Source organism: Rhinopithecus roxellana, chromosome 10, assembly GCF_007565055.1.
Source record: "Rhinopithecus roxellana isolate Shanxi Qingling chromosome 10, ASM756505v1, whole genome shotgun sequence".
In the NCBI taxonomy this organism is placed as follows: Eukaryota; Metazoa; Chordata; class Mammalia; order Primates; family Cercopithecidae; genus Rhinopithecus; species Rhinopithecus roxellana.
In genome coordinates this window covers 118,390,281-118,462,369 of record NC_044558.1, presented here as the reverse complement: position 1 = coordinate 118,462,369, position 72,089 = coordinate 118,390,281, and the positions used below count along the sequence as shown (strand labels likewise).

The window sequence follows — 72,089 nt, the reverse complement described above, 5'->3', positions numbered from 1 at the left end:
CCCCGACCTCAGCCTCCTGAGTAGCTGGGACTACAGGCATGTGCCACTATGCCCAGTTACTTTTGGTAATTTTAGTAGAGATGGGGTTTCACCATGTTGGCCTGGATGGCCTCGATCTCTTGACCTCGTAATGCATCCATCTTGGCCTCCCAAAGTACTGGGATTACAGGCGTGAGCCACTGCACCCGGCCTGGCCTATTTTTATATATGCATAACACACATAAAATAACATGAATTTGAAACATGGCTTTGTTTATGATAATCACAAAAATCTCAGCATACAGAAGCACGCATCTAGTCTATGAGCTCATTTAATGCTTTCTTCGATTCTACAACAATCTAATGGAAGTTTGAATACCTCCAGTAATAGGAAGTTTGCTGTTACCCACAGCAACCCACTTTATCCCTGGATAATTCTAGTGGACATGAAATTCTTTCTAATACTGTATTGAAATTTGCCTCACTGTAGCTTTTACTTGCTAATTCTCATTTTCCATTTTAGGCTTATAAGACACGTGATCATTCTACCACCTGACAGCCTGTCAATATTTTAACACCTTGAGTGACAAACTTGAGCCTTCTCTTCTTCAAACGAAACATCCTTCTGTCCTTCAACCATTCCACATGTGGTGCTTTAAGAATGGAAGGAACTGAAAAAGAGTCAATGAATGATGAAGTGGAGTAGATTGAGTATAAAATATGTGCTTTCTGAAAACATTAGCAGTAAAAGTTGGTGGAGGAGTTGACATGGTACCTTGAGAAATAGAGCCAAAATTTCAAGATGAAACATATTTTGAGTGAAGGGGAGAACTGAGAATTGTCCACACAGAGACAAGGATTTCAGTGGGAATGGAGATGGGATTAAACAATGAATATGACCAAGTCCCCAGGCAGAGGAAACACAAACCAAACAGAGGTGTGAGAAAACAGAGGGATGTGAGGGGAAATAAATAAGCTAAATGGGAACAAATCTTCCAGGAAAATAGGTGAGCAGTACAATTTTCATGTGTCATTAAATATTATTCTTCAGTTTTTTTTTTTTTTTTTTTTTTGAGACCGTGTCTTGCTCTGTTGCCCAGGCTGGAGTGCAATGGTGTGGCCTCAGCTCACTGCAACCTCCACCCCTCAGGTTCAAGCAATTCTCTGCCTCAGCCTCCCGAGTAGCTGGGACTACAGGCATGCACCACCATGCCCAGCTAATTTTTGTATTTTTAGTAGAGACAGGGTTTTACCATGTTGGCCAGGCTGGTCTCAAACTCCTGACCTCAAGTGATCCACCCTCCTCGGCCTCCCAAAGTGCTGGGATTATAGGTGTGAGCCACTGCGCCTGGCCAGGGTTTTTTTCAATCATTTAAAAATACAAACATCATTTTTAGCTTGGGGAGTGCTCAAAAACATGCAGCAGGCAGGATTCAGTTCATGAGCTATCATTTGTTGATCCTTGATATAAATTGTTAGGAAGGATTATTAATCGTCCACATCCTATGTGGAGTGAGCTTCATTAGAATAACCACCTGCCTCTTCCCTCAGATCCTCACTGAATACATACTAGGAGAGGTAGAGTGACCTGATGTGATCGGGGAGGTTAGAGGGGAAAGTGGGCCTGCCCCTTTCCTTGGAAAACAGCTACCTGCAGGCAGCATGCACTTTTGTCTCTGCCATGAGGATTCCTTTCCAGACTAGCACTGCAGGATGGTTTGTCTAATTCTGAGTTAGTATGTGAAAGTCTATTTGTCCTTATTTAGGCATAGGCCACTTTCTCTAATATCAACTTCATCAATAATAAAAGTAATATTTTGGCCTTTAATCTATCTCATTTACCTTATATCTCAGCTAGTTTAGAATCTCACTCTGTCACTCAGGCTGAAGTGCAGTGACACCACCTTGGCTCATTGCAACCTCTGTCTCCTGAGCTCAAGCGGTCCTGCCTCCTCAGCGTCCTGACTAGCTGGGACTGCATGCACACGTCATCACTCCTGGCTAATTTTTATATGTTTTGTAGAGATGGGGTCTTGCTATGTTGCCTAGGCTGGTCTGAAAATCCTGGGCTCAAGTGATGCACCAGCCTTGGCCTACCAAATTCCAGGATTACAGAGGTGACACTGTGCCCAGCCAACAACTTACTATTTCCTACACAAGTTGTTTTTACCTGCATTTTGTTTTTTATCGAGCCATTTTTAAGCCAACATCTTTGCCGACTGAAGTCCTATTTGACCTCCCAAGCCTGCCTGAAGAGCCTGTTTCTCTATGAGTGATGGTCTTACACTTTCAGAAACCTTAATCCAGTACATTACCTCAACAAATGGTGAGTTCTTACTCAGCACTGTAGGAAGTCCCTGGGACCCTTAAGATCACAATTATGTGTGGGAAGTTAACATGTGAGCCAAAAGTCCTATAGAGCACTAGGTGTGAAAAGATGGAAGTGACTTGAAAGTTAAATTTTGTAAATAGAAGGGACAGATTCACTAATTACTTTGACTAATATTTATTGAATGCTTACTATCTGCCATACTCTGTACTAAGAACTGCATCCATAGTGTCTGAATGTAGATTTGGCTGTTTTATTATAGGAATTTACCATCTACAGAAGGAGACGGACATTAATCAATTAACCTTGCGTGTAATACAAAATTAAAACTCTCAGAAAGACGATGAGGGCAGGTACATGGTGCTATGAGAGGCGGATCTGACGTGGGTGGTGGGGTAGGCATGGGAGGAATTGAAGGGATTAGAGAGATGTTTTGAAAGAACAGTCAGCAAGAGAGTAGATATGACTGCCCTATCCACTCCATGTCCTGATTATCACCTCCCAAGCCTGCCTGAAGAGCCTGCTTCTCTATGAGTGACGGTCTTACACTTTCAGAAACCTTAATTCAGTAGATTACCTCAACAAATGGTGAGTTCTTACTCAGCACTGTAGGAAGTCCCTGGGACCCTTAAGATCACAATTATGTCTGGGATTCAAAGGAGGAACTGGGGTTCAGGAAGTAGGTATGTGGGAGGAAGAGATTTCAGATTGAGGAAACAGCACTTAAATATAACGTGGCATACAGAGTCAGGAATTGCAAGTTACTTATTGTGGCCAAAGTGGGAGGTACAGGGAAGTGGTAAGGCATGAGGCAGGAGAGGTAAACAGGAATGATGAGATCAGAAGTGTCTTGTATGTTATTTTAGGGAGATTGGACTCATCATGAGGATGTGGGGGGCATTTAATAATTTTTTAGGAGGGAAGTCACATGGCAGTTGTGGGATTGTATGGAGATGAATATAGGAGGGAGAGTGAGGAGAGGGGAGACAAACTTGAAAGAAAGAAGACCACTTAGCTGATGACTACAAAATCTCAGAAGGGAAATACCGAAGGCCTAAATGGAATCATCGGCATTGTGATCTCAATGTCTATACTCATCAAATATTCTTCAAAGGAGGGTATGATTCTGCTCGCTCTCATATTCTTGCTAGATCTGCCTCTTGGAATCTGGGTTTTCAGGTGGGTTCCATACAAAGATGGGTCTCTGGGATTAATGAAGTTTGGATTTTCCTGAAGCAGGCCTCAGCAAAAAGTTGCTTGTGACATGTTTGATAACATCCCTTTAGTCAGAGAAAGTAACATGGCTGGGGTGGGAGTCAGAACCTGGATACACTTCTGATCTCATCATTCCTGTTTACCTCTCCTGCCTCATGCCTTACCACTTCCCTGTACCTCCCACTTTGGCCACAATAAGTAACTTGCAATTCCTGACTCTGTATGCCATGTTATATTTAAGTGCTATTTCCTCAATCTGAAAAAAAGCAGTTCATGCGAAAGGTGAGCCCAAAAAATGTTATTAGAGGAGTGAAGAAGTAAAACAGTGAAGCGTGGGCTTGTATATTCAGAGACAGCCTTCAAGAAGGGGAAAGTCAGTGCCATTTCTCTGGGTTTCAACCTGGAGCTGTGATCTGGAGTAAATGGAATCTTCGCAATAACCTGGGAAATTTCAAGCACGTTGCAGGATTTTTCCAGGTATCACAACAGTCTTTCTGTTTAGTGTTGGCGATGTACCCCATGTATGCTACCACAGTGCTCCAAACAGCGCACAACTATGAATCATGGGGTGTCTGGTGAATGGAAACTAATAGTGAGGACATTAAGAAGGCGTTTCTTCTAATGAGAGAGATCTGAAGGAAGAATGTGAGGCACAGAAGGAACTCTCATTGATTACATGCTAGTTATGTGCCAGCGATTGTGCTAAATTATTTCATATACCTTATTTAATTTAATGAATTTAATTATGATATCAACCTTAAGAAGTTAATGTACACTCATTTTGCATATGATAATATTAAAGAAAACTAAAGCTTGTGGGGTAAAGGGATTCATCCAGTATCATGTAGTATGTAAGTTATCTTTTGCCACAATAATGCTTCATAATAAATAACCACAAGACCTGGTGGCTTGAAACAGTAAGTGTTTATTCAGCTCACAAGTCTGCAGGTTAATGATTTAGACTGAGCTTAGCTGGGCAGTTCTTCTGGTCTGAGCTGGGCTCACTGCCATGCCTGGAAGTCAGCTGCCTGTCAGCAGATTAGGATTGTTTAGGATGAGACGATCAGGTGATCTCACCTATGTTCCAGTTGTCTCTCATCATTCAGTAGACTAGCTCTGGCATATTTTTATGGCAGTGGTTGAGGGCAAAGACACAAATGGAAACTCACAGTTTTTAATCTCTTTGCTTGTGACATGTTTGATAACATCCGTTTGGTTAGAGAAAGTAACATGGCTGGGATGGGAGTCAGAACCTGGATACAGGAAGGAGTGAGGAACTGGGGAATTAATGCAATCATTCTACCACACTTGGCGAGGAGATGTCAGCTGAGATTTAAACCCAAAGGCCCGTCAGGCCATTCATTGTGTAGCATGCTGCTTTGCAAAAGGAAGCTCTGCATCATCTGAATTGGGCCTAGAAAATGTCATCATTTGTTTCAAAGAAGGTGCATTTATTTAATCCTCTGCCTTTTTGTATTTTTCCAATTTACCTTCTGGTCCAAGATGGATTTAATACAATTTATTTATTTTTATTTTTTGTTTTGAAGAGAGAGCTGGTAAGAAGGGAACTCCAAGGCCATTTTTACAGATAGGAAACTTACTTTGTGATCATTGCATTCTACAAATCTCCATATAAAACATCAATATATACAGTTTTGTCTTTTCATAGTCATTTTGATATTTCCAAGAGGAAATTGATAAAATGAGAAGCCTGTGGCTAATCTGCATTTTAAAGAACTTTCTTAGAGTGGCAGCTCAAGCCCAAGAAGACTGCAAGTTCAGCTTAAAAGATCAGCAGCATTTGTCCACTAACAGACATGGTGTAGCTGAGGAGTGCTGTGATTGTTCTCCCTGCCCCAGGAAGCCTTGATTTAGGAATGCATTCTTCTTCTTTTTTTTTTAAAGAAAAGTTGTGACCAACTCCTTCTGTCCCAGCAGGAGAAAAGAATAAAACTTGACCTCCTTTTGTTCCAACAATAGTCTGCAACTGCCTCATTCCATTGACTCAACGTGTATCATCCGTCAGTCGTCAACCCTCCTTCTAGGACAGAGCTGCATTCTCCTTGTGTTATCACTTGGCTTCGTAGTGCTCTTTCTCATCTGCCCTCGGAATTTAAAAGAAAAAAAAGACCATGAAAAATGTGTAAGTTGGATGCTATTCATTCACTTATTTATAAATAAATGGAAACTGACAGGCACCTCTTCAGAAAATGTTTACCCTATGGACAAGTGTTGATGACATGGGCTGAAAGTCACAGTCTGGTGCCACCAGGACCAGCTGCTCCTTCAGTAGTTACCATTGTGCAGCCTTGCTTTCGTTTTGGCTTGGCACATGCATTTCCAGCCTGCCTTACATTGAGTCTCCAGGATACTTTATCTCTAGCACTGTCTGCCAGAGACAATAGATGAGTCTTTTTAACCAGCCCTGAAAGCTTGGGCTTTGTGCGCTCTTGATCTCTGATGCTACGGCTGCTAACACAATGAGTTTCGCCTGATGCCAAGGGATGCATCTGCTGTTGGCCCAGTAACTTTGCTTCATGGAAATGGCATTCGATATTTTTGTTCTTCATGCTGCCAGGCTGACATTTACTAAACTGGACAAATGTTTTTGTTTTCAGTGGAGAAGAAACACTGCTCATTGCTTAGCTAGGGGAGCAGTGGATTAAGCTGTTGAATTTATAGTAGATCTCAGAGTGGTTCAAATCATAGATCCTGAGTGACTCCTCCTCAACTACTCCAAGTGGTACCATTTGGGAGCTGTTGGGGAATTAGCAGTTGAATTCCTTGAGAAAGTCCTGCTCCCCTGTATGAACTCCAGATAATGCAAGACTGTCACACAGTTATAACAAAGGAGTTAAGCCCTTGTCCATCTATCAACCAACTAATCCACCAGCAAGCATATCTTTAAGACCACTTGAATGCAAGTCACCGTGTTGAGTTCCAAAAACACAAAGGGGCATTGGTTACAATCCTTGTTTTAGAGGTGGACAAATTGATTAAGGAAAATCTCTTTCTCTCTCTTTCTCTCTCAAAGGTGAGGTTTTGCTTAATGCATTCAGAGGTCAGGGGAGGATTTAAGAAAGGGAGATATCATTGTAAGCTGAAGTGCCTGGAGAAGACTTTCTTGGGGGAAAATAAAATTTAAACCTAATGTGACAGACTAACTGATACATCGCGGGTTGTGTGAACCCAGATGGATAAAATCACAGTCATAAACAGAGCTATTCTTAGATGTACAATGGTTGTTTTAGAAACTAAAACACCCTATGCCTTAAAAAAAATCACATTTTTAGCCCACAGAATTCACCATGCCATTTGTGTTTATTTGCTGTATCCTCCAGAGACTTCAGTAAGTTGAGGGGAAAGGGGGAGGGACTGACATGCTGTAGCCACCTACTGTTTGCCATGCATTGTGCTATCTGCTTTACACACATGATCTCATTTAGTTCTTACACAGTCCTGTGAGCCATGCATTATTGTTCCTATTTATAAATGAGGAAATTGAGGCTCAGAGAAGTTAAATCTGTGGCCAAATCTCATAGTTGTGCAATGGCTGAGCCCTCTGTGTTACTTACATACTGTCTGTAACTCTCTTGGTTTTTAAAGTTCTTGAGAGTAGAAAATTCAACATCAACGTTGTTTACCAAAAACAAATATTTTAAATACTGCTTGTTAGATAAGAACATTGTCAGTAACTACAAAAATTGATTAAAATGACACAAAGATAAAAACAGTAAAGAGAAATAAAATGAGATAATTGATGGTGTATCCTTTTGGGACATATCTGTGATAAGATTTGTCACATGGCACAGGACGAACAAGATCTGTGTGCATGTGTGGTACTAGGGGTTATAATCTTCTCAATTTTGTGCACGCTGCACATTTTAGATACTTATCAACAGGGTCAGTGTCTGATACATTAGGATTCAGTTACAAAATGATGAAGAACATTGAGAGTCCTCTCGGGCTATCAAGGTGACAGATGTTCTATTGCTAAAATATTGCTTTGGGGAAACCAAAATAGACCCACTGCACCTAAAATAATGTGCCAAAAATATAAGGAAAAAAATAGAAAATGGAGACTCACAGCAAGAGAGAACATTATATTTGAGTGATGGTTTTCAAATTTTCCTCTGTGGGTCATACTCTTGCCTGACCCATCTATGCTTCCATGGTCCTCATCTTGGAGAGTCCAGGTGTCTTAATGCTCTTGGCCACCCAACCTCTGCTGTCCTGCATGAAGGGAGTCATGGAGGTTCCTGCACACCATCGTCTGTAGGTGTGTAGTGGCCACCATTGGGCAGTGGCCTGGAGAGGCAGCGGGTTAGAGTGTGATGCTGCCATTCAGATAGGCAGTTTTTTGCATACTGTAACTTTGCCTTGTGTCCTTTAGCTATTCTTGGAGATTTTCCGGAAGAATAAACAATCCCATAAAGTCCCATTCCCTCCATGACTCCTGGCTGGGAACATCACCTAGACCTAAATGACTTGCCTTTGCATTTTGGGTTTATACATGGACCAGTTAAAATGAACATCCCTGGGACCTGCCACCAGGGCTAGAAGGCTTTCCCTGATCCACCTGACAAGGTTAAGACAACTGATTGTATAGTCAAACGCTGCCTGCTTGGTTTATAGAGGATGGATTACAATTTTATTTATGGATTTATTCCTATAATCATTAAATTAAGCAACTGATAAAGAATAATGGAAATTACATAATTAATAGAAACTAAATGATTTCTCTTTTATTAAATTGTAAGATTCTTGAGGGAAATGTTAGTACCTTTTTTCCCTTACAGCCGTATCCTCAGTGTCTATAAACACAGTGCTGACCTTGTAGCAGACCTCAATAAATATTTATTGAATGGTTTCGTATATATATGTCTGTGTGTGTGTGTGTGTGTGTGTGTGTGTGTGTGTGTATGCAGGGAAAGTCATTGTAGGAAGAGGGACAAATAAACAGAATGAACAAGTGAACAGAATCATAGGTGTTGGCCAGGTGCAGTGGCTCATGACTATAATCCCAGCACTTTGGGAGGCTGAGGCAGACGGATCACCAGGTCAGGAGACCAAGACCATCCTGGCTAACATGATGAAACCCTGTCTCTACTAAAAATACAAAAAATTAGCCAGGTGTGGTGGCACACACCTGTATTCCCAGCTACTTGGGAGGCTGAGGCAGGAGAATCACTTGAACCCAGAAAGCAGAGGTTGCAGTGAGCCGAGATTGTGCCACTGTACTCCAGCCTGGGCAACAGAGCAAGACTCCATCTCAAAAAAAAGGAATCATAGGTGTGATTTATTTAATCTGAAATTCATCTTAGTAATGTATAAAATAATGCTCCCTTTTAGATAATGTGCATATCAGCTATAATTTCACATATGCCCTGCTCTTAACCAGAAAGAAAATCTCAGTGGAGATTTCAAAGGACATAGATACAGGGCAAAGAATGTGGGGCAGGCTGGGGGAGCCGTTTGGGAATAAGCAAGTCCGATGGGTCCCTGTAAATCCTACTTTTCCTGAGCATGGCCCGGACAAAGGCCCATTGGTGGTTTGGGAATGAAAACATTCAAGACACGTTGGGGAAACACTGTGTCTAAATGACTAGGGACCCTGGACTGGCAGTCAGGTCCTCTGCTCTAAACCAGTCTGAATTTATGTAATAGTTCCTTATATATTTTGGATATTAACCCTTTTTTAATATATATAGTTTGCAAATATTTTCTCCATATGTGTACTTTTATCGTAATGTTTCCTTTTTCCTAATGACAATAAAGCTATTGCTAAATTGAATACAAGTTATAGAATCAAAGTGTCTTAGAAATGAGGAAACACAGGTACTATTTTTAAAATTTCTTCAGAAAAATGTTTTGTATAGAATCGAGTCTTAATTTGGGATCAAAAAAAGAAATGTTTAAAGTTGCTACTTTAAATGTTTTAAGGCATATATAAAAGGAGACTGTTTTGGGGAAGCTTTCCAGAAACTAGTAGGTTATGAGACTGGGAAGTTTTGTGTGTCTCCTATTTAGTCTCTTGTACAATAATTTTTTAAGAAACTTGAGATGCCTTAAGCTGTACAATGGCTGGAAACAAAAGAAAAAAGAAAAAAAAAAAAACCATGATAAACGTACTTAACTAGCCCAGGAACCCATAGGCTGAAATTCTTTTTATAAAGTACCCCTCTTCAAGGAGTTCAAAGTGCTTGGTAGATAGTTTCTAAGAAACTTACAAAACTCTGGTGCAATATTAGGTCAAGGATGCAGGAGAGTAGAAATGCAGGGGTCATTTCTAATTCTGTTTTATGGCACACTTAAGTAACTCCTCAAAGGCCAGCAAATCAGTGACAAAGCTGGGAACAAACTCTAAATTTCCTAACGCCAAAGTTATTTGTCAGCTTACTGAATGCAATTATCATTTCATATATTAGTTTTAGATTTTTCTTTCCTTCCATTCTGTTTGCTTGGGCAAAATTCTCAATTTTTGATTAATAATTTCTGATTTGTTAACTAGTGGGTGAGCAGCAAATATGATTGACCGTCTGTTTATCTCATGAGCTAGGTTAAAACCTAAGCATCAGACAGTCATACACACACACACACACACACACACACACGCACACACACACACACGTATATTTTAAGATGGAGTCTCACTCTGTTGCCCAGGCTGGAGTGCAGTGGTGCCATCTCGGCTCGCTGCAACCTTCACCTCCCGGATTCAAGCAATTCTCTGCCTCAGCCTCCTGAGTAGCTGGGATTACAGGCGCCTGCCACTACATCCAGCTATTTTTTTTGTATTTTTAGTAGAGATAGGGTTTCACCATCTTGGCCAGGCTGGTCTTAAACTCTTGACCTCGTGATCCACCCACCTTCGCCTCTCAAAGTGTTGGGATTACAGGTGTGAGCCACCTTGCCCGGCCCCAGACAGTCATATTAATATCAACTTTTATTATTAAAAACCTATTTTATAAATCTAAAATTGGACACTAATTTTAATGTATTCTCAGACATAGTTTTTAGGCCAGTATTTTCAAAGTGTCTATGTTAACCAATGTTACAAACACAGAAAACTTTAGTTAGCAATTAGCAGAATTGTGTGGGTCATTTAAACCTTGAGTGTTTCCTTTGAAATATTTAAAAATAACACCATGCATCATTTCCACTATTAAAGGTTACAGTTACACAGTGTTGGCCAAAAGAAGAGTCATTCTTATCCTCATATAGAAGCTGGAAACATAGAAATGCTTATAATCATTCTGGAAGGTAATGTGGCAATGTGCATATTGTTGCAAATGTTAAAACTATTTGATCTAGTGATACCATTTTTAGGAATCTATCCTAGGTAAGTAATCATGAATGTATTTTAAGTTTTAGCTAAGGATGTTCCTTGCAACATTGTTTACAACAGCAACACAATGAGAAACAGCCTATATGTGCCAATGCATGTAGAGGGAAGTCTTCCCTTGGCCAGTGGGATACTCCGGGTCTCAGCCAATGCCTGGCTGAACTGGGAGTACCAAAGGCCAGTCGCCTTATCTCCAGGTGGGGCTAACTCCAGGGTAATTTATGCTTCAGAGTTTCCTTGCCTGACCTTTTTTTTTTTCCCTCCGCTAACCGGCTCTCCCCATTCCTCTTCTCCCAGGAGCACCCCCCCAGTAATTCATTTGAACGAAAAAATCTCCATCTCAGGCTCTGCTCCTGGGAAGCCTGACCTAAAACACCTCTTATTTTACAAATAAAGAATTTGGAGCTGAGAGTGATTGTGCAAATCGTACAGCAGAGGAGGAACAAAAAGTTCAGTATAACTGAACTCTGTCCATTTATTACCCTATAGTTCCTCCCAGTGCTAATTTTGATTGAGTTTGCCCCTTCCGAAGGAGTGTGGAATTCTGTCAAGATGGGCAGGTAGCTGGGTTCAAGTCCAGAGTGCAGAGTAGGAAGGAGTGACTCAGCCAAGGAGGAGCCCAGGGTAAATGGGAGCAGCCTTTATAAAGCAGGGCTTCTCCACTGGGGATCTTCCTCCCATGACCACAGAACAGTCTTAACCTTTAATGAGCAAGGCCAGAGATGTTAAAAGGTCCTGCAACACATAGGACAGTTCAGCTTAACAAAGAATTGTTCTGCACCAACGCCCCTGTTGAGAAACACTGCAAAGCGCCCAGGGTCAAAAAGTAAGTGAGCCAAATGCAGTCAGCAAGTCCAAAGGGCAAGAGGGTGATGGGAAGAAGACAAAGCCAAAGAACAGGGAAGCCAGGCAGCTCTGGGGCTCTGGCCAGGCAATCAGACTGGAGGAAGGGGTTCGAGTGTGGCTGGTGTGACCACAGCATGCTGTTCTCAGCATCCACTCTGTGGGGCAGAGCAAGCCTGAGTCCGGGTGCTTTAAAAGTTGAGGACAACACAGAGAATCAAAGTGGATGTCATAGGACCCAGAGGAAAAGAAACTCGGTGACATTAGATTCATTGTTCTTTTTTAAATTCTAATTCCAACAAACAGACATTGAACACTGTAATTTTAGCGGCTGTAGTGAGCACTAAGAAAACCAAACATCACACAGTTTGGACTCCAGTCAATGCTCAGAAGTAGGTGCAGTAATGATCGGCCGTGTTATAATTCTGGCTGCCCAGCATTTGAACCCTGTCGCATGGAGAAACTCTTTACCTTGTAAGTCTTCTTGGGCAAGAGGCCATCTCCTGGTAGAAGCTGATAGTGTTAGATATCCACATTTCCATTTTCCCCTTGCAGGGAGGCCTGGACACATGCCCTGGAGTTTTAATTGGGAGGTAGGTAGTACACAGCAGAGCGGGAAGAGAGAAGGCTGTTTCTTAGCAGCAGCACAGCTGGCTCCTGAGGACAGTCAAGGCAGCTGAGGAGGTGGCATTGGTTTTGGTGGTGCCAGGGCAGCATCTGTTCTGCAGGGGTGACCCCGTTGGTGTTATTTGGGGCCTTGTTTTTGGCCACACAGATCTAGCTTCCTGGAGACTCTGGGAATCACCCAACATCCTTTGAATAAATTCCTCTCTGATAAATTAGCCACAAATAGTCCCTTTTGTGGGCAGATATAAGCAAGCATCTTCTATGTTCCAATTTCTGGGAAAGCGAAGATAAATCTGACCATGGGTTTGTGTTCCCATGGTCAGGAAGACCAACAGGTACCCGGGTCAGACTCAGGGTATGCTGCCACATGGGTACTGTGCTCAATTTGTACTGTGCTCAATTTGAGGGGGAGGCTAAGGGCTGGGGAAGTGGGTGTGAGGTCTCTGGGATCATGTAGACATTGAAAAAGAAAAAAGAAAATGATGAAAGGTGGGACTTGTGGACATTTTATTACAAAGTGGTCCAGATTTGTGTCACAGGATGAACCTGGTACCAACCTGATCTTAGAATGTAAATGCTGGAAACAGCCACTATGCGGTAGGCTAGTGACTATAGTTGGCTGATTTCTCTGCCAGACTTCCAGAGAAGCACTATGGGTGAGGTCAGACTTCTCCCTGCTTTTCGGTGGAAGGAGAGGACAAAGTGCTGTATGTAATGGGTAAATTTCTGGCCCAGTTTATCCATGACCCTAAATATCTCAAAGATGATCTCATTTCTTCCATAATAGGTTTGAAATCTTATGATTTACAGTACACAACCCATCTTGCGGTGGTTTGTACTATTCTGTGTGGACTAAATAGAATTTTATTTGGGGGAAGTAATGGTGGGCAGTGAGTTCAATGCTCAAATCCCCCTTGGTTATGCAGGTATCATTGACTGAACACCTCTTCCGTGTGCCAGGCTGTCTTCCACACACTCTCTTCCATCTTCAAAAAACCTTCCTAGCAGGTTTTATGAGCCTAGTTTCACCTGCAAGGCCTAATGATTTGGCCAAGACCACAGAGCTGAGGTGACAAAAAATATGAGCCCAGGTGAGCCTGGCTCCAATGCCGTGACTCACACCTAACGCTTCCTTCCCAGACATCCTACGTCAGAGAATCACATGGTTTACCTCAGGGATAATACGCCCATTGTTCTATCTTAGTTTGTAACTCTCTCCTGGCAGGTTGTGGGGCCTACGATAAATATCCCATGTTATTAGGGGATTGATTTAGATCACTTACACAATGAGGAAAGATATCAGTGGTGAATAAATCTTTCTGACTTAAAAAGTATTCTATGAAACACTGGATTGTAAGACCTCTTCCAGGCCTGATTTCCTGAATACAGAGTAAAGTCCAGATATTCATGCCTATTTAGCTAAATTGGTAGGAGAATACTGTTATTAGTTGGGAGAATGCTCTTCTGAGGTCAAAAGTATGGAAATGGGACTATTATTTCAGATTGTCAAATTCCCGCCACTGGGACCAGAGGGGATGTGGGCAAGTCAGTGTGAGTAGACTATTAATATGAAAGGTAATGATAATAATAATAATTAGCATTTATTGAACAGCTACTAGGTGTTAGTACTGTAAAAGTATTTAGGCATGTCCTCTGCACAAATCTGAGGGCCATTTTTTTAAGATGAGGAGACAAATTCTGGGAGGATCAGCAACTTACTCAGACAGTAAGTAGGCTATTTAAGATTCTAACCCAGACCTTCCCACCTCCAATCCCCAAATCTAAGGGTTCATGTGATATTAACCACAGATGAATAGCTCCAGCTATGCCTATGAAGAGCTACTTTAAAGTTATTTACCATTCATTTAGCAATTATTTACCAATGCCTCCTTTATTATAGGCAATGTGCTGCTGAACAACAGAGACATGGCCTCTGACCTCATGGTGGAGGAGAAAAACAATCAAATAGTTATGCAAATAAACATATAATTACAAACTGTGCTATGTGCTATGATGAAAAGGTACAGAAAAGTGGTAGATCATATCACAAGGGGCCTAACCTAATCTAGCAGATCAGAAAAGACTTCCTGGAGGCAGTGGCAATTGAGTCAATACCAGAGGGGTGAGTGTAGTTAACTAGGAGGAAGGCAGGGGAAATGAGAGGAGAAAATTCCTGGGAGAATGATGAGCATGTACAAAGGCCCTGAGGCAGAAGGAAAGAACTTTGAGTCTGTGGTAGTTGCACACTGCTAGCCCATGGCATAAGTTTAATTTGTAAATATTTTTCTGTTTTTTTTGGCTCACAGACTCTTTTGTAAAGATTTGAGCCCCAAAGAGTAAATATTCTGATTTCAAGCTCCTCTTGAATCATCAAATGGTGTGGCAACTCTGGGTCCTCTGGGCTTCATGGCTGCAATACAAGTGCTAAGTATCTGGCCAGTCTTTTTTTTTCGTTCGTTTGTTTGTTTTGGTTTTGAGATGGAGTCTCGCTCTGTCACCCAGGCTGGCGTGCAGTGGCGTGATCTCGGCTCACCGCAACCTCTCCCTCTCAGGTTCAAGCGATTCTCCTGCCTCAGTCTCTCGAGTAGCTGAGACTACAGGCATGTGCCACCACACCCAGCTAATTTTTTGTATTTTTAGTAGAGATGAGGTTTCACCGTGTTAGTCAGGATGGTCTTGATGCTGGGATTACGGACGCGAGCCACCACATCCAGCGGTGTCTGGCCAGTTTAAGTGGGGTACACACTGTCCATTTCATCAGTCTTCCTACTCCTAATTGTCTCCCTAACATCAAAGTGAGGCTTCAGTTATTGTTTATCATCATATTTGCACTGTTGCTTTTCTTCTAGTGGAGAATTGTTTCTTGATATTGTTGTCTCCACCAAAAATTAAAGATAGACCAAGAGGATCATGTGCTTTTCCTCAAACTCAGTGTGTGCCATTCATGTACTTTATTGGTTGGTGACTGTGGGCATTTAAATTTCCCCCGCTCTTACTTTGGAGGAAACAATAAAGGCCCATAGGGTGTCTCGCTATGTAACTGTCTAAAATCTGTTGACTGTTTTCTCTACTACCAATGCTTAGTGAGAATGGGAAGTGAACTCCACCCCCTGGGTAGGCAGGGAGAGCTGAATATCTAATGGATTTTTAGTCAAAGATATAAAAAAACCTAGCTCTACTCTTCTAAAATGTAAGACTGCACCTGTTTTTAATTGCTACTCAATTTATTAAGAATTTATACTACATTAAGCAAAACAGATCTCCAGATCCCCTGCCCTGGACAACATATGTTACTCATTTTTTTCTTTGTCGGAGAAATTAATCTTGCCATCTCCAAACCCTTGTTTCTTACATATTAGCAAGACATTAAAAATTAATCGTGAATGTTTCCTAAACATTTATAAACACATCACGTAAGTGCAAGTATCTCTGGTATCATGAAGAGTCCTGGTCTGTGACCTAAGAAACAGTTTGCAGTTAGTTTTGCACAGTTAATATGTTACGCAAAGATATGCCACATATTCAGAGCACTAGAGGAACTCCCTGGGGGAGCTTGTGAAGCATTTTGTAAAGCAAAGACCTTGAAGGTGATATGCAAAGTCACTCAATATATTCTTTTTGTAAGAACGGAGTATTCTATTAGGAATTAATACAGTGCCTTTGCAGTATATATGAGCTATGATGCCTAAAATGTCAGTTTCCTTATATGTAACCAAAATGACTAATGGATATCTATTCGTGTTTACCTTATGCATCCTGGTCTACAGTTTCTCCCTTGCTTGCTTTTCTTCTTTTTGCCATGTGTCACTAAGCCCTGCTACACATCAACGCTTCAGCTTAAACTCAACCAGCAGAGGGTACTGTTCGAGCACTTTAAATGAACTCCTTATCTTTGTCTTTCTTTTCCAAAGAGAACAATATTGGAATAATAGGCTGGGATGATATTCAATAGGCAAGATGCTGGCAAGAAAGTATGCATCAGTGATCAGGTTTCAGTATCACTTTGCAGAAAAATTCCTTTGTTCTCTGCTGTACAAAAGGATATTCCTTGCAAAATGCACATACAGTTTCTGGTGATAAATGCATGTTTTTAAAGGTAGATGAAGGGCGTGCTGGTGGTAGAGTGGAATCTGCTTCTAAATTTACTAAGTACTTGTATCCCTTTTAGGCTTGGGGTTCTGAATCAAGATATCAGCCCCACGTGTTCTCAGCTTACTGGTAAATGATCATGAATAATTCCGGTAGTAGCAAATGACATAATAAAATAATCAGGCATTCCCTGCCCTTTGTAGATCAATGAGCACAGATGTCTCCAAATGGAAGAGGGTACTGGAGAACACTTTATATCTTGTTGGGTTTGAACATTAGAGAATTAAAGGCTGTTTATCAAAATAAAGTGAGCATCTCCCTGTTCTGAAATCATGTTCAGCATTAAACATATTGTAGAAGAATACTTTGTCACTTAAATTTTACATAAATTCGATCAACTGTATCTAATAGTGGATTGCACATATCTTAGGAACATTTGTATACTTGAGTTTTTATATTAACCATTTAAACACTTTATCAAAATGAGAAAATTCCATATGATAGCAACAATAACAAAAGGCAAAAGCACTCCAGCTGAAGAGTAATCATTCCTGTCCAACTCTTCTTATCCTCAATGTCTCTCCACATATGTCACTTTTAATTTTTATAGCATGTTTTGGTTAGCAACCTCTCTGTCGCTGAATAATATGCTTACATTGATAACTCTTGAGTTATTCGTTTTATATATATTTGTTTTCCTACGCTGACAGATGAGAATGTAACTTAAGTCACTCAATATCTCCTGTTAGTCATATTTCTATTTTTATCTTTATTGATTATCTGAGGAAAACATTTGTTCCTTTAACAGTAAGCAATTTATCATGAGTCCTCATTTTTTCATTCCGTATCTTCCACTTCCATCTCCCAATAAAAGGGCATTCTTCCTTTTTCTTGAGCATCTAGTATTGCCGATGTGAAATGTAATGCCAGCTTGATCCTCATTCTTTGGCAGATGGTCTGCTTTTCCTTTCTGCTTTTTTCTTGCAGCCATGATCCTAGATGGAGGTCTTCTTACAGCCACTGGCAAGCTCTTCTGATCTGAAATCTTGGCTTTCAGCTATACAAACTCTCCTGTATCATTCAAATTAACAATTTGCTTCCCTCCATTTTTGCTTTTCCTGTACAATGTTGAGATAATAAGATTTGCCTTCTGCTCTCTAATTGAAATTTCACCATCTTTGTCTGTAACTTTGTAAATCAATGAATAGTGTTTACATGGGGACTCAAAACAGTATTGTTTATCACAGTGTCAAGAAGTGTACTGACATATTTCCTGTCTTGTACAGCTTTTAATTTTTCTGAAGTTGCTAACTAGCTTTTAAAAAGTACTATTTGCTTTTGTTACATGCTCAACTTTTTTGTCCATTGAGTCAGAGATTTGGTTAAAAATTTTCCAGAAACTTCCTTCTTCTGAAGCTACTTCAGGAAGAGTGCTTCATCCTGTTATTCTTGTCTGTACTTGTTTCTAGGCCTCCTATACAACTGTCTCTGCTTTGTTGGGTTGCTTTCCTCATTTGTGGAACTCCAGCCTTTTGTTGGAACTCCAGGAATTGTGTTGAGTGTAAACATATCTTCTACAATATGTTTACACTCAACACAATTCCTAAGAAACTCTATGTGAGATGCAACCTTTCTGATTCTTTGTGTGAAAATCAATACATGCAGGTGTGATCTATGTTGACACCTGTATAGTAATTTAATTGGGTATAGAGAATGTAGTTTAAAAATATGTTTTCCTCAGAATCTTAAAGGCATTATTCCTTTTTCCTGAGCACTTAGTATTGCTGATGTGAGATTTAATGACAGCTTGATTCTCATTCTTTTTCAGATGACATGATCTGCTTTTCCTTTCTGCTTTTTGCTTTGAGCCATGATCATAGGTGGAAGTCATTTTACAGTCACTGGTGGGCTCTTCCAATCTGAAATCTTAAGGCTTTCAAATGAACAGTATCTCTTGTATCATTCAGATTAGCAATTTGCTTCCCTCCAGTTTTGTTACTTATTTTGCATAATTCCTATTAATTATCTGTTAGTCTTCCTGGTTTGATCTTTTTTTTTTTTTTTTTTTTTTTTTTAACAGTAAAATAGTAACCAGTATTATCTATTTTTTTAAAAATACTTTAAGTTCTAGGATACATGGGCAGAACGTGCAGGCAGGTTTGTTACATAGGTATACACGTGCCATGGTGATTTGCTGCACCCACCAACTTGTCCTCTGCATTAGGTATTTCTCTTAATGCTATCCCTCCCCCAGGTCCCCACCCGCTGACAGGCTCTGGTGTGTGATGTTCCCCGCCCTGTGTCCATGTGTTCTCATTGTTCATCTCCCACTTATGAATGAGAACATGTGGTATTTGGTTTTCTGTTCCTGTGTTAGTTTGCTGAGAATGATGGTTTCCAGCTTCATCCATGTCCCTGCACAGGACATGAACTCATCGTTTTTTATGGTTGCATAGTATTCCATGATGTATATGTGAAACATTTTCTTTATCCAGTCTATCTTTGGTGGGCATTTGGGTTGGTTCCAAGTCTTTGCTATTGTGAACAGTGCCTCAACAAAAATAAGTGTGCATGTGTCTTAATAGTAGAATAATTTATAATCCTTTGGGCATATACCCAGTAATGGGATTGCTGGGTCAAATGGTATTTCTAGTTCTAGATCCTTGAGGAATCGCCAGACTGTCTTCCACAATGGTTGAACTAATTTACACTCTCACCAACAGTGTAAAAGCGTTCCTATTTCTCCTCATCCTTTCTAGCATCTGTTGTTTCCTGACATTCTAACTGGTGTGAGATGGTGTTTCATTGTGGTTTTGATCTGCATGTCTCTAATGACCAGTGATGATGAGCTTTTTTTCATGTGTTTATTGGCCACCTTAACGTCCTTTTGAGAAGTGTCTGTTCATATCCTTCACCCACTTTTTGATGTTTTTTTTTGTTGTTGTTGTTTTGTTTTGTTTGTAAATTTGTTTACGTTCTTTGTACATTCTGGATATTAGCCCTTTGTCAGATGGATAGATTGCAAAAGTTTTCTCCCATTCTGTAGGTTGCTTTTTCACTCTGATGACAGTTTCTTTTGCTATGCAGAAGCTTTTTAATTAGATCCCATTTGTCAGTTTTGGCTTTTGTTGCCACTGCTTTTCATTCAGGACATAGGCATGGGCAAAGACTTCATGACTGGTTTGATCTTTTTGTCTATTTTTTATTTCGTCTTCTGGGAGACTTTTCCGAATTTTTCAAATGTATTTCTCTTTTTTATGTTGGCAATCATGTTTTTAAAATCAAACCTTTTAAAACTCAGTTTGTTCATTTTTCATAGTATCCAGTTCTTGTCTAATGAAAGCATCGTATTCTTGAATCTTTCTAAGGATGTTGGAATTTCTGCAAAAATGTCGTTTGTTTTTTTTTGTAATATGGCTTTCTGGTTTATAATCAGCTTTTCTTGTTTGTCTTGATTACAGTGTCTCATATTCAGAAGTTTTTCCAAGTATACGGGAATATTTGGTTTTCTGTTGACATTTTAGGGCAAAGCGAATGCCATGACTGGGGTTGTAACTTACATTGTGGTGAAATCAGCCATTTCATAAGTAGACTTTTGATGGACTTCCTCTGCATTTTAGCCTTATATCTCACTCCCACTCCTGTGGTATTTCAGTTTTCACATTTCTGAGCATCTCAATTGTTCTTCTAGGCAACCTGTCTCCGTAAGTGTCACTAACCATCCACCCCCTTTGTTTTGCTCTAAGCTAACCCCTTTGGATGCTTTTCACCTGTTAGCATGTCTCCACTTTGCATCTGGGGTTGTTGAAAAAAAATTGTTGAAATATTTTATCAGTTTATATCCATTTCTTATTCTTATTTTACCTTATGGATTTGTACCTATTTGTATTCCTTTACAAACATTTTAATAGGCTTTTGGATGGAAGAGAATATAAATACATTTTCATAATCTGCCGTCTTTATCTGGAAGTCCCTGTTAATTTTTGAATATACATTTGTCTGACCTGAAATTTGTAGACACATATTTAGTATTTATTTATAGTCTACATCATTTGTAAACATGTGTTTTTAGTGCATATGTGTAAGGTACCTTTTGGCATGTACCATTTCTCTGATAATTTTCTCAATATTTTAAGGTATAAAGAGGTCAAATGTTTAAAAAAATCATTTTCAAGGTTGTAACTTACTTCAATTATTATATTTTTTCTAAAAACAACTCTGTAAAATAGGTATTGGCACCATCTCATTTTACAGATGAGAAATTGAGATTCCAAGAGAGTTGAATGATAAGCTTAAGATAATAAAGCTGGTAAATATTGACCTGGTTAGATCCAAACTTAGGTTCAGCGAGACATGTGCAAATTTGTTATATAGGTAAATTGCATACGTCATGGGGGTTTGGTGTATAGATTCTTTCATCACCCAGGTAATAGGCATAGTGCCTAATAGGTAGGTTTTCAATCTTTATCCTCTTCCCACCTTCCACCCTCAAGTAGCCCAGTGTCCATTGTTCCCTTCTTTGTATCTATGTGTACTCGATGTTTAGCTCCCACTTACAAGGGAAAATGTATGGTATTTAGTTTTCTGTTCCTGTGTTAGTTCACTTAGGATAACAGCCTCCATCAATGTTGCTGCAAAGGACATGATCTTGTTCTTTTTTATGGCTACATAGTATTCCACGGTATACTATGTATATACATGGTATAGGTACCATATTCTCTTTATCCAGTCTACCATTGATGAGCATCTAGGTTGATTCCATGTCTTTGCTATTGTGAACAGTGCTGCGATAAACATTTGTGCATGTGTCTTTATGGCAGAACGATTTATATTCCTTTAGGTATGTACCCAATAATGGGATTGCTGAGTTGCATGGTAGTTCTGTTTCAAGTTCTTTGAGAAATCACTAAATTACTTTCTACAGTGGCTTAAGTAATTTACATTCCCACCAGCACTGTATACATGTTCCCTTTTCTCTGCAGCCTCACCAGCATCTGTTATTTTTTGAATTTTTAATAATAGCCATTCTGACTAGTGTGAGACAATATGTCTTTTTTTTTTTTTTTTTTTTTTTGAGGCGGAGTCTCGCTCTGTCACACAGGCTGGAGTGCAGTGGTACCATCTGGGCTCACTGCAAGCTCCGCCTCCCAGGTTCACGCCATTCTCCTGCCTCAGCCTCCTGAGTAGCTGGGACTACAGGCGCCTGCCACCACACCCAGCTAATTTTTTGTATTTTTAGTAGAGATGGGGTTTCACCGTGTTAGCCAGGATGGTCTCGATCTCCTGACTTTGTGATCCGCCTGCCTTGGCCTCCCAAAGTGCTGGGATTACAGGCGTGAGCCACCACACCTGGCCCTCATTGTGGTTTCAATTTGAATTTATCTAATGATCAGTGATGTTGAATATTTTTTCATATGCTTGTTGGCCATATGTGTGTCTTCTTTTGCAAAGTGTCTGTTTACCTTCTTTGCCTACTTTTTAATGGGGTTGTTTGTTTTTTGCTTGTAAACTTGTTTATCTCTCATGCTACACTATGTCTCTTAGACAACACTTAATAAAACCAAATAAATACAACAGCAGAAATAAATAATTTAATCTGTTTATAGAATAAATTTCTACTTCCACAGGGCATCATGTACACTGCTTTAGTTTTCAGCTTGGTTGTACTTTTTAATAATATTTAAAACTAGTCCTGAATATTTGATAAGGATATGGGAGTCCTAATTTCTCTCTTCGAACTCTATGGATAACTTATACTGATCAAATAAATCATGTTTCATAAAAGAAAAGCTGTTGTTTCAAAAGTAATGGAGACAGGGCCAAGGTACAATCAGACAATTTTAATTGTCTTCAACTATTATGTATCTTACTATATTTTAGGTCAGATAATTTGGCTCATAATATTCAAAACTGTATTAATTATGGGATTTTACAACAAGGTTATGTGGTGTATGTTTGCCAATTGGGAAAGAAAGATAATTATGCTTGAATGTAGGTCACATTTAAGAAACCCTCTTAGGCCTATGGGAACCATGTTTCCTTAAAAATCAAGAGTTAATGATATTAAAGAGAATGGTGCCACCTCTCATCCTGTGACCCAGTTCTTTTGGTCAGAGATGGCTTTTACTTTTTTTGGTGGGTGTGCTTAGGAAGAGAAACTTGCATAATTTCCCATAGGGCACTTGGATCAGTTGTGGTAGCTACTGAATTGGATCATGTTGGTTATAAGAAACTGGTGGATGAAGCATTACTAATGTGGATATTTACAGGCACATTTCCAGGGCTGGCTGACGTCATAAGCAGTTAGTTCTCTTAACGCCCCCCAAAGCTGGATACAAATATTGATTTTTATCTGGGCAGATTTTTGTCTACTATGCAGTTGTTTTATTCTTTGTCCATGAAAAATTGATGATACGTTCAAACTCACAGCATTCTGTTTTGTTTTCCTGAAGTTTTTTTTTTTTTTTTTTTTTTTGGTTTAAGCATTACCAAATGGCAAGTCTAAAGAATTTAGATTTAAAACAAGAGTGAACTAGGAATTCATATAAGGATCTGATATAATTTTGTAGCATCTGAGAACTCTATTGTAACTACTTAACCATTTTAATTGAGCTCTTACAAAATGCTCTGCTCACAAATTTCCCAACCTCTGTTCTACCTCACTCAATCCCACCGCTCACCACCAGTAAAAAAGGCTGCAATGGGACAACATACTGTTTAAAATTCATTGCATGATACAAAAAGAAACATAAGGTTTTCTAATGCTGTAGCTGGATGTCCTGAAATTGGGGATAATTTTACAAGATATGTAGCAAAATAGATCTCAGCTCCCAGTGTTCAGAGCAAAGCTTTGATTTTGTCACTGCAATTTAAGTGGTTCAACTGATGTTGGGGTTGAGGCAAATTGCTTTTTAAAATACAGAGAGATAGTGAGATATAAAATTTTAATTTATAATTTTAATTGGGCTGAGATTTTTTTGTCTGAAATGTGTGTGTTTTCAGTTATTATTTTCATCTTTGCCTTATCTTATTACTAATGAAATATTGTAGTTAACTAGTGAACTGATGAAACATTCTGAGGATGAAATTTGTAGCCTATATTTCTCTCTGTCTCTTTTCCAGATTTAAAGAATCAAGGCACTTGAATAAGTTGCTTTAAGGAACCACCAATACTAGAAGACATACTGTGCTTTAAGATGACTGGGCATTTTGCAGACACCAATCCTTGGAAGGACATATAACACACTAAGGTTATTTGGGGCCATGGAAAAATCTAGCTCCTGAAGTAACTGATGGGGGTCCCCCTTTTCCCAGCAAATACTTGGCCTGTAGGACTAATGCTTAACTAGCCATGCAGTTTAATATTTATTTCCGTATCCCCTTCCTTCCCTTGAGTTTTGTCAAGCTAGCTTTCTCGGACTAGTTTGATTATAAACCTCTTAAAGGGAAGGAAGCCTTGTATCTTTCTCTCCATTGGCATCTCCATGAAATTTGCATGCTGGTTACTGAAGACAGCAAAGGCTCACAGCAAGCTATAGATGGCCTGGATGAATGTCTTTGCTGGGTCTTACAAATTTAGACCAAAAACAGAGTCCTGGAATCTAGAATTTTATATATATATATATATATATATATATATGAATTAAAATATATTTTAATAATATGTATTTTAATAAAATACATATTTTACATATATACATATATATATATATATATATATATATATTTAGTCCTATACAGGCCCATTTAGCTGTTGATTTCCACTTTAGAATTCTCTTGTGATGATGTCTGAGTGGTATATGAGTTCCTTTGGGCTTTGAGGTTTATATTAGCAAGAACTCTAAGATCAACATTTACCGACAGGTGAGCTGTAGGACGGTAATCCAGTTGCTGCTTGTGTTTTGGGTGTAGTACATTTAGCTAATCCTATTGACTATAATTCTAACTGGGTGGCTCTTGCTAGAACTTTGGGGAAAAGATGTAATCTCTAGGTCAAGGGTGCGTGAGTACTCCAGCTATTCTTGAAATGACCCAGATCTCAAAGCAAGAAGTTGATTTATTTTTTTAAAACAAGATTTATAAGTTGCCCAGACTGTTCTTTACTCAAAGGGTATGGTTGTAACCCAACCAAGATAGTAGAAACACTGCCTTCATCAAGCCAGACATTGCTCAAGTTTATAATGCAAATAAAGAAGAAGTAATACATGTCATGTTTTAAAGACATGTCTAATTGCTAGGAGATCACTCAGGTAGCAACACAATAGATCTGCCCCAGTGGTCTATGCAAAGGCATTCTCATATGTTGGAGAAGAGTAAGACTTAGAATAGGGAAAGGATTGTGTTTGGCTCAGCCTGCTTTAAGACTTTTTAAAGACCTAGGATGACTTTTAGGGTGTGTACATGATAGGATAAATGCAACTGTTTCTGAGACTTGAAGTACTCTGTAAATAAGGGGATTGAGGGTAGATCTAAGAGAGTTTGAGGTAGCAGAAATATTGGGAATTGGATAAAGCATATCACAGAATGAAAGTCTAATTCTGATTAAATTAAGTTAAGAATTCTACCTTTTCCTGTTTGAATAACATTCACTGGTTTTAAATGATAATTATGGAACATCTTAGAGAAAACCTCAGGATCTTGAGCAAGGTGTCTGTTTTAATAACCAACATAGCAATTTATTTCTGTGAGGAGATGAGTAAATTTTGGATGATTCTTGATTTTTAGAGCACTGCATTTGGTAACCCTATTATACAATTTTGGGTATATGTTGCACCCCATAAAATAGCTACAACAGTTTATATTTTTTAAATGGCCAGAGCCATTATGTGCTGCAGCACTTGGATTTGGTCCATAATGCTTTGCAATCCAACAGCAATCTCTAAAGCCCAGAGCCCTGGGACTGTTTCCAACAAAACAGTAGGTCAGCACTGACACAGAAAGAAGTGGTTGCCCACATTGCCACAAATGGAAATGAGAGAAGAGATGTGCTTATCAAGGTAAATAAACTCTGTATTATTATTAGAAAAGAGGTGGCAAGTGGGTGGAGGGAAAATAGGCACAGCACTGACATTTACTAAGCACCTACTCATTGTCTCACACATTATTAGACACCTTAATTCATTACTTTGCTTAGTCCTTGCAAAATCCTAAAGGTTTGATTACTGTCATTATTACAGATAAAGAAACTGAAGAGAGAGTGTATTAGGCCATTCTTGTATTTCTATAAGGAAATATCTGAGAGTGGGTAATTTATAAAGAAAAGATATTTAACCGGCTCTCGACTCTACAGGCTTTACAGAAAGCATAGTGCTGGCATCTGTTTGGCTTCTGGAGAGGCCTCAGGAAGCTTACAATGATGGTGGAAGGTGAAGGAGAACAGGTAAGTCATACTGCCAGAGCAGGAGCAAGAGAGAGAGAGTGGGGGGTAGTAAAAGTAAAACATACTTTTAAATGACCAGATCTCCTGTGAACTTAGAGCGTGAGCTCACTTAACACCAAAGAGATAGCCCAACCCATTCACGAAGGACCATGAAGGACTGGTTCCTATGATTAAAACATCTCCCACCAGGCCCCACCATCAGCATTGGGGATTACAATTCAACATGAGATTTGGGCAGGAACAAATATTCAAACTATACCAGAGAGGTTAAGAAAATTGACCAAGGTCATACAGCAAGCATGTGGTGAATATGTTTTATTAACTCAGGTAACTGACTCTAGAATTTATGCTTTTTTTTTTTTTTTTTTTTTTTTTTTGACCGAGTCTCTCTCTGTCACCCAGGCTGGAGTGCAGTGGCGCGATTTTGGCTCACTGCAAGCTCCGCCTCCCAGGTTCACGCCATTCTCCTGCCTCAACCTCTCGAGTAGCTGGGACTACAGGCGCCCATCACCACGCCTGACTAATTTTTTGTATTTTTAGTAGAGACGGGGTTTCACCATGTTAGCCAGGATGGTCTCGATTTCCTGACCTCGTGATCTGCCCACCTCGGCCTCCCAGAGTGCTGGGATTACAGGTGTGAGCCACCATGCCCGGCCGAATTTATGCTCTTTTTAATCTGTCCCAGTTGAGTTTTACTTTGATGACTTGTTATTAGTAGCTGCTGTAAATCTGTAACTGTTTAGGTCATCTCTACTGTACAATGGTCATGGGTGATTGAACCACTAATTAATCATGTGTCTTTGGGTTTATTCACTGATTAAACCATGACTTGTTGAGTCCCAATTATGAGACAGCTACTGAGTAAGGTAATCGCTCTGCAGCAGGGAATAAGAGAGATGCAATTCCTGTCTTTATGAGCTTACACTATGGGAACAGTAAGCAAGTAAACAGATTAACATGTTGAAGTCTGTGAAGGGATTACTTCAGTGAGTAGAACCTTAATGCAATCCAGTACTCCAGATTGCTACAGGAATAAGATGTACTGGTAAACTGAATAGTCTGGTTTTTTAGGTAGACTTTATCCAGAAGTGCATCTGGACTCATTTCATGGCAAATCTCCAGGTGACAATGCCCGTATTGTTTCACCTACAAATTAGTTTCCATAAAACAGTGCCCCTCATTCTTCTGTATATAGGCCACTCAAACTGTTACTCCTTTAATTTTTTTTTTCTAGTTTTTTCCTTTGGAGGGCTTCGCTAGGTTTCATTGGCACTAAAAGGGAAGTAGTAGACCACTTCAATAGGGTTATGCCATCTCTATTCTGGAGTGAGGGTGCTTTTAAAAAGTGGGACTGGGGTTTTCTTCTTTTAAAGGTCACACAGTTCTGATTTAGAATGCTCTCAAAGACATAGAGACAAATTTAAAACATGAAATTTGAACATGATCGCTATAATAACTTTTATTTTTAAAAAAATCTATCACACTTGGCTAAAGAAAATGTGGTACCTATACACCATGGAATACTATGCAGCCATAAAAATGAGATCATGTCCTTTTCAGGAACCTGGGTGGAGCTGGAGGCCGTTATCCTTAGCTAAGTAACTCAGGGACAGAAAACCAAATGCCACATGCTCTCACTTATAAGTGGGAGCTAAATGATGAGAACACACGGACACATAGAGGGGAACAACACACACTGAGGCCTTTCAGAGAACAGAGGCTGAGAGGAAGGAGAGGATCAGGAAAAATAACTTCATAATGGATATGAAGCTTAATATTTGGGTGATGAAATAATCTGTACAACAAACCTCCATGACACGAGTTTCCCCATATAACAAACTTGCACATGTACCCCTGAACTTAAAATAAAAGTTTAAAAAACCATCAAACAATCCTGTATATATTTTAAAGGTACATAGATACACAGAAAAAGATCTAGGAGTAGACATACCTGATCCTGGGAGGAACCTGGAATTGCAGCTGGTGGCCAAATGGGATTTTATCTAATTTATATTATTACTGTATTTTACAGGGAGGAAGTATTCATATATTATTTTTGTAATAAAAAATAATGTGAGAAGAAGTAAGATGAATGGAGACTAGCTAGGAGTCTGTTGTAGTATTCCAGGAGAGAGATGGTTCTGAACTGAAATAAGCATGGAGGCAGTGTAGCCTAGTGACTGGGAACAACAGGCTCTGATTCCAGACTGCTTGGGCTTGAATTTCTGCTGTTACACTCACCATCTGCTGTGCCAATTGGAAACATTACTTAATCTCTTTTTGTCATGGCCATTTCATCTGTAAATGGCTGTGAGCAGAATATCACCTGCCTAATAGGGTTTTGGGGATAATTAAGTGATTTAGGACACAAGAAGTGCTTAGAACAATGCTTGGTATATAGCAAGGCCTCTATAAATATTAGCTACTATTTAAGGAGGGATAAACAGCATTGGGTGGGGGAAATGGGAAGAGTGATGAATAAATGAAGATGGTAATACAGTGGACAGCAAATTGATGTTGAATATCTTGAGGGGCCTTGTGAGTCATCAGTCATCATACTTTTGACAATCTCTATGCCCTGAGGTCATGGGGTATAGAACATTATGATGACTCTACTAATTCTAAGACAGATACTGGATATTGCCTTCCCAGTCGTGAATTCCAATCTAGAATGAGATGGTCACATCCTTAGCCTCTCCGTATAGTTGTTTAGTGAGTACGTTGGTAACCATGCTACTTATCTTTAGTGCTTAGATTTCTTTTGTAATGAATAAGGTGACTGTACACATTTCAGCAGACATAAAATGCCTCTTGTCCTCTTTGCTTTACTTAACTCTATTGCATTTTCAGTCACTGCAGAGTGTGCTTGTCTGAATGATGTTATGGAAAACAAGAGGAATCAAAGGAAAAACTTTTTACCTCTCGGGGTCTGTTTGTGTGAAAACACAAAGATAAATATCACTCTGGGTGAGGTGGGGAAAGGCCTTAGCACACTGCCTCCTTCTCTGAATTATTTTAAGGATCCAATGAGGCAAAGTGTGCTTTGAGGAAATGTCCAGCACTGCACACATCAGTGTTTAGTCTACTGACTTTCTTTCTATTTGTCTTTTAAAAAATTCCATGGGAAAACACTGTAGAGAAAATTCTAGATGGCTGCTTCCTGAATAAACAGCCTTCACCAAGTTAATATTTCTCTTAGTTTTGTCTACTTATCTTTGAATCTACTGACTACTGAGTAATTGTTGAAACCTTGGCATTTTATTCACGTCAATTTTGAGAACACTAGTAGGACAATAGCTGAACCTTTGGAAAAAGGACACATATTTTTAAAAAGGAAAAATGTTTAATTTAGATATTGGTATCCCTGCCCTATGAATTGTCTCCCTATGTATTTTTTCCCATTATGGCCCTAAATGAAGTTTCTGTGACATCATCTTTTCAGGAAGCTCTTTGGGCTTACCTGGAGGCTTTAATCTGGTTTCAGTTCACCTTAATTCGGGTCCTAACCTAGACCAATGTGGAGCCTCTCAGATAAATAGTCAGTAATCTACAAACGATAACCAGAATTCCCTAATTCCGCTCTTCCCCTCTGCTGACCCATAGTCCAGATGATCATGCCTTCCTGCTATCTACCACAGGAAAAAGAGTCCGTTTGATACTATTCATATTCTTTTCACTTTTTATAAACCAGGAATATGACTTTACATATTTCTGTTTCTTTAATATGGATTTTTCTCATTCAGATATCAGGTAATACCTTAATATGTTATAATACATTTGAAACGAAAAGTTATTGATATTTTGTGAAATTCTAAACCATGCTTTTTGAAAACATTTATTGAGATAGAATTGGCACACAATAAACCAAACATATTTCAAGTGTACATTTAAAATCTACTTTTGAGTAAAAAACCCAATTCATTTTCTTCAGCAACTATTATTTAGGTACCAGTGTATCTTTCTTCTTGGCTTCAAAGCTAAGCTTCTTAAGGGCATTGTCTTAACTTGCTTTGTTTAATTACTCACCTTCCAGTAAAGTCCATTCTTAATCCCTCTCAGCCAGGCTTCTGTTCTCATTATTTAGCTGAAATTGCTGTGGCAAGGCTCACCTGCCAAATCCTGTGGACATGTTTCTGGTCTTCCTTTACTTGGATTCTTTGTGACACTGGCCGCCATTGACCATTCTCTCTCATCTTGAAAATTTCAACTTTCTTGGCATTCTCAGTGACACACTCACCTGGTCCTCCTCCAACCACTGACAAGCTTCCTTCCCTGCCTGCTTCTTCTACCTAACCCTTCTTCGTTCATCTGCCCTTCTTCGCTCATCTCCTCAAGCCTTCTTCCTACTTTCCCTGAGTGAGTGCATTTTCTCTGTTTGTTAGTCATAGCGTGCATATGTTGATGGGTTACAAATTAATGATTTTAGCTTAGACCTCCTTGCCGACATTCAGAAGTATGTACATGAACTGTTTACTGAACATTTCTACCTGCATATCCTATAGACGTAAAATTCAGTATCTTAAAAACTCACTGTGTTATCATCCCCCCTGCCCCACCAAAGCCTTCTCTTCCTTCTCTATTTCCTGGCTTAAGACACATGCCTTCCCTGTGGGAAGCTTACAGTGTTGTCTGGGGAAACAAAATACCAATGCATAAAATAATCACAAACATGCTTGTGTTGTTGAGGTCTGTTTGGTATCATGAAGCAGCCAAAGGCTCAATGGTACTACATAAATGTTCGAGAACAGAACTTTAGAGAATGCAGTCCTGCAATGGAGCAGAGCTGACAGGTGCAGAGTGTTCAGAAAGGCAAGAACAACAAAGTTAGAAAGGAGTTGTCAAAAAACCTTCACAGAGCCAATGCTGCTTCATTTCTTCATCTATTCAACCACTGCTTTTTGGGGCTTTCCACGTGCCAGGAGCTCTAGGTTCTGGAGAACCATCAGTGGACAAAAGCCATGTTTCTTGCTCCCACAAGCTTATATTCTACCAGGAAGAATCAGACAGAGAATATGGAAAACATTCATAGAAATATACATTTAGATAGAGATAAATACTATGAAGAAAATAATAGAATGTAATGAACTAAAAAGTGATAGGAGGCTGGGAAGATTCTTGCAGACATCATGGTGAGGGAAAACTCTCAGAAAAGTGACATTTAAGCTGTTTGTTGAAGAAATAAATGAATCTTCCTCTCTTCTGCAGCTCTGGAGAGAAAAGGTTTAACAACCAGATCAAACCATTCAAAGGATTCCACAGAGCAGGTGGGGCACTGAGTTTATTAGAACCTCAAGGCATAAGAAACAAATCTTTCTGTTTCACTTTCTTTCTTCAACATTTGAAATAAGATGCAGACTCAAAGAATTTTTCTTTCTGACCCAAATACTGTGGGTGTGCTTGCAACACAGAGAAAATAAAAAATACTCTGAGTGAGGAGACCCTACCTGTAGTTTCTAAAGTCAAAAATCCTTAGCAATGAAAAATAATTGATGGTATCCTCAAATCCTATGGCTTTTTGAACATATGAGGGAAAAATATAACAGAATTGTCTTGTGAGTGGCATCCTGAAAGTTTATTCAGGGAACTGAATTCAGGATGTTGGGAATGCAACTATAACTAAGACAAATTTCATAAAGGTCTTATCTTCTACTTGGAGGAAATAGATAATAAATTAGCAAACAGCAAAATAGAAAAGATGTATGAGAGTGATAATTACGATTTATAAAATAAAGGGGGTAGGGTAAGGGGATAGAAAATAGAGAAGGAGGAGCAAATTTAGAAAAAGAATCACCTCCTGGGAAGTGATTTTTTAATTTTTATTTTTTGAGATGGAGTCTTGCTCTGTCACCCAGCCTGGATATAGTGGTGCCATCTCGGCTCACTGCAACTTCTGCCTCCTGGGTTCAAGAGATTCTCGTGCCTCAGCCTCTCCAGTAGCTGGGATTACAGGTGCATGTCACCATGCCTGGCTAATTTTTGTATTTTGAGTAAAGACAGGGTTTCACCATGTTGGCCAGTCTGGTCTCAAACCCCTTACCTCAGGTGATCCACTCACATTGGCCTCCCAAAGCGCTGGGATTACAGGCATGAGCCACCGCGCCAGGCCCAGGAGGTAATATTTGAGTGGAGACCTGAGAGGTGAGGATATGCCAGCCCCATGAGGGAGGAGCCTCGGGGAGAGTGCCCGTGCAGTGGCTGCAGCAAGTCGGAGAACACTGAGTTGAAAATGAGCCTGGTGGGAAGGCCATTGTGGCTGGGGTGGGGTACAGTGTGAAGGAGGTGAGTGATGAGGCTGCCTGAGAAGAAGGCAGGGCCTTGTACACAGCAGGAAGGAATTGGAATTTGTTCTAAGTGCAGAGGGAAACCAGGGAGAGGTTTGGAGCAGGAGACTGATGTGATATAATGAAATTAACCTTTCAGCAGGATTGCTGACCCTGATGCAGAAAATGGAAGCAAGGGTATATTTGGATCCTGGAATGGTTCTTGACACAGAGAAGGAATTAGAGAAATATTTCTTGAAAGAATTCATCAACCGATAATCCATTAAAAACTCAGACAGTTCTGACCTTCAAAGAGGTTGCTTTCTTATTCCCCAAGATCACTGTTATCCAGCATTTTCAATGGACCCAGCTTGTTGTTCACAAGATATAGGAACAAATGTTTCTTCACTTTGAAGAAGCAGGGAGTCAGTTGGCCGGGAGTGTGGTTTATTCAGCAGAGGCATAATTTCTCACTTCTATACTTTGCTATTTACAGCACACCATTTTTATAAACACAGTATTTAGGCCAGAAAAGGAAGTCCATTTGGCCTATACAGCTCTTATATCAGGAGAAAAATTTCTCCCAAGTTTTCTCATCATTCTAAATGGACTAAGGTCCTCAAAAAGTGCACACTCAGTTCTCTTGTTAGAGACAAGATTTATAAACAGTTTATGCACCCCACATTTAGCTTTGCTACAGTGGCAGCAGCAGGATAAATAAAACTAGGCCTTTTTGTTCAGTGATTTAAAATGTAAGAAAATGAATGTGCACTTTCATTGTTGTAGGGGAGGAAGGAGAACGTCATTCCTGAAGAGCGCTGAGCAAAGTTTCATTTCCTAAGCTCATATCTCTTTGCACCTCTTTTGGAAAGCCCATAACTTCCCTTGGGAGATATAATTTTTCTTGTGGAGTAAGGAAAAAGAACTAAGACTTACTCTCATTAGAGAAGCTGGAAGTCTTGGTTCCTGGTTTTTGTTATTTTGGGTTTCTGTTTGAAGATGCATAATCTTGGAAAACATAATGCTGACCTTGGGACTTTCTGCTTGAGGTTTTCAAATGATCCAGATGACCATGTGAAATAGAAATCCTCTCTTTAAAGAGCATTTTAGGAAGACAATAGGACTTAATGTCAGAGCCTGGGAGTTGAGTCTTGTCGCCATTATACTTATTGTGTGGGTTTTAGCAAGTCACAGAAGTCATCCTACAGGACAGTGAAGAGTCAATGAATCTGGTGTTTGGTGATTGCCAGGCACTTTGACAATAGTGATTATTGATCATTTTTCTGATTATCATTGTTTTTACTCTCCTGGTAGATTCACTCTTTGGGGGACTTGTTTTCCCCAACAGACTTACTTATTTGAGGTTTTTGTACCATTCTCATTTTAGAGGAGAATGTTCTAGTTACTGAATTCAATATAACAAATATTTAAATTTTAAAATAAAGATTACATATTAGAAGGGGTTAACAAGATAGGTTGATATTAACTTAATCTCACATAAATTGAGGAAAAAAGCAGAAAGAAAGTGCATGCCACGAGTTAACAAAGAGTATGTAGCATGAATTCTGTCAGGGGGAGCCATGGAAAAGACTCCGTGGGGAAGTGGTGGCAGAGAGAAGAGCTCTGTTACCTGCACAGGGGTGAGACAGGCTGGAAAGGCCCTGGCCCGGAAATAGACCAACCCCCTGTGAAGGGGCAGGCGCAGGACATGTGTGGGTCTGGCAGGAAGTCCAGACCAGCACGTCCAGACCAGCACGTACAATGTGCCTCTGGTAAGTGCGGTAGTGGCCAGCTTGGGATTTTCCAGCATAGCTGTCAGCATCAGAGACTGAGAGCAGAAGAAAGGGCAAGTTTTCACAGGCCCAGTGACAGGAGCACGGGAGTGAGTGATAATAACAGCTCCCGGCAGCCAGGCAGTAGCTAATCAGCACCAGAAAATCTGGCATGAGTAGCAGGGTCTCAGCTCCCCCACCATTACCTTCTACCCCTACACACACACACACACACACACACACACACACACACACACACACACACACATAAGTCTCCACTCTCTCTTCTATTATAACTGTTTATTGAGCAAAGGCTCTAAAATCAGAATGCCTGTTTAAGTTCTGGTTCCACCATGGAATGGCTGTGTGTCCTTGGAAGAATTCCTCAAACCCTCTGTAAGATGGGTTTGCTGACTACATAGGGCTCTCCAGCATCGCCGTGCTGTGAGCGGGAAGGGAAATCATGTGTAGGAGGTGTGGGCCAGAGCCTGGCCCATAATACATGCTCAACAAATAGGATGAATAGGAATGAAACTAAGAGACCAGTCTTAGAGTCAAAACTAGGCTCACACATGAGAATCAAGATGGCTCTCACAACAGAGATATAATGTGCAGCAATGGCAAGCCTTGGCTAGTCATGGATCTCAGAGGGTGGAGTTGGTTACCTTGACATCTCTTCTGTCTGAATTGGGGTTCATTCTATAGATTGGCGTAGGGTTGGGCTTCAGGTGAGGATCAAGGAGAGGAATGCAGGATCTAGAGGCCTGGCAGGTACTCAGTCCCACAGGGGACAGGGATGTGACAGAACAGCATTCTGGGATGGTGGCAGGGGCTTCAACAGGGACAAAAACACATAGGCAGGCTGGGGAGTCAGATGATAAAGGAGTCAGATGATAAAGTGAGTGGGGTCACTGGAAGTTAAAAGCAGCCATCCAATCACCTCTAAGAAGCCCTGAGGTCAAATTCCAGAAAGTTGGAGGTTGGCTGAAAGTATAACCAGGATTGATTGAGGACTCTTGGGAAGTGGGGAGACTTGAGTAGAAAGCTGGCTGAGAAATAGATGGTGGTAGTGAGGGAGAAATTAAACACGCATAATTTGTGGAACAAGTTACAGAAGAGAAAGGAGGACAGGGATCAAGTGCTGGTGTGGAGTTATTTGTGGAATGGAGGAATAATGATTCCTTGATCAGATTGGTAGTTCATGTTTGAGTGTAGATAGGTGGAGGAAGGTTGCAGGAGGAAGATGATCTAGAGAAATGAAGAGGTGGAAAAGGGAGAAATGAGGAAAGCTTTCTCTGATGGCCTCATTCTCAGTGAAGAATGACACAAAGTCATTCTGGAAGGGGCAGGGGAGGTGCGAGGTGGAGGCCCGAGGAAAAGGTGTCAGATAGTGACCGTGGGGAATTTTTGAGGGAGCTGACTGGAGATGAATCACTCTATGGTCGTGATTTCTGCGTATCTGGAATGCACCTACTCCAGGCTCAGGCTCAAATGGAAACTGAAAGTCGCCCCAACTAATGGCCTGGCATAGCAAAACCAAGCTCATCCTCCCCCACTCCAGCTCAAACAAATCACCTGCATTGCTTGTCCCCACTTCCTGCCATAAGTTGTCCCCTTATCAGTCTTCTGTCAGTCTCACTCCCACTTCGCCCTAGACAGGGCTCTCAGAGGCTGCCCAGGCAACCTGGAGGCCTGTGACCTTTTCTTAGTCGCTTTTCTGGCCATCTTTGGAGAATAAACACTTTTCTTTTTGAAATGTTCTTCTTCGTTTCCCTCTCTCCCTACATTTTGTGTGACAGATTCCTTCTCATTTTGTAGGTTTCGTTTTAAAAGTTACCAACTCAGGCTTTCAGGAGACCCTAACAGAAGGTTCATTCCTGTCCTATGTTCTCACAGCATTCACCCCGTCTACCCCTCTGATATGTAAACAGGAAGAAATGGGCAATTGCTTTGCTCATTTTCTGGGTCGCAACTATCATGTAAGCTTCCTGAAGCCAAAATCTGCCCCAGAGGGTAGCACACAGTAGGTGCTTCATATATATTTGTAGAATGAATGAATGGGCAAATAAATGAATTAATTACCATTCATTACCCTTGTTCTTTTCCCATATCTCTTGTTTCTGTGTATCCTTCACTCGTGTCTCTTCCTCCCATGGGGAAATGTGCTTCCTCAGCCTTTTCCACACAGGAGTTATGGCCTCCATAGTCAACCTGGCTTCCCAGACCTAGAAGACTGGGACCATCTTCTCTCCATCTGAAAAAGACAATCTAATACAGCTTCACATTAAACATCCAAGTACAACCTCCATGCTGGTCAGTTCTGTTTCTTCACGGGCTCTCTTTCCTTTAGGCCCCTTTGGTGTCCTTTGTTGTCCTGTGTAATCATGCCATCCAATTTAATTCTTCCTTTTTCTGGCTGACCCATTTTAAGAACCTTCCTTCACTGATGCATGCATTATCTCTTCATGAATGGTTATTCTGATGGATGAAAAAAATTTCGTATAATTTCAAGTTAGTTCCTAGAATAAACTCTCCAGTTTCCTGACAAACACAAATATGGGGCATAATAAAGTCTAGAGAAAGGACCTTATCCAGAGGCCAGCTCTGAAAATTGCAATCATGAAACCCAAGGCAGGAAATAATCTTAGTGGTATTTGTCAAAGTGATGAGCACTAGGTACCAATGAAGTGGGTGGGTCATACTGCAGAGAATGGTCACTGCTCATGAGTCAGGTGCTTGCTTTCTGGAACTACTTCCCCCAGCCTCTCAGTAAGTGGATAAAAAAGCTTCCTAGAGAAACATCTGCTTAATAGTGTGGACTCTGGAGCTAACTGCATGTATTCAAATCCCAACATCACCCCTTACTAGTGGAGTGAGTGGAGTGACCTCAGTTAAGGCATTTGATCTTTCTGTAGCTTAGTTTTCTTGTCTGTGAACTGGTGGTAATAATCGTACTTATATAATAGGGTGATTGTGGCTCTTAATGATTTAGGATATAAAGCATGTAGACATGTCCATGGCAGATTGTAAGTGCTATCATAATTTATCTGTTAGTTATGGAGGCAGAGTCCAATCATAAAGCAGAGGACTGGCAAAAGTGAAACTGGGTACAAAGGCTCTGAGCTCCAGATAGTGTTGCACCTGGGGCAGGAGACTGGGGCTCTGTGAAGAGGAGTGTCTGAAATTGACACACCCAGAGATAGTTGTCTGGAGTACAAGGTCAAGGCCCTGAACATATGTATATTCTTAGAGCTAAGGTTCCCACTAATCTTTGCGTGTATTCCCTGTGTGTATTGATAAGTTTCCACTTAGTTTCTTCCTTTTTTTATTTTTATTTTTTGAGAGAGAGTCTTGCACTTTTACCCAGGCTGGACTGCAGCGGCACAATCTTGGCTGTCTGCAACCTCTACCTCCCGGGTTCAAGTGATTTTCCTGTCTCAGCTTCCTGAGTAGCTGGAATTGCAGGTGCCCGCCACCACACTAGGCCAATTTTTTTTTTTTTTTTTTTTTTTTAAGTAGAGATAGGGTTTCACCATGTTGGTCAGGCTGGTTTCAAACTTCTGAACTCAAGTGATCCGCCTGCCTCGGTCTCTCAAAGTGTTAGGATTACAGACGTGAGCCACCACGCCCAGCCTCCCCGTAGTTTCTGATGTGCATTCACTTTCATTCTCCCTCAGGGTTGGAGCCCTTCTTGGAGTCCTCATCCCACTGGCTGTCTATATCTTTTTTTTATCAAGACCATACACATAAGGATAACACATGAGCCTCCTAAGTGCTCTGACAGGGAAAGAAGGAACTTGAGTTGGGACTGAAGTCTGAGCAATTCTATGGAGAAGTTAAAGATTATTTTTTTTTGCCATTTAAACTTTTCTCATGTCCTTTTGATTGCACATCTTTGTGTAATTAGGAAATCAGAAATTAGGGTTATTCTGGAACTCAGCCCACACCTACCTTTCTAGAATTTTTTTCCCATGACCATTATACGAGTACCTTAAATGTGTCTAAAACCAGTCTATTTGCCATCCCCCAAGCATACTTAAGAAAACTGTGGGCCGGGCGTGATGGCTCACATGGGCGGATCACGAGGTCAGGAGATTGAGACCATCCTGGCTAACATGGTGAAACTCCGTCTCTACTTAAAAATACAAAAAACTAGCTGGACGAGGTGACGGGCACCTGTAGTCCCAGCTACTCGGGAGGCTGAGGCAGGAGAATGGCGTAAACCCGGGAGGCGGAGCTTGCAGTGAGCTGAGATCCAGCCACTGCACTCCAGCCTGGGCAACAGAGTGAGGCTCAAAAAAAATAAAAAAAAAAAACACAAAAATTAGTCGGGCATGGTGGCGGGCACCTGTAGTCCCAGCTACTCGGGAGCCTGAGGCAGGAGAATGGCAAGAACGTGGGAGGCAGAGCTTGCAGTGAGCCGAGATCGCGCCACTGCACTTTAGCCTGGGAGACAGAAGACTCCGTCTCAAACAAAAACAAAAACATAAACAAAAAACCCTGGACTGTTTTTCTCCTGAACTTTTGCCATTCCTCTTCCTCTGCTCTCACATATCTCAAAGTGAGAGCTTAACTGTCTCTGAAGCTTTCTTTCTTTCTTTTTTTTTTTTTGAAGACGGGGTCTTGCGCTGTGGCCCAGGCTGGAGTGCAGTGGCGCCATCTTGGTTCACTGCAAGCTCCGCCTCCCGGGTTCTCACCATTCTCCTGCCTCAGCCTCCCAAGTAGCTGGGACTACAGGCGCCCGCCACCACACCCGGCTAACTTTTTGTATTTTTAGTAGAGACGAGGTTTCGCCGTTGTTAGCCAGGATGGTCTCGATCTCCTGACCTCGTGATCTGCCCGCCTTGGCCTCCCAAAGTGCTGGGATTACAGGCATGAGGCACTGCGCCCGGCCTGAAGCTTTCTTGTAATATGTTAGAGCGCCTACACGAACATGCCATTTTTGTTGTTGTTGTTGTTTAGACCAGTGTTTCTCAAATATGCACACAAATCACCTACTGAATCATGTTTGAATGCGCATTACGATTCTGGGGGTCCTGTATAGGGCCCGACAATCTACATTTTGTGTCACTCCCAGCTAATTTGATGCTGTGGGTACTTGTGCCAATTCCATGACTTTCCTCAATTGATCCTATATCACAGTTATCCCTATGCCATTTCGCCAATTACGTCTTGAGCTAGTTGATGGTGGCATTAGTACATACACACATGTTTATATCCTCCCAAATGCCTGGCACATCTTCTCCCATATTGCTGGTACTCAGTAAATATTTGAGGAATTTGCAATAAATGTTTAAACATGTTCTGTTTTGAGGAATTTGCAATAAATGTTTAATGTTCTGTTTTGTATCAGAGTGGGCTTATAGAAAGAGCTTGTCTTCTCCCTTACCTCTCACCTCAACCCTGGACCCCATCTGTCACTAGAAGGATTCTCCTTCAGATTAAAATGTTAATGATTTGAAGTGTTACTCGTATCAATAATATTCACATAGAAAAAAATCACCTGAGAGGTCAGTATTCACACATGATACACCCCAGTCTTTGCAATGCTTCTCTTGTTCCCCTAGGTAATTAATTTCATAGCATCTTGCTGAGAGGCTTAGCTCTCCTGGGTATATCTGAGCCAAGGGAGATGTGCTCCTGCCACAGAGTGCTATTTAGAAGTCTCACAGACTAAAAATTCTTTACTATCTGGATATCAGAATTCTATAGAGATTTGTAATTCTTTAGCTGCCTTGGCTTCTGAGTAACCCCTCACCCCATCTGGTAACCTAGAGGAGGTATTACTTTGCAGTACAGGCTTCACAATTTCCTGCTTGTCCTGGAACTTCAGTGGGCATGCTGATTTTAATCATCTCCGTGTTGCACATAGCATCACATGATGTGTTCAATCTTGGAAAAGGAAAAAAAAATCCTTCCTAATCCTTCTTGGTGGAATTGCCATCTCTGTCCTCCCTGTGCTTCTCATGAAGCTTGTGCTGTGTTCTGCTGCAGTTGCTGCTTTTGAGTCCTTGTAGTCATTGCACAACCAGCTCTCTATCCATGGCTCTTTGCCAGTTAATTCTGATATTGCTGGGAAGAGAGGGATGAATCAGTTCACTCTCCACGGAAGGTCACAGATTTAAACTTTCTTTATCATGTGAACTATGGCTTGCTGGAGAGATCTTTCTGGCATACTGGGGACCTCTTTCATCCAATTATCTTTCTGACCACTCAGCTCTCCAGCCTGTACTCCTCTCTGTGGTACACGGCTCTGTTACAGTCTAAACATACAAAGAAACTGGATTCTCATGATGGGATTCTGAGACCTTTGACACTTAAGTAGTAAAGACATATTTGAACAGAGGAGTCTTCCCAGGCTCTTCAGCCTACTCCATGTAGCCAAGTGTTCCCTACACCTATGCCTAGGTTGCACCCTGACCAGATGAGGCCATCTGATTGAATGAATCATAACTTTGGGAGCTACTTTGTCAGAGTAGCCTTGTGTAGAAACAACATTTCCAAATATAGTTTTTTCTCAGGTTACTTAGAGGCTCTCACCTGGAGCCACAGACCTTTAGAGCTACATGTGATACAGCATGTAGGGTAGTTTGCAAATAGACTATTACAGAGTGAGACAGGGAGGCCTTTGGTGCACTCTTCTTTAGAGATCCCTTGCCCATCATCCCAATCCTCCTGTGTCAACCTTAGTTTTTATTCTGACTACTTTAGTAATTATTTACCCTCATACAAAACACATGCATCTTTGTGTTTGTGGATGAGTGGATCAATATTACACCTCATTCTCTTTTTTTGGGGTAGCATTAGGCTGTCACTCAGAGTCATTTACAATGACCTGTCTTTAAAAACGACATGTTCAGGTTATGGGCAAAGGCTCATCTGAAACCCTAGAAATTGTAGGTGGAGACTATTTCAGAGGATGTTTGAGAGAGGCCACCCTGGGGTAATTATTAAAAGTCTGGAGCAATAGCTATCATATAGGGTGTTTCAGAAATTAGCTTAATGTGAGAACAGAGGTCACCTGATTGCTGAAGTGTAAGGACAGTTGGCATATGGGCCCAAATTTGGCTTCAATTTCCCTTCAAAGTTAATGAGTGATGCAGGTGCTTATCTAATCATGGCATTTGGACCAGTATGTTTTGCACATTCAGGGCTTTGTAATGAGATGCAATGTTTATTTTCTGTACTCTTCCCCACAGACTGCAAAAATACCCTTTGCTCAACCCTGTCTAATCCTTGCAAGTGTCAACAGTCAAAGCTAATGACAGAAGGTAGGTTTATGGGGCAGTAACCCTGCCTACTTGGCATAAAAGATCCATTCCCAGAAAAAAGGTTTAAGCAGTCATGTGAACTTCAGTCTAACTAAAGGAGCTTCAGTGGATTGGTGATTTTAAAATAATGATTCTTTGATCAGGTTGGTAGTTAATGTTTGAGTGTAGACAGGTGGAGGAAGGTTGCAGTTGATGACTATTTAATTAAGTGTATAGAACATGAGTCTTAGCCTTGGCTTCTGAGTAACCCCTCACCCCATCTGGTAACCCTTCACCCCATCTGATTAAGTATAAACCTCCTGTGTGTGTGTCTCCCCACCAAAACACTCAATGGTCAGGTTAAATTAAATTTTATTTATTAAACATTTACCAAATGTCTGCTAAGTTCCAGGTTTTGCATTACACCTTTGAGAGTCAAAGATAAAGAGGTACGAAACGGATCTTAACACTTGACTGTTGGATTCTGAATTCCTGCATCGTAGTTGGCCTTCAGCATGATTCACATACCTGGCTACTCAATGCAGGCTATTGCAGAGTTGGCTGCATAAGAATTATCTTGAGAACTTGTTAAATATACAGGTTTGGGGGCCACAATCCCAAATATTCTGGTGTAACATACCTGGAAAGAAATACAGGCATCAATAGTTTTTTTTTAAAAAAAGGTTCAGTGATACTTTTAAAAAAGGTATTTATTTGTATCTTTATTTCATCTCCTTGGTCAGCTTGAACTATCCAAGGTCATGGAGTTGTACTAAAATACCCTTCTAATATTATAGTTTTGTTCAATTTCCTGATTTTTTAAATAGCTTTTGTTTCACATATATTTTTAATATTTTTTAATTTTTTTGCAATTTTCAAGTATATATTATACTATTATTAAATATAGTTACCATGACATAAAATAGATATCTTGAACTTACTCTTCTGTCTAGATAAAAATTTATATCCTTTGACCAACATCTCCCCAACCCCATCCCCACTTTCCCGAGCCTTTGGTAATCACCAGTTTACTCTCTACTTCTATGAAGTCAACTTTTTTAGATTCCATATATAAGTGAGAACATATGGTATTTGTTTTTTTGTGCCTAGCTTATTTCACTTAACGTAATGTCCTTCAAGCTCATCCATGTTGTTGAAAGTGACAGGATTTTCTTATTTTTAAAGGCTGAATAGTATTCCATTGTGCATTTTGATCACATTTCTTTATCCATTCATCTGCTGATGGACACTTAGGTTGATTCCATATCTTGATATTATGTGTAAGCTTTTGTTAAATTAACCCTGAGTGCAAGGTAGAATTCTTCGTACAGTTTTTTTTTTTTTTTTTTTTTTTTTTTTCCTGAGACAAGAGTCTCACTCTATCACCCAGGCTGGAGTTCAGTGGCGTGATCTTGGTTCACTGCAACCTCTGCCTCCCAGGTTCAAGCAATTCTCCTGCCTCAGCCTCCTGAGTAGCTGGGACTGCAGGCGCATGCCACCACCCCTGGCTTATTTTATTTTATTTTATTTTGTTTTGAGACATAGTCCCACTCTGTCACCCAGGCTGGAGTGCAGTGGCAAGATCTCAGCTCATTGCAACGTCTGCCTCCCAGGTTCAAGTGATTCTCCTGCCTCAGCCTCCTGAGTAGCTGGGACTACAGGCATCTGCCACCATGCCTGGCTAATTGCTTTTGTATTTTGGGTAGAGATGGGGTTTCATCATTTGACCGGGCTGGTCTTGAACTCTTGGCCTCAAGTGATCTACCCTCCTTGGCTTCCTAAAGTGCTGGGATTACAGGTATTAGCCACCATGCCCAGATTCTTTGGACAGTATTTAAAAACAGCTGATACCAGGTCTCTACTCTATAGCAATTACATCAGGAACTCAAGACATTGGGTCCTGGGCATTGACATTAAAAAATACCCAAAATACTCCAAAGCATGATGATTGGGTTTTCATGCTCATGTGTGAAATGTGCCTCCCTTAAGCCTTGTTAAGACAAATAAAATTCTCCCCAGGTGATTCTAATGAGTCGAGTTGAGACCCCTTGGAGTACGTGTTTGCTGTTGATGAGATAAAGCAAGGGGAACTGCTGTCTTCTGGGACCCAGCATGCGCTTTTTGACAATTTCTTCCATTTGAGTGGTTATTTCAAATTTTCAAGTGCATAAAATCTTGCAAGCCCCTGGAAGAGACCTTAGAGACTGGCTACACCAGGAGTCAGGAACCCTGTAAAGGGCTAGATAGTAAATATTTTAGGCTTTCTGGACCATATGTCATAACTACCTGGCAGCCATAGAGTGAGAGCAGCCTTAGACAATATGTAAATGAATGGGCGTGGTGTGTTCCAGCAATTTTGTTTACAAAACCAGTTGTGAGCTGAATTTTTACCCCTAGCTGTTGTTACTTGCTCAGTCATGGTCTACACCAACACTCTGATCTCACCCATGAGGAAACTGCCGTCCACTGGGTGATGTCATTTGACTCAGATCTCAAGGCTAGGAAAGGGCAAACATGGGCTTGAAGTTCTGGTATTTCTACTTAAAACAAATAAACAAACAACCTCTCCTCTTCTAAATCTACAGTTGGTGAATAGTGTTCTTAAAAATTAAACCATTAAAAGGAGGGTCTTCTCATGTCTACCCTTTGTGTTTCCCTGGCTTTATGGTGCTGTGATGTGCTGTGTACATGTTACCACTCTCTCCAGATTGTAAACTCTTCCGTAGTAGAGCCTGGGCTTTCTTCAGTGCCACATTCCCACCAGCCTGGAGCAAAGCAGTGCCTGTACCTGTTAGTGTGCTGAATATATTGCAGTCTGAGGATGTGGAGCTCAGTTTCATGTGTTTATTTCAAGACAACAGGGCTGACTGGGTCATCGATTTCCAGAAGTATCTTTTGTTAATATCTAGCCCACTTGCTTGTGTTCTTTATAACTTCAAATAATATTTATATAATGACAGAAAAAGTTTGGGGGATTGTGGCAGTGGGGGAAAGCACAGATTAGATGTCTAATTACTTTTAAAAAGTTGACCTTCAAGTTTGGCCAAAAAAAAAAAAAAAACCACAAACTGTAAGAAATCAAGTTTGAACAGGATTCTTTGCAATATTATTTTCTCTTTGCTTTTCTTCTGTGCAGGCTTGCAGGAAAGTATATATGCAATATGTTATTGTTGTCTGCCACAGTCAGAAACCTGCTCCCCCCACCTCCCTCTTCTGTGCAGTCTCTCTAGTTTGACCTTGAGAAGTACTGTTTACAGTTCAGTGAACCTGGGTATCTCCCTTCTTGCTTCAAGCTCAGCAAATGGACAAGAAAAACCTGCAGAAGTCGTTCAGTAATTTCAAACTATAAACAAGCAATCCAGAGGGAATAAGGGAATGACTGCAATTAAAGTCTTCTCTCCCAAGGTTGTCAACACTCTAGGTTGAGCAGTGGCCTGAGAAAGTTGCTCATTTCCCAGGCAGGCTTGCTTAATGCAAGGTGCGGTGGGCTATTATCTAATGTACCTTGATTTATCAGAACACACATTTCTCTCTGTGCCTCTCTCTCTCTCTCTCTCTCTCTCTCTCACACACACACACACACACACACACATCTTCCATATTCACATATAAACACACACGGTTGCTATTGTCTCAGGATGGATATAATGGAAGATGGAATATTATGATCTTACAAGGGAAAAAAGGAGCTTTTAAAGGGCAATTCAGGCTGAGCACCGTGGCTCATGCCCGTAATCCCACCACTTTGGGAGGCTGAGGTGGGCAGATCACGGGGTCAGGAGAACGAGACCATCCTGGCTAACATGGTGAAATCCCATCTCTACTAAAAATACAAAAAAATTAGCCGGGCATGGTGGCACTTGCCTATAATCCCAGCTACATGGAAGGCTAAAGTCTTTGGAGGCTTGAAGTTCAGGTATTTCGACTTAAATCATTTGAACCTGGGAGGTGGAGGTTGTTGCAGTGAGCACACCAGCCTGGGTGACAGAGCAAGACTCCGTTTTTTTTTTAAAAAAAAAAAAGGCAATTCAATCTGAGGGAAAGTGGCTCAAATGCTTGGGAAGTAAATAGAAAGGACAATTTAGTTAACAAATACAAGGTGTGGCTCTAATGTCATAGGTTATCATTTTCATATAGCACAGAGCTACATGATTTCATTTATAAATTTTGTACTATGATTCTTTTGGAGATACAAAAGAAATAGACAACTTGGTTTCTGCCTTCTAGTATTTGGCAATTATTTGAGGATAAAGGACAATGAATATGTATGTTATTGAAGGAATGGATAATGTACGTATTTAAGGAAATGATGAAGACCCCAGATGAATGGAACAGATAACATCTTTCTTTTTTTTTTTTTTGAGACGGAGTTTGACTCTGTTGCCCAGGCTGGAATGCAGTGGCTTGATCACTGCAAGCTCCGCCTCCCGGGTTCACACCATTCTCCTGCCTCAGCCTCCCAATAACATATTGCTCCTCAAATAATTGCCAAATACTAGAAGGCAGAAACCATGTTGTCTATTTCTTTTGTAGGACACTTTGCGGCCTGGCTCACTAGACTGCATATCACGAGTGAGCACTTGGAAGTTCTAATCTGAAGTGATATGGATGACATTTTCTCTGTGATTTTGAATATCTAGTTTCTCATCTATAACACGATCTTTGAAGCTATACAAGGAGAAAATCAATGTCACCTGACCACCATCTTTCGCCCTTGAAAGGCATAAAATTCTAAGTAAGAATACTACATATCATGCTGTGTATTTTACTGCTGCATGCTAAGCCTTTACCAAATATTTTTAAAGGAAAAGAATAGTAAATTAGGATAGGAGCACTCAAAGGAATCCATAAGATGTCCCCTTAAAGAAAGGATTTATGGATGAGGAAACAGAAGCCCAAGTGGCCACCATGATATACTCGTGGTCACACAGAGGAGGAAGTCTTCTGAAGCAAACCCAAGGACGCTTTGTGAATCATACTAATCCTACTTGTTGATTTATAAAAGTATTAGCTACTTTATTTTCTCCTTAATTAGGACAGAGAGTAATTATCATTATTGGGTCCAGAAAGAATGATGCCAGTGTTCCAAGATTATGCATGGAACATTTGTGATGCAAAGTGCTGCCCTTCATACATAGAGAGGCTCCACAGGCTATGGCCTCCTCCCTGGGACTGCCAATGTGTCTGAATTGCTGGGAGCATCTCCCCCAGGCCTATGAACATGAGCTGCTCCTTTGATGGGACTTTGATGGCCATTTGATGGCCATGAAATATCATTTAGGAGAGGGGTTAATGCCTTTTTTGTTGTTGATCTTTCACCTTCAGGGAGCATGAGCCTGAGAGATCTGCTTTCGTGCCATGTTTACAGAAAGGTTTTGCTCAGCCTGAGCCAGGCAGTTGCTGACTGCCAAGGCCAGCGTGTGCCGACTGCTGCTGTGTTTCCCAGCGCTGCCAGCAGGATCTTATTCTTCGTATCTGCACCTCCCAAGCAATTCTTCCGGGGCAGCTTTGTCTGTGCTCCTCTGCCAGGCTGAAGGGCTGGTGCTTAGGGATGCATGCATCCCGCCCTTTGCCCTCATGTCTGAGCTGTTCGAATCTGATTTCCAGGGCAATTGCAGTTTGGCAGCTCCCTGGGGCATCCTCTTGAGCGGCTGCTCTGCTGTTACTGTTTGGGAGGCCTTGGAAACTCCCTTGGGAAGTTTGTCAGATGGTCTGATGAGAATAGCAGGAGCCTGTTTTCCATAGTCAAATTGTCATTTTCAACATCGTTTTTGTTGTTGAATTTCCCTTTTTAAAAAATAAAATAGTAAAACAGACATACTCTTTTCTAAACAAGTGTAGACTTTTACCATGAGGGCTGGAAGGGGCCTCACTGAGTAAATACCTCTTCTCCCACCCTCATGTGATGGCTTCTTTGTTTTGAACCTGGGTGTGCCCAAGTGGTTTTACAACCTCCCTTGGATATCAACAGTCCTTATCCTCTCACCATCTGACCTCCCTTCCTGCTTCTGATCCTCAGAGGGTGCCCAGACAGTGCTCCCAAGAATAAGTTGAGGTTCTGAAGGTATGTGGGCACCTAAACATCCTAAGCTGTCAAAATGACTGCTGTCCAGGAGAAACTGACCAGGCCTAAGATTCAGTCTGGGGAAACCTGATGCAATAACCTTTAGCAAGTACTAAGCATTTTGCTGTGTATCAGGCCTGGAGATCAGCCATTTACATGACTGATTTTCACACATTCCAAGAAATAGTTTCTTTCATTAATTCCATTTTACAGATGAGACTACTGAGGCTCTGAAAGGCTAAATGACTTGGCTGAAGCCACATACTTAGTGGCAGAGTCAGAACTCAGTCTCCAAGGCTTTTGAATTCCAGAGCCCATACTTTTTGCCATGATGGTATACAGATTTAGTTCTGGGGTCTGGAGACCATTGACAGACTTGGAAATAAACTGTGTCTTGATATAAATAAAGCACAGATATGGGTGTGTTCAGTTCTTGGACACATTCCTTTCGAACTCCAAAGGACAAGGGGTTAACCTCATGACTTTGATAGGAAACAGAAGACAGGTTGTGAGGTTTCTTGGGTAATTGTGGGTATTTGGACACCTGTTCAGTTATTCTTGGATTCTGTGGTGGGGGTGGGGAGAACATGGGGAGGCTGAGGTCATTATTGCAAAAACCATTTCCTGAGCGCTCGACTTCAGGAAATGCTGTAGCATTAAAAATACCCATTGTGTGGGAGTGATAGAAGCATGACTCACGTTTAGCAATTGTGTCCATAGGTCACAAAGGATTTGGGGAACACAGGGGATATTCACACAAGATTGTGTCTGTGGGTGGTTCATTGTGAAATTTTTAGTAGGTTGAGAAGCATGGTCGCATTTCAAAAGGAGTGACATTTAAGATTCTCCATGGAAGCTATGAGACTTGGCTCATCATTCATACATTGATTAACAAACATCAATTGTCCGCCTACTAAGTGCAGGGCCTTGCACTGGGTGCTCTGGGATTTTGCAAGAGGCATAAAGCGTCGTTCTTGCCCTTTAGTACAGTGTTTATGAACTGGTGACAATGAAATAGGCTGCTTTTTAAATTTCCTTTTTTTTTCCCCTTGAATCTTTGACAAAAGGAAGACTATCCCTTAAAGAAAGACATTTTGTTTTATTTTCCAGGACAAATACTATCAAAAAATTAGGTTTGGTAACTCTCAGGCTTGTGCCTAGGAAAATATGATTATCAGGAAAAAAGATGCTGGGGCATGTCCTGGCTTAGGTACCTTTTTTTTCACTGTAGGGTAGAGTACAGTGAACAGTGAATACAGGGTAGAGGGAATAGGAATTTTTTTTTTTTTGAGATGGAGTCTTGCTATGTTGCCCAGGCTGGAGTGTAGTGGTGTGACCTCAGCTCACTGCAACCTCTACCTCCCAGGTTCAGGCAATTCTCCACCTCACCTCCTGAGTAGCTGGGATTACAGGCACCCACCACAACTCTTGGCTAATTTTTGTATTTTTAGTAGAGACAGCAGAGACGGAGTTTTCACCATCTTGGCCAGGCTGGTCTTGAACTCCTGAACTCGTGATCCACCTGCCTTGGTCTCCCAAAGTGCTGAGATTACAGGTGTGAGCCACTGTGCCCAGTCAAGAATTGCTAATTAAATACTCATGGTCTTTTAAACTTGGCCAGACGATATTTTTTTTTGGCTTTGTTTAATATTTTGTATAAAACTTCATGCATACTAAACATGACACTAAAATATATGTACGTTATAAAGTCTGATACTGTAATGATCACCTGTGAAGCCACCACCCAACCTAAGCACCATAATAGTATCAATGACTTGCATTTCTTTTCATATTCTTCCTCTGTCCTCCCATCTCATCTCTGGCTTTCCCTCCTTAGAGATAGCCACTACCTTAGAATTTACACTTACTGGATAGAGTTTAGACAATTTTTTTTTCTTTTTTTTTTTTTAAGATGGAATCTCGCTATGTTGCCCAGGTTGTAGTGCAAAAGTGTGATCCCAGCTCACAGCTGATTCTCCTGCCTCAGCCTCCTGAGCAGCTGGGATTACAGGCCCCCACCAGCATGCCTGGTTATTTTTTGTTTTTGTATATATTTTTAGTAGAGACAGGATTTCACTGCATTGGCCAGGGTGGCTTGAGTTTAGACATTTCCAATCCATACATGATGCTCTGCATGATGTGGTATATTCACAGAGAGGTAGCTTAGTTTTCAGAGTTTATTTTGCTGTGGCTGATAGACCTAGACATCTGTGGCTACGTTTGTTTCCATACACGGGCACGACCTACACAAAAATGGAATTCCTCCCGAAGAGGCTGCAGAGCATGGGGTTATGTGTGTGGGCCTGAAGTCAGGTAGATCTGGCTTTAAATCTCACCGCTTTGACTAGACAAAAGTAAAATGTGTTGTGTCTGCCTTCAGTGCCAGGCTCTTTGCAGGTGATAGCTCAGTTATTCGTATGACACTGTGAGATGTATTCATATCCTCATCTTCCTGGTGAGGAAACTGGGATTCAAGGACATTGTGGAATTTGTTCTGGATTTCTAGCTTGTAAGAGACACCATCAGCATTAAGCAACCTTCAAGTCTTATTCCAAAGCCTCCTTTTCTTCCTCCTGTTAGAAAGTTTCTGTTTCAAATCGGTAAGAAAACCAAGGAAATCATTCTCATATGGGTTTGATCAATGCGTATATATATGACCACAACTTTGGAAGTTGTGGTCAATGCAAGAAAATATTTTTTAAAAACTCAGAAGAATTAATACTGGAAAACAAAATTAAAATATCATTTTTAGATGTTATGATTGTATACTTTTAAAAACTAAAAGAAATAATCTAAAAAATAAAATAACTATAGGCATCAATAAAATGGACAGATGAATGCAATATATACAAATATATACCAGGAGTCCTTTTATTTATACCAGAATAACATAATATTATCTAAATTATTTAACAATAAAAATTCTTATGAAACAGTTGCATGTCTTATCTAATAGAAGCAAAATATAAAACTTTGCTGAATAATATTAGAGAAGATGAATGGAAAGGTGTGCTATTGTCCTTGAAAATAATGATCAATCAGAAAGCCTTCTATCTCATTCAACAAATTTATAGGTTGACTATTGTCCACCTCAAAAATCTTCATAGGATATTTGAACTTAACATAATTGTAATTTTTATTTGCAAAAATAGATGTCATTTATTTAGCACTTACCACCCCCATGCTCACCTAAGAGCATTAACTAGTATTTTGCAAAGAGAACAATAAATGGAGGTATATCTTCCCCCAATAAGCACATAGTTAAATGGAACAGCATAGTTCAGAAGTAAACATATTGTACATAAGAATAAAACAGATAACAAGAGGCATCTTTGAAAAACAATGAAATAAAGAATTATTTAATACACATTGTGTAGTATTCTTATCTAGATATCTTTTCGAAAAAATCAATTTAATACAGCAATTTAATACCTCATGATCAAAATAAATTTTATATGGCTAAAGTATTAGATAGTAGAAAATATTGCAGGAAATGTAAGTTATTGATTGTCAGATCTTTGGAGAAAACACTCTCCTTTTTTTAAAAAAATTGTACTTTGAAGTGTCAGAAGAAATCACAAAGAAAAAGACTGACAAATTTGGCTACATAAAGGATTGCAAACACATGAGCAACAACAAGAACAGAATAACTCAGGTCAGCAGATGGGAAAAAATCACATCAAACATGACAAACAGAGGCTATCATCTGTGGTGAAAACTCTCACTGGAGAGCTGAAAGTAGTGGACCAGTTCTTCCCAAAGTGCAGGCTGGGGGAAGGACAGAGAAGACCAGCTTCTAGGAGGGAGCAGGGCTGGCATCTTGGGGACCTGCTTGGGCACAGGGAAAGGGGGGCTGACCTCACTCCCACCTAGGTCTGGTGGGTTTCTGGGGACTGGAGAGTCACCATGATCCTAGGATATGGCAGGATGTGGTTACCCAGGACTTCTATCTCTCTCTAGGAGGGTCCTCTACTCCAGGAGGTAGAAAGGAAGGAAACACTGAGGGAGGAAACAGCCCTGGATTTAGAAAGGATTGGAAGAATTGTCCTAGAAAATCAACCTTGGTGAGAAGGAGGGAAACTGCTTCTGCAGGTAAAGGAGAAGATGGAGACAGTGTCTCCCAAAGAGCCATTAGAAAATAGAAGTTCTCCCCATAGGGAAAACAGGATCCCACGGCAGGTGGATTTTTCTTGGCTGTGAGTACATTTTTTTGCATGGTGCTTACAGAACGTGGTGCTTGGGACCATCATTCCAGGACTCAGGAAGCCACATGGGAACTTGGAGGGAAATATGCGAGGAGTGTCTGGTCATAGTAGATAGTAGATACTCAATAAATATTTGTTAAATGCCAAAGATAAAACCTAGCTGTCCAATCTGTGACAAAATCTTGATAACTTTAGCATTGCTGATGGCATGCTCAATTGCTTCAATGCTTTGGAAAAACAACGTGACTATGTCTAGTGTATCACTACACACGGGCAAATGTTCAAATCTTTTGAGCTTGTCAGTGTATGCTCTTGGGAATTTAAGAAAACAGTTGAGCATCAGAACAAAGCTATACATATGAAGTTCTGTAATAGCAGATGCTGTGGCCTGAATGTTCAGGCCCTGCCCCCTGAAATTCATTTGTTGAGATCCTAACCCCCAAAGTGATGGTATTAGGAGGTGAGGTCTCTGGGAGGTGACTAGGTGGCGAGGGAAGAGTCCTCATGATTGGGATTACTGCCTTCAGAAGAGAGGTCTCAGAGGGCTCCTTGCCTCTTCCACTATGTGAGGACACAGAGAGAAGACAGCTGTCTATGAACCAAGAAGGGTGCCCTCACCAGACACTGAATCTGCTAGTACCTCGATGTTCTTTCCCAGTCTCCAGAACTATGAGAAATAAATTGCTGTTGTTTATAAGCCATCAGTGTATGGTATTCTGTTATAGCAGTCCAAATGAACTCAAACAGTTAAAAAAACACACATGAGAGGTTAATAAATATAAATACACATATATCAATAAAATAGTATTTATTCATTAAAAATGACAGATAAGACCATAGAAATGGAGAGAAACGTGTAATATTAATGTCAAGTGAATAAAGCAGAATGTAGAGGGGCTTCCCTCTGCTTCCAACATACTTTGCTGAGGCCCATCCCCCCACTGAATGCCCCTGAAATCCCACTATGCTGACACCCTCTTTAGTGCCACATTTTATGCAAGTCCCCGATGTGCTTTATCTTGCCTCCTCAACATCTCAGAGATGTTTTTGTATGGAGTCTATCAATTCAATTAATACAACTGTCCCTGGTTCTAGAACTCAGGCCTAGGGATTGGGTGGGAAAACATTAAATAGTAAGGATGTTTACCTTTTGTCTTTATGCTGTGCTTAAAATCATGCCACCCCTTTCAATACTGTTTGACCAAAAACATATGTCCAACTCTAACTAGTTTAAGATGAGATTGTCTTAGGAGGCTCCTTAGTCTTCCCTCATGCAGATCAACCCCCAGTGGGCCTGCTCTTTTGGCCTCTACACGTGTCCAGACATGTCTGAATCCTATGGTGGCAGAAATTACTCAGTTGCAAATTGAGACCTCTGACATGAAAGTAATTCTTTTGTTAAGTAGTGAGATGTGATATGTGCTTTCATTTTAACAATGTTCTTATATATTATACTTATATAGAAAAATGAGAATGGATCATTGCTGGTATCTGCTGCTTTCTTGACAGTTTGTGAATTATCATTTCATGCTTTGGTCTTGTATTTTTTAATTCAATTTTTAAAAATGATTCATGTGAAGCATGCTTTGAAACCAACCTAAAATTTATAGAGAAAAAGTTGATAATCTTCTCTTACCCCATCCAATCCATTTTTACTCCTTTTAGAAACAAATTTCCTAAAAGAGGATGGCAATTTACAGTCCCATCAGCCATGGTTTGATCTATGGGCCTATGTCTATTTTTCTTCATACTCATACAAAGAAACACAAATGCATGTTCCATATGTGTGTTGATGACACACATACATTTGAAACTTGTTTTCTTCCACTTAATATTTCTTCTGGGTGTCTCTCCAGGTCAGCTAATATAGAGCCTACCAATTATATTTATAGTAGCATAATGAAACTGCCTTTGTAAAAACTGTAACTGAGAAAATTATGATGGTAAAAGAAATTTGACTTAACCGCCCCCATCTTGCTTCTAACCTCCAAGCTGTCCTTGTTCATTCTTGGGCATAGGCTGAACTAACTTTGGGAGGAACTTAGTTTATAGTTCAACTTTGAGACAAAGATGATAACAACCCTTTGCCAAAACAAACCTTCCTCCCTGGGGACTAGACTGCCTTTGCGGGACTAATGAATTAACCACAAGTTGAGAAATTATGGTTTAGGAGTTATGCCGCTGGAGGCTGCAAGATTCTAAACTCCTCCAAATGGCTCCTCGGGATAACATCACTATTGTAAAACCTAAAATCTGTGCTTGAGATATTTTGCAGACCTTGCACTCAATGGATCAGCTGGCACCATCCAGATCGCTACGTGTGGCTCCCACCCAGAAACTGACTCAGCGCAAGAGGACAGCTTTGACTCCCTGTGATTTCATCTCCGACCCAACTAATCAGTACACCCCACCCCCTGGCACCCTACCCACCAAACTATCCTTAAAAACTCTGATCCCCAAATTTTCAGGGAGACTGATTTGAGTAATAATAAAACTCCGGTGTCCTGTACAGTGGCTCTGTGTGGATTAAGTGCTTTCTCTATTGCAATTTTTCTGTCTTGATAAATTGGCTCTGTCTAGGCAGTGGGCAAGGTGAACCTGTTGGGTGGTTGTAATAATATTCTGTTGTATAAATGTCTTGTAGCTAACTCAATTATTTCCCATTTTTGGACAATCAGCCTATTTTTGTGATTTTTAAAAGAATGCTACAATAAAGATTCTTATATATATGCATTCATGTCATAAGTGTATACATACACACTTATGTTTACACATACACATAAATGTTGGTGCTTTTGTTTCTCTCATATATGATATTGGCAATGCTTCTTCATATGTGTTTTACCCTTCAGTATATGTTGCTATTGATTTCCCAAAAGAGAATGGCAATTTCCAGTCCCATCAGCCACGAGTTCATTTCCTCACCTTCTCACTGCAATTGTACATATCCTTTAATTTTTGCCAATTTGATGGGCAAAAAATGGAATCTCATCAATATTTTAATTAACATTTCTCTAGCTACTTCTTAGGTTGTGTATATTTTCATGTATTTATTATCCTTTGAATTTCCCTTTGTGATAACATTGTTTATATATTTGCCCGTTTTTCCACTGGGATGTTAGCCCTTTGCTTATTCATTAGTGGGAGCTCTTTATCATATGCACTGCAGCCTGTGTTTTGCCTTCTAACTTTGTTTAATGGTGTTATTTATTTGCTTTGAAAAATTTTTCAAAATGCACATAAATTAGTTTTATGTATGATTTCTGGGCATCCTGTTTTGCTTTTAGGAAGACCTTTCTTCTCTAGATTATATAAATTATACATTTTCTATTTTTTTGGTCTTATTGTTTAAGTCTTTAAACTGTGGAATAATAATGTAATACATGTAATATAGTATGTTATATACATTTTATATGTGATATGAGGACATATTGCAGGTTTTTTCTTCCAGATGAGCATTTGGAGCAATCCATTTCCTAAAGATTCAGCTATTCTTGGTGGTGAATGGATGTGGTACCACTTACTTGGGAGGCTGAGGTAGGAGGATCACTTGAATCTGAGAGGTCAAGGCTGAAGTAAGCTATGATTGTGCCACTGTACTCCAGACCGGGCAACAGAGTGAGATCCTGTCAAAAACAAACCAACCAACCAAAAACAAAAAACAAACAAACAAAAAAAAAACAAGAAGAACAAAAAATATCCAACTTTCTCAAATCCTTAACTTTCCTGCTACATTGACTGCTCATCACACTCACCCGGCAAAAACCAATGTCTTGATCAATCTGACTATTAATCTGCATATGTGTTCCTGGGTTGCTGAAAACTGCTGGGGGAAAAAGAAACAATGGCATAAGAGCATTTTTATCACTGACCACTCATGATCTCCAGCTTCAACTGTGTTGTCAATGTCTCCTGAAAAGAATTATCTGGGCTCCAATCAGGGCCACTTAAAAACTTTCACTGTCATAGGGCCTTTGCCTTTCTACCTTCTTCTCACTCTCCAGATTGTTCCCTATTTCACAGAAACAATAAAGGCAAACAGAGGGCAATTCTTTGAAAGTCCTGAGTCTCTCCCAACATTATAAAGCTATCCCTAAGGAAAACCTGTTCAGGAGATTCTCTGTACCCCATTCCCTCCTGTTTCCCTAGAGACCTTGCTCTGTCTGTTAGCCACTTCCAAATATAAGTTCTTTGTTGGATCTTCTTGTCATCATTTAAGCACGTTCTAGCCTCTTTCATCTTTAAAAAAAAAAACCAAACCCTCCATTAATCATACATTCTCTTCTAATAACTATCTCTTTCTCTCTCTTTTTTCAGCTAAGCTGCTGACTTCACTTTGCACTACCTGCTCACTCATAACCATTTGTAGTCTGTTTTTTTTTTCCCCAAGATTAAATGATTGTTATAAAAGTGTATCATACTGTATGGAAATCAACATTTTCTGACACAATTTTGTGCATCTAGGACTATAGGAATGTCACTGTCTCTGCCCTACATCTTCAAATCACATGAATAAGTCTTCCCAAAGGGGAGCTTCTGGAAAAGCAAGCTATTTCCTGGGCTCATATTTCCCTGATTTTGTAGCATGCATCAACAATCTATCCACGAAGTATATATTGGGGAGTAAGGAGGGCATCCACCAGCAAGACCACAGTTATTGACAGCCATAAGATTAGAGACAAGCACAAAGGGACAGGTCAACATGCCAACAAAAATCTTATGACAGCTTGAGAATAACTCTTTATTTCATTCATGGTAGAAACCCTGCCGTCCAGGGCTTAGGTATTGATGAGGTATTCCAGTGAGCTACACAGTCACAAAGAAATCATGTCACCTAGGAGGTGAGGAACCAGTTCTGGGAAAAACCCTAGGATGCCCTCTTTCTGATATATGGTTATGAAGTCACTAAGTCCACAGTACTTAGGTCCTCTGCCAATGAATTGTACCACAAGTCTCAGAGTAATCACGTGGAAGGAATGTGTGATGAGGGTAGCAGCAGAACAAGCCATCATCTCTCAAGCTGTCTCCTTGATAACTCAAAGGAAGATGAGACTTCTTTCTGTACATTTCCAGGTCCTTGTCCACTCCTGGGAATGCTGTAAAACTTTTCCATGGGCCACAGTTTGAAGGCCTCCTGAACACAGTCTTAGAGTTAAGCCTGTGAAAAACCCATACCTTTCATCGATACTGGCAATGTGTTGAGTGTAACAAAAGAGACCAGGAAGTTGAAATACTTGCCATCCAAACATATTGCATCCTATTTTTGGAGGAAGAGGCTTATATCCTGCATGAGCAGCTAGGACAGGATGGTGAGACCAGAACCAAGGAGGACTTGACTGGCTGTGTCTGCCATGATGACACCTGCTACAGTATGGCTTTATTTTGAATTTTTCTACTGAAATTACTCTGGCCGGTGGTTCTCAACTTGGGGTGATTTGCTTCCCAAGGGACATTTGGCAATGTCTGGAGACATTTTAGGTTGGCACAAATGGGGGATGGACAGGGGAAATGGGGTTGGTCCTGTCATCTAATGTGTAGCGGCTAAGGATTTTGCTAATCATTCCATCATGCACAGGACAGCCCCCCATCATAAAGTTATTCAACCCTATGTGTCAATGGTGCCAAGGTTGAGAAACTTGCTCTAGACAAAAATTCACCATGAAGTTCCTCGTGGCTAAAGCCAAAGGGCTGTTCCAGCTCTTATCTTCTTGACCTCTGTGAAGTGTGGGGCACCATTGTGACTCTGCTTTCTTGAAACCATGTCCTCCTCTGGCTTCTCTATCACCAATCTTTCCTGGGTACCCTCTTACTTCTCTGACTGCTCCTGTTCATCATCCTCATTTGTTTAAATTTTGAATATAACTGTTTTTTAGAGATCCAGCCTCAATTTTCTTCTTACCTTCCACACTGTTCTTAGACAATTTTGTTTACTCCTATGACATTAACTTCTGAATAAACACTGATGTCTTCTAAGTCCTTATCAAAACTCACACAATCCTGCCTATTGAACATCTCACATACGCCAAACTGAACTCATGAGTGGACTGCCCTTCCTCCCTAAACTATGTGTTTCTGTTTCTCTAGCCAAAGATGGCACTACCACCAACCCAGCAGCCGAGATCCAGAAACCTGGTGGGGACTCTTCAGTCCTCCTTTTCATTTAATCAGATGTTCAACAAATCTTCTTCATCTCCTTTTATTTCTTCCTTGTTCATTTCTCTTAAATCTATTTGCTTATCTCTGTTCTCAATCCAACCACCTGTATTACTATAGCAGCCTCCCAACTACTTTTCTTAACAAATCTTTTTCCCATTTAATCTATCTTATAAGTTGCATTTATAATGATCTTTCCAGAATGCAAATCAAATTAGATCTATATCTAAAATCCTTCACTCCTTTTCCTCATCTAAGAAAAGGCTAAATTTCTAGAAGTGGCCTAAAATGTCATTCATGATGACGACCTCTGGAGAGTAAGTCCATATCTTATTTATTTTGCTATAGTACAGTGCTCAGTACATATTAGTGGGATACATAAATAAATGAAAGAACAAGTTTCTGGAGAAAAAGCTATCACACACATGTGTTTCCTTAGTGTCAGAAGCTAAAATTAACTTTATATGTTTCCTTTATAATTATGTGAGTACTTTTCTATTGATTCATAAATATGAAACTAATGTTATACTGGATGTCATGAGAAGTGGGCTCGAAATTGAGAAATGAAAATAAAATGTATTTTAAACAAATGCTTACAAGTGAAATTATTATGCCAGTTTTGCATCTTGAAGGTTGTGATACATGTTTCCAAATTGTTTTAAAAGATATGGTTCACATTTAAAACACCAACCATTGCAGGTTAAAATCTTTGAAGGTGAAGTATCATGATGTCTGCAACTAAGTTTCAGGTGGTGTAGCAAAAATGTTATATATATTATACATATAAACATACATAGTTGTATATACATAAACCCACAGATACACACACACATGCACACATGGAGTAAGAGAAAGAGAAAGAAAAGAGACAGAGAGAGAGAAAGAGAAAGCAAATGTGATAAATATTTACAGTATAGACATATTAGGATTTGTCAGAGAAATAGAACCAATAGAATATATATATATATACACACACACACATACCTATATATACACATATATATGTGTGTGTGCATATGAAGATTTATTATGAGGAATTGGCTCATGCAATTATGGGGGCTAAGGGGTCTCATAATCTGCCATCTACAAGCTGGAGACCCAGGAAAGCCCATGGTGTAATTCCAATCCAAGCCTGAAGGCCTGAGAACCAGAAGAGCTGATGGTGTCAATATAAGTCCAAGGGCAGAAGACCAGTGTGCAAGTCAAGCAGGCAGGTAGGAAGCAAAAAGAATGAAATCCTCCTTCACTCTTTGTTCTATTTGGTAGAAAGGCAAAGGTCCTCAACTGATTGGATGAGGCCCACCCCCACTAGGACAGGGGCAAGTCTTCTTTACTGAGGTCACTGATTCAAATATCAATCTTATCTGGGAGACTGCTTACGGACAAACTCAGAAATGTTTAATCTGGGCTCCACTTGGCCCAGGGAAGTTGACACAGAAAAGGTGAGGGGTATGTGGGTGTTCATTTTACTATACTTGTAGATTTTCTACTGGTTTAAAAATTATCAAAAGAAAATCTTAGTAAAAAGAACACCAACAGCAGTGTTTGAAGTTGTACGATTTTAAACAATCTCAACAACACTAACACTGTAATAATTTTGAAAAAAACTTTTGCTGATTTAACAGAAAAAGTGGTATATAATTTTTTGATTTCTAATGAAATTGAATCTTTTCACATTTGTTGAGAATCTTCTTTCTTCTTCTGTAAAGTCTTTGCCTATGTGTTGACTGGAGGGTTTATTTCTTAAGAGCCATATATATAGAAAGTATATTCATACTTGGATTGATCAACAGGCAACCCTGAAGCATATACCTTTATGTAAGAACTTCAAATATGATAAAGAAAGTGCACAAATCAATGGAAAAGGGATGAACTGGAAAATCTGGCAAATTCTCTCTCACACACAAATATGTGAGTTTTTGTTTTTGTTTTTGTTTTTTTTTTTACCATATCGCACACTAAGATAAATACCAAATTAATGCTATATTATTAAAATGTTAATTGCAATTAAGTATGAAATCCTGAGAAATTGAAAACAAATTAGATAACTATTCATTGATCTTGGGCTTGAAATCAGGACTTTGTAAAAAAACAATGGAAGAAAAAGCAAAGAAAAAATTGGCAATATATTTGATTGCATACAAACTTAAAAAAATACACAACCATCAAAGAGTTAAAATCCTTATTATAAAGGGAACTCTTGAAATCAATAAAAATAATAATGTCATAATACAGAAATATTAAAATAAAACCCAAACCACAAGGAAGAGAATTCACTAATGAAAGAAGAAACCTAAATGTCTTAAAAGCATATGAAAAGATACCTTTAAAAAGAGAATATAGGGTATTGGTCCAGCTGGTTCACGGCAGTTTGTGTGAGCGAGAGTCAATCTTGGCTGTTGCCAGTCCAGGAAACTGGCAATAATGCTTTCGGAAATGTTAACGTAATACAGATCAGTATCCCTCATCCAAAATACTTGGGACCAGAAGTGTCTAGATACTGGCTATTTTTTCAGGTTTTGGGAATATTTGCATATGCATAATGAGATATCTTGGGGATGGAACCCAAGTCTAAACATGAAATTTATTACACACCTTATAAACATAACCTGAAGGTAATTTCATACAATATTTTTTGACAATATTATGCACTAAACAAAGTTTTGACATGAGGTTAGCTGTGGAATTTTCTACTTGTGGCATCGTGTTGACCCTCAAAAAGCTTCAGATTCCGGAGGATTTCAGATTTTGAATTTTCAGATTAGGGGTGTTCAACCTGTACTCAGCTTTCTTGTAGAAAGCACAGCCGGCAAGAGCTGCGGATCTTCCAGGCATAGCTGGTACTGGTCAGGCCCTTAGCAGAGTAATGTGATCAATATGGGAATCCACCCTTTAAAATGCACATGTAGAAATTAAAGAGGGTTTCCTAAGGAGCACTACAAAAATAATTATGAAGAAAATCAAACCAGTAGGGGAAAATTAAGGAGATTATATTTATTTAGTCTACAGAGGAAAAAGCTAAATCATGAATAAATAAATAGTTACCTTTAAGCATGTAAGTATATTAAAAAAAAAAAAGATTATCCCAAGGAAAGCTAGATTATTCTATCTCTATGATAGACAATAGAGGAATATGGTTAAATTGCACTAAGAGACTCTAATTAACATTAGGTCTTGCAAAACTCCAGGGAAGGCTAACAAAGAAACAAAGGAATCCCTGTCTTTGTATATCTTTCTGAGCAATTTAGACAACTGCCTATCTTGTGGCTTCATTATAGGATAGCAGGTGGCTGAGCCCTTGATTACAATTATAGGTTTACAGAATCTTAGAGCTGAAAAATAGCCTCGGTAGCTTAAAGTTTCTCTTTTATATGTTTGTTGGTTTCTGTTGCCACCCACCCACCAACAGCATATACAAAGGAAAGTATAAGATGTGAAGCTTTGCAGGTTAGAGTTCTATCATAGTTAAGTGACTGGAGCTTTTAATAGTGTCTGCTCAAATAATATGAGCAGATCCTATTTGTATGGCATGAAAAAACAAACTAGGGCAGTAAACTAGGGCAGAACAGTGTAGTATTGTGATTCTTCAGTTGCTTTTTTCAAGTTACAGATGAAAACTAGTCTTTTATCCCAAGACAAATGTGTATGAGTACATGCACCCATTCATGATACCCAGATCCTCAAATTTAGTGATCAAAGTGGAGTTCTTAAGAGCAGTTGGATTTCTTATATTTATATCTACACTGAAATCCTCCCTTTTCTACTTACTAGCCTGTGGTCTTAGGAATGTTAGTTAAATTCTCCAAGTCTGTTTACTCATTTCTAAAATGGGGATAGCCTATCTCACGCATGAGATTTTTCTTGGTGAAAATCAAGTAACAAGATAAAAATTTAAAGAAATTAAGAAGTAAATGAACTGACACATAGCAGAGGCTACCCGAAAGTGTTTTTCCAATTACAAGTTGTGATCCAGGGCAGGAGTTTAGTAGTAAAAATGGATTCAATAGGTCATGATTGATGTTAAAAACTGAAGTAGAATAGAAAATATTCATTGCACTTAGTAATCATAAATATTGCATTGAATAATGTATTCTGTATGATATGTTTGTGCATAAGAGAGAGTTGTGGAACACTTGTTCCACATAATGGTCGTGTGCATAATGGGTCATGTGTATAATGCCAATACTTTGGGAGGTCAAGGTGGGAGAATTGCTTGAGACCAGGAGTTCAAGACCAGCCTGGGCAGTGTAATGAGACCCCTGTTCCTACAGAACAATTAAAAATCAGCTGAACGGCCAGGTACGGTGGCTCACGCCTGTAATCCCAGCACTTTGGGAGGCCGAGGTGGGCGGATCACGAGGTCAGGAGATCGAGACCATCTTGGCTAACATGGTGAAACCCTGTCTCTACTAAAAATACGAAAAAAAAAAAAAATTAGCCAGGTGTGGTGGCGGGCGCCTGTAGTCCCAGCTACTCAGGAGGCTGAGGCAGGAGAATGGCGTGAACCTCGGAGGAGGAGCTTGCAGTGAGCTGAGATAGTGCACTGCACTCCAGCCTGGGTGACTGAGCAAGACTCCATCTCAAAAAAAAAAAAAAAAAAGAAAATCAGCATGATGGCTTGCGCCTGTAGTGCCAGCTACTCAGGAGGTTGTGGTGGGAGGATTGTTTGAGCTCTGGAGTCCAAGGCTGCAGTAATCTATGATCACATCACCTAAGTCCAGCCTGGGTGACAGAGCAAGACTCTGTCTCCAATCAATCAATCAATCAATCAATCAATCAAAGAATAACTAACTAAATAAATAAAATATTTATTGTGGATCATGGTAAAAAAAGGTTATAGTTATTATAGTTTATTATTTTTGTGTTTTTGGTCTTAACCCTTTATTTCCCTAGTGGTGGCTGTAGGATCATAATATGCATTCCACCCCTCCACTGTCTAGTCTGAAATAACATAATACTACCTCACAAAAAAGGCAACAATCCTACAACAATATGCCTCCAGCCATCTTCTCTGGACTTGGGTGCCATGATCTGCATACATCTTACTTCTGCATATGTTACACACTCTACAAAATATTGTAATCACTTTTGCTTTTAACAGTTAACTTGCCACCAAATAAGCTGAGAGAAAAAGAAAAAGAAAATGTTCACATTTACGATCTCTGGTGCTTGTCAGTGTTTCTTCTAGATCTGATCCTTTATCTTCCACCAACTTTACACAATCTAAAGTCCCCCTTTAACATCCTCTGTAGTATGGGTCTTCTGGGGGTAAACTATCTTAGCCTTGATAGTCAGAGAACATCTCCGTCTCATCCCCACAAATAAAGTGCAACTTTTCTGGTTATAAAACTCCAGATTGACAATTTCCCTTCTTCAGCATGTCAAAGGTGTTGCTCCATTTGCAGTCTGGCTTACTTTGCTTTTGATGAAAAGTCAGTGAACCTCCCCATCATTGTTCCTTCTATGTAATGTCACCTCTTCTCTTGTTGAATCTAAGATTTTATCTTTATACTGGGTTTTCAGCAATTTGACCATAATGTACTTCATTGTTGTTTGGTTTGTGTTCATTCTGCTTGATTTTTATTGAGGTTTTTTGATCCTAGGGTAGCTATTTCTAATCAAATTTGAAAGTTGCTCAGCCATTACTTCTTCAAACATTTCTCTTTCTCCTTTCCTTCTGAGACTTCAAATGCATTAGACTAGTTAATATGATCCCTTGGGACATTGATCCTCCCTCCCTCCTTCTCTCCCTCCCTCCTTCCCTCCCTCCTTCCCTCTCTTCTTTCCTTCCTTCCTTCCTTCCTTCCTTCCTTCCTTCCTTCCTTCCTTCCTTCCAGACAGGGTCTTGCTCTGTTGCCCAGGCTAGAGTGCAGTGGCATGTTTATAGCCCACTGCAGTCCTAAACTCCAGGATTCAAACAATCCTCCTGCCTCAGCCTCTTGAGTAGCTGCACCACGAAGCTTGGCTAATTTTCAAACTTTTTTTTTTTTTGGTAGAAATGTGGTCTTGCTATGTTGCCCAGGCAGGTCTTGAACTCCTGGCCTCAAGTGATCCTCCCACCTTGGCCTACAAATGTGTTGGGATTATAGGAGTGAACCACTGCACCTGGCCCCTTTTCTCCTTTCAATCATCTTCATCTCTGAGATTCAGGCTATAAAGTCTCTACTAATCTATTTTCAAGTTCATTTTTACTGCCTTCTGAAGTGTACAATCTTCTTCTATTAGTTTGGATCCACTGAGAATCAGATGCAAAGATGGGTTAAGACTTCCAAAAGATACATTTGGGAAATGTCTGTGAAGGATAAAAGATGAGGAAACAGAAGAAAGTAGAGAGAACCTTCAGGCCATGATTGAAGTTTCATGCCTGTGGGAGAGAATGGAAAGGAAGGAGGATTGTATTGACAAAGTCTAGGACTGCTGGAAAGATCTATAAACAGTTTTGCCAGACTGATGGGAATTTCTTAACCAAAGTCACCCACTGGAGACATCCAACAACTCATAGGAATGGGCTTGCATTAATGGATCTATTATTCTTAGCGATTGGTTGGATCAGTCTACAGTGGCTTGTCTTGGTGTGAATGCTACAGTAGGTCCATAGAAATAGCAGCTGAGCTATCAGTCAATTTTTCTCCCCAGAGTAGGAGATCTGAACAGTACATAATCATTCAGATTATGTAATGTTCAGAACTAACCTACTGTTCTTAAGTTTCTTTAATAAATATTTTATTGGATATTGTATTCCTATAGTCCTATAATTTTCCATTTGGCTCTTTTTTAGTGTTTCTATTTTTTTCCCTCTAAGAAAACTCTACTTCTTCATTAAGCGTATGTATTTTTCCTGTACATTTAAAAATATATTTATAACAATTGTTTTAAAATCTTTGTCTGCTAATTCCAACAGTTGAATCATCTATTGGTTTGATTCTAGTGACTATATTTTCTCTTAAATGTAAGATCACAGTTTCCTGTTTCTTTGCTTGTCTTATACTTATTTAATGGTATTCTGGATATTGTATATAAAAGAACAGCAGAGACTGAAGTACATTATTTTTAGTTTTTTTTTTATTATCCAGAGAGTGTAACTTCTGCTGAAGGAACTAATTGTTTAGATATCTCCTAGAAGGGGTTGAGCTGGTACTGAATCATACCTTTAATTAAATTGAATTCACCTGTGATTAACCACACTCCCAACCTCCATTGCAGAATTTTTAACCATGTCAATATTTAAACTGGAAGAAGGTTGGGCTGTAATTTCACCTCAGATTTCAATCTGACACATACCTGGAATCCAAGCATCATGAGAATGTGAGAGATGATGTGATTATGTTCTTTTTCCAGCCTGTCATCTACTATCTCCTTCTCACTATAATTTGGAGGTTGGGGCAGAGGAGAGTACCGTTGGGTTGAGCAATTTGCTTTTCATCTGGGACTCTATCAGACTCTAGTCTTCCCTGCTAGCATTCACTGTTGAATAAGGGCTGGTTGATTTCTCCTCCTGTATTAGTCTTTTCTTATGTTGCTAATAAAGACATACCCAACACTGGGTGATTTATAAAGGGAAGAGGTTTAGTTGACTCACAGTTCCACATGGATAGGGAGGCTTCACAATTATGGTGGAAGGTAATTGAGCAAAGTCATGTCTCACATGGTGGCAGGTAAAGAGGGTGTGTGTAGGGGAACTGCCCTTCATAAAACCTCAGATCTCATGAGACTTACTTACTATCATGAGAACAGCGTGAGAAAAACAAGCCTCCATGATTCAGTTACTTCCTACTGGGTGCCTCCCACGACATGTGAGGATTATGGGAGCTAAAGTTCAAGATGAGATTTGGGTGGGGACACAGAGCCAAACAATATCACCTCCTTCACTGAAAATCTCCTGAACTACAAGAAGCTGGTTCCTTCATCCATCTAGATAGAGACGAGGTGCTCACCTGCAGGAATGGGAACTTACGTACTCTTTCCTCATTTCAAAAGGGATGGATTGCTTGGCTCTGAAATTCAGTTCATCAAGGCTTCCTTGCATCTGCCACTAGTTGCTATTCTCACAGAAACACATAATTCTTATTTTATGCAGGCTTTTCTTACTGATACCACAGGTGTAAAGATCTTTTGTATCTTTATATCTCTTACTCAAAAGCAGAAATTTATTACTGTTTGATACCTATTGTCAAATCTCAACAGAAAACATTATGTTATAATCTTTGTCTTGGTTTGTTAAGGCTGCTATAATAGAATCATAAACTGGGTGGCTTATGAACAACAGAAATTTTTCACAGTTCTAGAGGCTGGGACATCCACAATCAAGATGCCGGCAGATTCAGTGTCTGATGAGGGTCCACTTTTTGGATCATAGATGGCTGTTTTTTTGCTGTTTTCTCCCATGGCAGAAGGGGTAAAGGAGTTCTGCTGAGTCTATTTTTTTTTTATAGGTGTACTAATTCCATTCATGAGGGTTCTCCTCTCATGACCTAATTACCTACCAAACACTCCACCTCCTAATACCATCACAGTGAGGATTAGGATTTCAACATAAGAATTTTGGAGTGACACAAACATTGTCTATAACAGTGTTACATTTTCAAATTTGCTACTTATTTTTAGTTCATATGAAACTTTCAGTAGGTTGCAAGCCTTCAAAGTGATGACAAGAGTCTACTCTTTAGGAAATTTATTTTGTACTTTTAAAAATATTATTGCGAAATCTACAATAGGTAACATTATAAAGGACATCATCAAATGAAGAAAGTCACTTATGATTTTCTCAGAATAATTTCTTAGAACAGAAATTGCTGGGTCAAGGTTGCAGGCATTTCAAAGCCTTCATAAATACATGATCAACCTACCTTCTGGAAGATTTGTACCAATATTCACCTTAACCAGTGCTGGAACAGATATGTTTTCCTCTAATCACACCCAATTAAAAAATCATTTTAAGGTAAGTTTGATAGTTTAAAAAGATTATTCCTTTGAACGTTTCTTTTTATAACTAGTGAGGCTGAGCATCAATGTGATGTCCACAAGTCCTTCTGTGAAAGGATTTTTCCCACACTACTTCTTTAACCTCCTCATCCTCCACTCTTCCCTGACTTTTCTTTTTTTTTTTTTTTTTAAATTATACTTTAAGTTCTAGGGTGCATGTGCACAATGTGCATGTTTGTTACATGTGTATACATGTGCCACGTTGGTGTGCTGCCCCCATTAACTCATCATTTACATTAGGTATATCTCTTAATGCTATTCCTCCCCACTCCCCCGACCCCACAACAGGCCCTGGTGTGTGATGTTCCCCTTCCTGTGTCCAAGTGTTCTCTATGTTCACTCTTCCCTGACTTCAAAATTGCAGCCACATGGGCCTTATTTCCATGTTCAAATGGGCCAAACTCTTTCCTGCTTTGAAAATTTTACCTGTGTTCTTCCCTCTGCCTAGAACACTCCATCCCAAAATCTTTGCATAGCCAGCTCCTTGTTATGATTCCAGCATGACTGCATATACCACTTCCTGAGGTTTTCCCTGAGTTTCTATTCTAAAGCCTGATCTCTTTCTTCATGCTATTGATCAAAATTTGATAGTATCCTGCTCCATAATTTATCTGTTAATTTTCTGTCTCCTATCACTAAGAAGGAAGCCGAGTGAGAGAAGGAACCTTGTGTATTTTGTCCACTATTGCACCTCCAAATTTAGAAGAGTGCCTGTCATGTAAGAGATACTCAAAAAATACATTGAATGAATAAATGTTTTTATGTTTACTGAAAGTTTGTATTTATACTTTGAGGAGCACTTTAGACTGAATTGTTTGTCTCCTAAATGTATAGGTTAAATCCCTAGCCCCTGGTGCGATCTTACTTGTTGATGGGGCCTTTAGGAGATGATTAGGTTAGATAGTGTCATAAGGGTGAGCCTCATGATGGGATTAGTTCCCTCATAAGAAGAGAAAGAGACACCAGAGCTCTCTTTCTCCCTGTCATGTGAGGATACAATGAGAAGGCAGCCATCTACAAGACAGAATGAGAGCCCTCACCAGAAACCTTTCATGCTGGGACCCTGATCTTAGGCTTCCAGCCTCCAGGATTGTGAGAAAATCAATGTCTGTTGTTTAAGCCACCCAGTCTATAATATTTTGTTATGGCAGCCCAAGAAGACTAAGACAAGGAGTATATAAGCACATGCATTTTCCATGTTTGCACTTGGGATCTTCCTTCCTTCCTTCCTTCCTTCCTTCCTTCCTTCCTTCCTTCCTTCCTTCCTTCCTTCCTTCCTTCCTCCCTCCCTTCCTTCCTCCCTTCCTTTTTTCTTTTTCTTTCTCTTTCTTTCTTTCTTTCTTTCTTTCTTTCTTTCTTTCTTTCTTTCTTTCTTTCTTTCTTTCTTTCTCTCTTTCTCTTTTTTGTAAGATACAGCTTACTCTTTTAATTTTTCAAGGGATTTTCAGAGAATTGATGAGTGAAGTCCATCCCAGAGCTGCACCTGCTGATCCATCTCCTGATTCATCAGGAAATCTTATTGCTCTATGCTATGAAATGATGGATAAGTTTGTATGGGACATTTATCTATAGTTGAACTTGATGCTATTTAGTGTTAATAGACTATTATTCATTAAAATTTGGCACCCAGACAGAATTAAAGGTCTAAGGTCAACAAGTTTGCTCATTTCAAAACATCTCTGTCTGGTTCTTTCAGTTGCTCATTCCCAGTAATGCTTGGTGATCTGAGAGAGAGAATCACTGTCCCCTTTATGTTTTCTCAGTACTGCTTGAATAACCTTTAACATTACATGCTTTTTGCTTAGCTATTATTCTCCCTCTCCAGCATGCCGCCTTCTTCTTTTTCTACCATAGTGAATTCCACCAAAACCTACCTCATGTATCATCTCCTTTGAGAATCCTTTCCAAGACCTTTTAGAGAGAAGTCAACAAACTTTTTCTGTAAAGGGCCAGATAGTAAATAATTTAGGGTTTGTGAGCCAGTGTAGTGTGAACGCTGCCATAGATAAGATGTAAATGAATTTGCATAGCTATGTTCCCATAAACACTTAATTTACAAAAACAGGTCAGATTGTAGTTTGCTGACCTCTCTTCAAAAGAATTAGTAGACCTAAATTATCGTGCTTTTGAAATTGTTAAGCATATGGTTCTTCATTTGGGCTACTTTGAACACAGTTACAGTGCATTTTGCTCTGTTTCTGGCACATGTATTGGGCATGCAATAATTATTTGCAGAAAAAATGAAAGGAAGAAAAGATAAGATAACTAGAAATGGGGAGACAGAAGCAAGTGAGAAAGTTACTGTATTTCATAAAATAAATAATGCTAATAACTAAAACAGATAAAAGCCCAAACCTCCATGTCTTAACAAAGATTTACTTTTTGCTCATATCATAGTTCAATGATGAATGACAAGGTCAAATGATAAAGTCTGTTCCACACAGTCATTCAGGAACCCAGGACCTTCCATCTAATGACTTCACCACATACTCTAAATCCTCGGTCCTCTCCATGCAGCTAGGGAGAGAACTAGGTTCACAGGTGTGAGGTTTTTATGGCTGAGGACTCTATATGGTACCCACCACTTTTGCCCACATTCTGTTGGTAAGATCTCAGCCACAGGTAACACCCAACCATAAGGGAGGCTGAAAAATATATTCTAACTTGTGCCTGGGAAGAAGAGGGGAATATGGCTGTTGGTAAGCACTAGCAGTGTAGTTTGGGCTGCATTAAAAGAAGGCAATGAAGGGTTAAGGAAGTTTGTATGAGAAAGTCATACCAAATTATTTGCTTCTCAGGGGGAGTAAGCAGGACTTTCAACAACGGCATACTGGTTAATTTTCTCCATAGAAGTTTGCAGCACTCATAAGTGTTGTCATGTGCAGATAATAAACTATTTTAGATAAATACAGGTGTATGCTAATGTGGGAGGAAAAACACTGCTTGGCCATACTCCAAGATACATCAAAACACTACAGCAGATGTATGGGAATGCATCCGCCCTCGGTCTGGGTGAGGTTACTGGCTTAAGTTTAGTTATTTTAAAGCCCAAAGTACAATTATCAATCTCCTCAAAACAATTTTATCCTAATTTAGTTTCAATTACACTGAGTCTCTTTCTCAGTAGCTGCAATTATGTCCTTCAAAATAATCCCACTGGACATTTCTCAGAGTTATTGAGAGTAATTTCTCATCAGAGTTGCTGGGAAGTAGGGGTAAGGATGAGAGGGTAAAGATCTTATATATAATAAAGCAGTTTTAAAGTACTGCATGAAAGAAAGACATTGATAAGGCAATAGTGTGTGGTAATAATATTCTTATTATCATTCTTTTATTTGTTGCAGTTGAATTGCTTATGGAGTTAAAATACCAGTAATAGTGGTTGCCTAAGGGAGATTAATCTACGAGACTTTTTCTTTATTAAGGGATTACAGACAAGCTGTTTTCCTGGTTATGCAAAAAGGGATTGTGGGTTCCTTCCAAAATGCTACTTACTTTAAAAGTCTGGTTTTAAGTGGGCTTTCCAGTAGAGTAGGTAATTTGGAGATTGATGCAATTTAGCATTCGTTCCTGGGCATTAATTCCTATTGTCCCTGTGGTGGTTTGTGGTGCAAATTTCAGTATCTGGAATTAGACTTAGGCTCCTGAGCTGAGACAACTTGAAGAAAGCCAGAAAGAAGGTTGTAAAGAAACAAACACACAAACAAACCAAAAAACCAACACTACCCTTTCACTTCAGAAGAATGAAACATTTTAACCCAAGCCACATTCCTTAAATAGGCCTTCCACTTCTTCCATGACTGCTCCAGAAGTGTCTAGCGCTGGTCCCACTCAGTCTCCAGCAAGGTCATCAGCATTTCATAACTGCTGTCATAACTCCGGTTCCTGAGAGGGTATACAATCCTCCCTATTGCCATACCATAGAGCATGTATGTATTTAGCTCAGTAACCAGGCTTAGAAGTTGGGCATAATGGGTTGTTATGACTTCTGGTTTCTGTACTGTCTTTTCTCTTAGGACATGAGTTATCTTGGCTGACACTAAAAAATGAATAGAATGCAGGTGTAGTGAGAATGAGTGAGGGCTGCAAATTTGTTTTTATCATTGTCGAGTTTTCATTTTATGTTTAAGGAATTTGCATGCATATCTAAGAATGTAAAATTAAGCATTACAAAAAATGAAAATTATGTACGTGTCCTATTAAAGAATGATTGTGCTAACCAAAGAAAGAGAACACCATCATTAAATAGCTAGTTGAGATTTGATTTTGGTTTGGAAAGTAGAAATTCGCTGGAGAATTTCCAGGGAAGTGTGTGCTACATTAACTGGGCACTTGGAAACACAATAACCTCTCAGTAAATGATAGTCATTGGTAATGACTGAGTGTTCACCACGTCCTGGGCACTGTTTTAATAACCCCGTGACATGATAACTATAGTATAGGCACTATGATTCCCACTTTATAGATGAGAAGACTGAGAGGCACAGGGGATTTATGGATTTTGTCTAAGTTTGTAAAATAAGCTCAGAGCCAGAATTCAAACCCATCCAGAGTGACTCCAGGATGCCAGTCTGGATAACCTCTCTTACACTCTATTGTCACCAGCTTGGCATATGGGTCCCTTTCCCTGGGTCCCTTTTCATTTTCCTGTTTTTTCTTTTCTTTTTTTTGAGAGGGGGGTGTAGCTCTAAGAAAAGAAGGGACTGTCCTTTTTCATGCGATACAGCTTTTCCTCTCCTGTTCAGATAGCAGCCCCAGCTCCAGGTGGAAAGGACAGCTTACTCATCAAGGGGGTTACAGTGTCCACAGTCTGTACTGAGTCAGAGTATCTGAGAGAGGTAAGGAGACTCTAGCCCAGTGTCAAAAGGGGAAATAAATGGCCTTCTCCCCTCTCCAAATGCCCCCAAAGGGCTCCAGAGCAGGTTAGCTGGGATGATTGCCTTGGAGCAGGTTGAAGAAACATTTTTATTGAGGATAATTAGACAGAGATAACTACTGTCCACCCATTTCTCTCTTTCTCTCTCTCTCTCTCTCTCTCACACACACACACACACACACACACACAGAGTACATGATAATCATATATGTTTGATTGTTCATATTTCAGCCATTAATAAATTGATACTTGCTAGCATTGTGGTCGCATGGAGCAAATGAAAATTATTACAGCTTGATATGGTTCGGATCTGTGTCCCCTCCTAAATCTCATGTCGAATTGTACCCCCAAGTTAGAGGTGCGGCCTGGTGGGAGGTGATTGGATCATGGGGGTGGATTTCCCCTTTGGTGATAGTAAGTTCTCGTGAGGTCTAGTCATTTAAATGTGTGTGGCACCTCTCTGCCTTTCTCTCTGGGTCCTGCTCCTGCCATGTAAGATGCCTGCTCCCACTTTGCCTTCTGCCATGAGTAAAAGCTCCCTGAGGACATTCCAGAAGCAGAAGCTGCTATGTCTCCTGGAGTGAACCTGCACCTCCCCAGAAGCAGAAGCCCTAAACTTCCTGTAGTGAAGCCTGTGAAACTGTGAGCCAACTAAACCTCTTTTCTTTATAAATTACACAGTCTCAGGCATTTATTGATAGCAGTGCAAGAACGGACTAAT

General features: G+C 39.9%; 1 non-coding gene and 1 pseudogene across 1 annotated transcript; one reads left to right on the top strand and one right to left on the bottom strand.

The window, feature by feature from the left end:
* Positions 1-43,010: 43,010 nt before the first annotated feature.
* Positions 43,011-43,113, top strand: LOC115900223. Its single transcript, XR_004059889.1, has one exon. It is a non-coding gene; the product is annotated as a small nucleolar RNA U13 (small nucleolar RNA).
* A 12,735-nt stretch (positions 43,114-55,848) lies between these two features.
* LOC104678628 lies at positions 55,849-56,710 on the bottom strand (annotated as a pseudogene).
* Between the last annotated feature and the right edge of the window lie 15,379 nt (positions 56,711-72,089).